The 69,157-nt window shown below is 42.7% G+C and overlaps 2 protein-coding genes and 1 long non-coding RNA gene across 4 annotated transcripts; 1 reads left to right on the top strand and 2 right to left on the bottom strand.

The window, feature by feature from the left end:
- Window positions 1-14,338: 14,338 nt before the first annotated feature.
- UBE2B (ubiquitin conjugating enzyme E2 B) lies at window positions 14,339-28,671 on the bottom strand. 2 transcript variants are annotated; one of them, XM_072873567.1, is made up of 6 exons: window positions 28,595-28,671; window positions 19,077-19,157; window positions 18,317-18,342; window positions 17,150-17,239; window positions 15,721-15,809; window positions 14,339-14,908 (listed from the first exon to the last, which is right to left on the bottom strand). In XM_072873567.1, exons 2-6 carry the CDS (start codon window positions 19,100-19,102, stop codon window positions 14,780-14,782), a joined length of 360 nt encoding a protein of 119 aa, XP_072729668.1. In that variant the 5' UTR covers window positions 19,103-19,157; window positions 28,595-28,671; the 3' UTR covers window positions 14,339-14,779. The 2 variants fall into 2 exon arrangements, with proteins under 2 accessions (XP_072729668.1, XP_072729667.1); XM_072873566.1 differs by lacking the exon at window positions 28,595-28,671 and adding an exon at window positions 22,919-23,067.
- An 8,910-nt stretch (window positions 28,672-37,581) lies between these two features.
- On the bottom strand, window positions 37,582-51,451 carry LOC140657074 (uncharacterized). Its single transcript, XR_012044203.1, has 4 exons — window positions 51,338-51,451; window positions 48,492-48,584; window positions 45,561-45,710; window positions 37,582-43,183 (listed from the first exon to the last, which is right to left on the bottom strand). It is a non-coding gene; the product is annotated as an uncharacterized lncRNA (long non-coding RNA).
- A 231-nt stretch (window positions 51,452-51,682) lies between these two features.
- Window positions 51,683-68,912, top strand: PPP2CA (protein phosphatase 2 catalytic subunit alpha). Its single transcript, XM_072873565.1, has 7 exons — window positions 51,683-52,037; window positions 64,688-64,897; window positions 65,412-65,585; window positions 65,778-65,867; window positions 66,329-66,490; window positions 67,283-67,401; window positions 68,176-68,912. The coding sequence occupies exons 1-7, from the start codon at window positions 51,936-51,938 to the stop codon at window positions 68,246-68,248; spliced, it is 930 nt and encodes a 309-aa protein (XP_072729666.1). The 5' UTR covers window positions 51,683-51,935; the 3' UTR covers window positions 68,249-68,912.
- The last annotated feature ends 245 nt before the right edge of the window (window positions 68,913-69,157 follow it).

The following is a 69,157-nucleotide window of genomic DNA, read 5'->3' as shown; positions in this document are numbered from 1 at the left end:
TGCAGCACCTCATCTTGTGCTCGAAACATTGGTCCTCTCCCTGGTATATGGCTGCACAGTCGGTGTGAATGCGCTCATGCTGTACCCTAACATCTGTCTTTACAAAACAGCAATGGTTTTACCTTGGCCTTATACACCTCAGCTTGACTTCTGATGGGACGCAGCATTGGTAGGAAAAAAGAACGTACAGGATGGTGTTCAGCTGTTGCATGGATGGAGCAGATAAGTAGCTACTCTTTCTCTGATTTCAGCGATTTAATTAACATCTATCAGATTCAGAATCCTTCAGATTCATAGATAAAAGTAATTTTAAAAGCTCAAGGTACCGTAAAAAGCAGAAGGTCTATGCTTTTATAAAATCACACAGCATACAAATGACTTTTCTTCAGTAAAAAATCCCGAGTTGTGATTTTGTATTACATCTTTTGCTACAGAAAAAACCACCTAGGATCTAGGTAGTGGCTAACACAAAGAACGGTGGGTGAGAAGATCCCAATTTGAATGTGTTTTCCTGGTTATTTTAGTGACTTGTTGAGTAACAGCGCGAGAAGAACCCACTCCGTTCCCTGCACTTGTTTTGAGTCTCTGCGCTGTGATTAACAGTACTTCACGGCACTTCTGTGAAGCGTTCTGCAAAGTTTTCAGACAGAGTAAGTCACAGAATTATATGCTATGCATTACCATAATTATACATGTGTACGCTGATGCATTTCTATTAATTAAGTAGCCAACCAGGAAAATTTCAGTCCTAGTAAGTCCTAATAGGTTTAGGCAACGTATTAGCTAAGAATGACTTGAAAATACGTCTCAGAAAGGTGCTGTCACCTGGTGTTGACACCGCGGAGAAGACATTTGCCCAAAGTAGAGGAATCGGGAGGACGGATCCATCAAGGCGAGACATGAGGAAACCCCTTCCCTCAGGACTGGAGTGGGAACAAATGGAAATAATTATTCTGGAGCGTAAGTAACCGAAATTCCTGTTACAAGGACTGTTTTAGCCATAAGCTAGCGAAGAGATGAAAAACTGCCATCAGAATGAGAAGTGCTAGAAGCAGCAGAAACGCATGCAACTGAAAGGTTAGCAACTGGGTAGGAAAAAGGAGAAAAAAACCCCTGCAGAATGTTCACTCTCAGCAAAAATTTAAGGAAAAATCCAACAGACTCTGTTTAAAGAAATCGTTTACAGCGATTTTCTTTACTCCCAAGTTATAGCATGCATGTTCTCATTCCAGCTGAATAAGGGAGCCTTTTTGCTGATGCAGAACACATCTTACTAGTTCATTTTCAGTACAATGCACAGAGAATTAGGTGCACAATTCCTGGTAACAAGAATGGAGATTGCGCACGTCTCCTTCCTTCCTGCACATTGTGGAATAAATAACCAGGAGTGTAGGGCAGAGAACGCCAGACACATAACTCTTGCTTTGGTTATCAGGAGTCAGAGGGCTACGGTTAAAATCTATCCTAAAACAGAGGAAATATTTCTCTGCTACAGCAATTCCTCCTATCTACCATTTACAAGACCAATGACCAGCCTCAATATGCAGCAGTTGAATACAAAGCAGGCTGCTAGCTCTGCGCTGTGCAAAACCATCAAAAATAAATGCCTGAATTTTACCTTTTTGGGAAATAATGTAAACATCAGCACAAGCATGCCTTGCTTCCAGTATAATCTCAATCGGGGCGCAATTCAACTCTGACGGGCTTTTGTAAATATGTGACTGACCTTTTTAAGCGTGTGACATGGGCTTCAGCAAGGCTTCACTGGCTTCAATATCTGCCTGATCCGCCGAGGTGATGAGCTCCTTCTGCGCTCATTTTCCTCGTCAGGTTTTAAGAGCACGCAGACTCTCAGAGCTGGGCCCTAAGCACTCAATTCAGCATCCATGAAACAAGCATGACATTGGTCCGTGACATTGGTACTTGACTTTGATGGACACACGGGTCTAAGCCAGAGGCAGAGCTACATTCAGTCACTTACGGAGAGAAATGTGTTTTTTCTTGCAGCAGAAGGGCAGAAAATATCTTCTTGAGAAAATGTTTTACGACAAAACTTTCAACCTACTTGTAGGATTATAATGTCTGTTGTTTTATAGCTTCTTCTAATTGGATTTTTTTCTTTTACCAAGAAAAAAGGGGTACATCTCTCCGACTGAACTGAACATGCTGGACCCGTCCCTGGCACTGAGGCCAGCTAGCACAGGATGGCTATCAATCATGCTTATTATTAAAGCCTTCCCCTCTTCGGAGCAGAGTGGCGTGTCCAAACCACATATAGAAAACGGCCCAAACTAACTCTTAAGCCCTGTCTAGGACAGGAATGGTCTGGAGAAGTGCTGACCCCAGCCAAAACCATGCTAACAGCTTCCAGCTAACAGTGGGAAGCACAGACGACGGCACTATTCCCTATGCTGGCCCAGCTACAGCCAAACCGCACGGGATGAGCCCCCTGGAAGAGCTAGAGCCTTCCCAGCAGCATCCTCCCACCACCGACCGCCACAGCCCCACATCGCCTTGGACAGACGGCTTCTCAGATGTGCAGACTGGTACATTTTCAACTGTTAATGTCATCGTTGAGCCCTGTATTAAGATTTCCATCCAGAGGGCCGGTTTTGCGCCAGCTGCAGTGGGCAGGTTCGTCTTTCGGCTACAGCCCGTGGACTCATTTTACGGAGGTCTCCAAGTAATGACTGCGAGGTTTCTAACTGGCAGTCTGAGCTCTAGAGTCCCCCTTTTTTTAGGAGATAGCTAAAACATGACACCCTTTTACCAACTAACTGAAACAAAGACAATCTCTTTGTTTTTAATGCAAGCTGATGGTGATGAGTTAGATGCAACTGGATTCTGTAATCGTTAACGACTCTTATGAAGGGAAAGTTACTGTATGCAAGTCCTATAACTCTAGTTTCCAGAATTGGTCGACAAGAGAGAGAATCTTCCAGTAAATAAAGTGGACCAAATTAATTCCTGAATTATACCCTATAAGAGGAGACTGCTCTTGCTGTAAAGGATATGCAGTGTCTTTCATTCTTTCTCTGTAAAAACAAAACACACTCACCAAGGAACAGAAAGACAAAATTCAGCAGTGCCTGTATGGCTAAAATGTGCGGTATTTCAGGCTCTCATCAAAAGCTGCTTCTGTGGCATGTCCACGTGTTCATACAGTCAGGGCACTGAGACTATGCCAGCTACAAATTGTGTCTCGCTTGCAGCTCTGATGAGGAATCGTTTTCATAGCAAACCAACGAGTGGCCCTGCCTGGAGCTCCTGTCTGAGCCTCTTCGTGCATCTATAAATAGCAAATCATCAGCTCACCTCCTCTGAGCTCATCACACACTCCCGTACTTCACCGCCTGCCTGTTTGTTGAAGCTGTCACCGTGACTCAGATCTCCCCTATCAGATTCCCTGTGCAGGGAGATTCCCCATACATTATATGGCGTCGTGAAGCTATAAAGCTACTTAGGTTTATATCACCTAAGCTGCTTAGGTTTCTATCACCAGAAGTGATATGCTGTTGAAGAACCTGACATTTGAAGCAATGTAATTACAATTTAAGGTCTCAGAGCTCCGAACCACTTAAGTTAACAGAGAGGGTCTGCATCGTTTTGATGACAATGTGGAGTGAAAATAAAGTGTCAAAATGTCATACACAAAAACAATGTCAAACATAAAGCTACGACCATGTAGGACTGCAACATTTCGCTGATCCTCTTGCAAAATTCCTACAATCTACTGGGCATCAATCCCTTTTCATTACATCCAGCCCCTTGCTCAACAAAAATATTATTATTTACACTGTGAAACAAAATGTGCTGTTATTCTTTGCTTAAGGTACACGCTGATGAAGAAAGATGTTTCTCATTGTAATAGACTGTTAATTTTCAGACTTTATTATAATTGCTGAAATGACTGTAACTGCAACACCAATCTAATCTAGCTTTCAAACTCCTATAATGGTATTACTCACGTATTCATCAAAGCACTGGATTGTTTGCACTAGAAATCTCCAGATAACCTGCTTACTCAGTGACGCCAGAGATATCTGTCAGGCCCTAATATTTCATTTCCTGAATAAATGTTTCATAGACTCCATACACTGAATGTGAACAGAGTAAAATATTATTTTGATCCTTCGTTTGAAATATTTTCTTCGTCCTTTAAAAATGAATGTAAACCAGCATGCAGTCAGCCGTAAGACAATTAAGTTGGATAAACTGATATACACAGATTTAATGACATTTCGTATTCTTCAAAGTGATGTAAAACCAAAGAGTCTCGCTCTTCTCCTGCATACGCCTGACCTCTACTTTGCCAGGTTTAGGGATGAAATATCCCTGAAGATGCTGCCCAAACTTTCCATTCAAGCCGAGAGTTCATAGCTAGCCTTGGTGCCATAGCTGGCTGGCATGTACCACACGCTCAGCGTCTGTGCAGTCCCACCCTTGAGATCCTGGGCAGATTTGAAGATTTGCATCCGTGCGTGCCCAGCATTTCACCAACTAATATTGCCGTAAGTCCTGGCCTGCCCGTACCGAATTCAGAAACAAGAAGTCTCATGATTGACCTAGAGGATCTGTTTCTCATAAAATAAAAATACTAGAAAATTCTGTACTTGTTAATTTAACCCATACAGGAATGCTGTGACATTAATACCCACAAAACAGCAAGGAAAGCATAATTACAAGAGTTGTGAGTCCATCCTTCTTTAAATGGATGTGCATCAGTAGAGCTGGAGAGCTAGCGTGAGAGCTAGGCTGCTTTTCATGTTGACCCTCCATAACTCTTACCTGCTTGGTAAGCAAATACAGTTTGTGGGAAAGAATAAAAACAAGCAGCAATTTAACTTGTAGTACTTTAGAATACTTTGAAGAATCCTTTTAGAAACACAGAACTGCAGAAAAAGAGAGGTGGAGATCACCTGGCCTATGAAAACCGTATTGTGTGACCTGGTTTTGGAGCTGAAATGCCCACACTGAGGACAGTTTGGCTTCTTACTTCAGGTGTGCATAGCTCTGTAATTATTATGAAATGTATAAATTGCCACACTTATCTATTTATTTATTACAATGTTTGATAGTTGATTAGTGAGACCGCTAGCTTTCTTGGCAGTGATTATCATGTTGGTATTTTCTTTCCTTCTGTGCCTGACTCTGTTCCCTGTTACCACCTGCCTTCCACTTGGACTGCAAGCCCTTTGGAATAAAGACAACGCACTGGTTTTGTTTGTGTAGAGCCCGTAGCATGTAGGCTCCCAGCCGTGACCAGAAGTCTGAGACACTATAATAATTCAAATGCTAATATGCCAACAGAATCCAGTGTCGTACATTGAGAATTTATTTCCACTCTGCTTTAAAACACCAATAAATAAGAATTTTACTTGTGGTGTTGCTTATTTTGTTATGTGTTTTTACCAAGGGAGCCAGTAGAACCCTGAGCTGGTTAAAGCTTATTTCAAGTTAATTTAAAATAATGCACTCTCTCTCTAGACTCATACATCTTTACACAGAAAATGGCAAGCAATCCAGAACATTCAAAGCATAACGACATTCAGATGTGTCTAGACATAAATAGCAACATCTAAACCAAGAATTTGCCTCTGGAGTCTTTTCAGTAGGCTCCCAAATAGAAAATATTTAAAGGGACACCATGATAGTATAATTTCTCTTTGTTTGAGGCAAGGATGGAGTGAATGTGTCATAAGGCACTAAGAAAGAATAAGAGAAATCTCAGTGAGCCAAAATGAAAGGACTTAATTATAGACAAAATCCTTACTCCATTTAAATCAATCGTAAATCTGTTGACTTCAGCAGCCAAGGCTTTCATGACACAGCTTCAACCAAAACCAATTTTCAGCACCACATTGTACAATGCGAGGCCTCGATTTTCTCTTTTCCTGTAAATTACTAAGGATCTTCATACACAGGAGCTGCAGGATCCGGCCATATGCCTATCGCTGAGCCCAGGCAGAGCCCCCACTCGAAGCCGTGGCTGAAGCAGGGCTCACCAGGGGCTTCCAACAACCCCTTGAGCAATATCCCAAACTTCCAGAATGGAAAAACCCTTTCTAAATGTGAGTATACTTGGGATTTCTTTGTGTATTAGTAAATCATTGGAATTTCACTGCTAACAAGCTAGTGTTTTAACAACTTTACATTTTAAAAAGTGCCCTCAAGAATAGCTGGCACACAACCCGCGACAGGCAGGCACTAACACTACCTGCCAACAGTACCCAGTCGTACCACCACTGACCTCTCCAAGCAGGAGACGTGGGAGACTGAAACACTCTCCTCCCATCCCAGTTTCCAGGGAAAGACACCAGCCACAAGTGAAAGAAGGAGAGCTCTGCCTTTGCCTCATGGGTTATCACACTGTAACCCCCCCCCTTATCTACAAACACAGCAAGCTTGAAGCAGATGAATCGCAACGCAAATACCTACAATTTCTCCCGGTTTAATTTCTTTATACAGAAGAGCAAGCACACAAACAAAACTGGGAACAACAAATTGAGTTCTCCAGTCTACTCCTTTTCCCACTTAATAAAGGGTATGCTTTGCTACCACTTAATTCAATGGAAAAATTCCTTTAGGGCTCCATGGGAACAGCATTGGGTCTATAATACTTAACCATAAGTACCAAATTCTATAAGCTTTGGCTGAAACTTTTTAGTGTCCTTTTAAAGATCTCTGCGGATAAAGAACTTCATGCTCTGGAGTCAATAAAGTCAATGAAGCGGCTTTCACAGGCATCAAAAGTTCACTTTCAAACTTTTCTACAAAATAGTTACTGGAATTTGGGGAAAGCGAGCACAAAGAAAACACTGTAATAACTAACACAATGACCCTTTCAACAAGGAAAGCGAGCAGCCTTTTTAATGAAATTGGACTTAACGTACGTTTGGACCAGACAGTGAAATGAAATCTCTCACCAGCACATCACAAGGCCAATAATGTGTAAACAGATAATAGCAAGAGCTGTGTGGTTCATAATTAATTCAAAAGAGATGGCATTTCTGCCTTCTTCCCGGATTTGGTCAGTCATTGAAGACAATCTGCCTCTCAGTCTGTGTGAAGGACCGTATTTCAGAACTAAATCCTTCGATTCCCATTGCGATAGCAGTAACAAGAAGTACTAAAAATAACAATATTTATATTCACTGGACATTGTACTTGTGTGGCAGAATTCTGGGCAAAACCCTGAATCCATAAGCTTCTCTTCACACCCAAGTAAACTTCAAAATGAACAGAAATATAAATAATAAATAAACAGTGATGATAATGAACAGTGTTATTAATAATCTGATGCCAAGACCGAGCAGTTTGAAGTTCAACTCAGCTTTGAAAAGAACGTGGATGTGTTCACTGATTTGTAAGCAAGGGTTTATCTAGGATAAAAACAAACGTGGGTCTCAGGTGCTTGAGATGACCTTACTTTGACCAAGTAGTTCCCCGATGAATATGTATTTAGGTTCCCCTTTGTGCCGGAGCTGCAGGAGTGCGGAGGTGTTGCTGTGCCAGGTAGAGCCTCTGCTCGGGCTGCAGTATCCTTTCCAGCTTTGCGGCTCCCCAGCTCAGCCTATGGTATGTGTACCAAATTGGCAGCTGTCAAAATTATTCAGCTTAGAAATGAATCAGACACGGCAGTTAGTGACCCAAACTGAAAAACAAGGAAAGAAACACAAGATCTTTTCAGTTATACGGGTTTGAGGACTGCTTACCCCAATGCTACAGGTGGAGGCTCGGGTAGGCGAAATCTACCCACCTTCGAAGCTAACGGCCTCTACAGCGAGGCCTCTAATAAATCAGTCAGCGCCATCATACCATAATGCTGCCTTTATACTGTAGTTTGACCCGGCCCTAGCACATGGTTAAGGGCAAAGATAATTTATTTTATGACATCACTGAATTCCTGATTAAAACATTCACATACTGGGATTTTAAAACGCACTTTCTTTTACTAACGTATCACTAGCTCAGAAAATCCCACGCTACGTGCTTTGACCACATCATAAAGAAAAAGGCTTCACTTTGGATGCTGAACAACACAGGCTGTTTAAGGGTAGCATGTTTACTTTCTGGCAGGATACAGCTTTCACACAGACCAGCTCAGAAATATGACTCTGACACAAGCATTAAGAATGGATTCACGCAGCCATGGAGGCTGGAACATTACCATTAGTGGGACAGTACCAAATACAGAAGATACCTTGTCTTAAAGATCTTTATTTTCAGTGCAGAAACATGGGAGAATGACAAGAAACCTTTAGGGAATATTGCAATTTCCATAGCTTGTGATGCTAATTACAGTCATTATCAGAGTCTAAAAAGTTCTGCGTATTTTTTGTTCCGTGCTGATGGTAGCTGGGATATGAGACAAACTCAAGGTGCAAATGCTAAGCAAAGGTGAGCTTAACAATGCTAAGCAAAAAAAAAAAAAACCAACCCAAACCCTAATCCCCAAACCCCATTTATTTTCAATACTATTACCTAATTATTTAAAGTTTCTGTAATAATCAACTCAAAAGCCCTCTCCTCTCCCATTACGCACATAATCCAAGGTATATTCCTTTCTAAAATGACAACCTCTATCCTTTAAATGCACAGCCAAAGCAGAGCAGCATAGGGTTTTTAACAGGTTCTCTTCTTTCATTCTTACATGCTTTTATTTTTTTTAGATTTAGCTCCTTTTTCCGTTGCCTCTTACACCATTCTTCTTTCAATATGAAGAGATTTCTAGAGATTAATGGTGAAGAAGACTCATGTTCAACACTGTCCGCACGTGTACAGTAACACACAATTCTTCTTTGGTCTCCTAGTTTTTGACTGTTTTTATCCCCAAAGCTTTTATGAAATACAAAGAATGTCTCCTAAATCACTCACCACTGGCTACATGGCGTTCGTATGGCTCGAGGGCTGGATCCAAGCAAGGGTTTGTAACAGTGACTAGTGCAAGACCTGAGTTTACACCTCCTAAAGAGGTCAGGTGCCCTGAGGAGCCGTAAGCCATCGCCAGCACGGGCAGCAGGCAGCTGCGGAGCTGGGCAGTAGGATATCTGCTGTATAGGAGAGTGCCTTAAATCCTGCGCTTCTCTGGTCTACGTGGACCAAAGCCAGTGTGCTCAAAACACAGGAGGAGGAGGCACCATCCTATTTTTCTACGCTTACACAGCAGTCAGAGCCCTGAGTTTATTCCTTGCCTGAGGAATTTTGAACCCACAGCTCTTCCTTTCCAGGAGAATACTCCAATGCTACAGGGGGGACACATGTATTCTGTACTCTGTTGAAGCTCTTCCGTTAGAAAGATTAACGAAATCAGGGAGAGAAGGCCAAATAATTGTTTTACCCAGTGACTTAAATAACAGATTAAACAGAGTGCTGGAGCTGGGGCTGCTCACAAACAAATGCCTGCCCACTCGTCTGGAGTCTCTGGTCACTCGTTTCCCACTTGCAGTCCAACCAGCCTCTCATTCTGTCCTGCACTGTGGAGCCCCATCAAAAGGAGGGGTGGAGAACGCCGCCTTGCCAACTCACACATTACAGCAGATTGTCTGTTGATTACATCTTTCCTCTTCCAAAAAACAACTCTAAACAAATAAGGCATAGTATTTGCCTGGGACAGCTTCCACAAGCAGTAAAATGCTCAAATAAAAACACTAGGTAGGGAAGTCTGGCCAGATAAGGCTCTTCCTCTCCTCTGCATTTTGATACACATCAACATCTACTCTCAGGGAATCTTGACGTGCTGAACACCAAGTATTTTACTATCTGTCTATGTTATCCTACCTATTTTACTTTGAGTATTTAAATGCCACTGTAGCGATCAGGGAATCTTCCTTTTTTCCTGTAAATTTTTTATTAGGGACCTCCTAATCTCTAAATATTTAAAGCTTTATTTGTTTGACACATTGAATTAATTGACTATTAATACAAAACCTCCCACAAAGAAGCGACAGATACACCACCTCGAGCTGCGATTTCTTTGCTTCTCACAGCCTAAGGCCTCGATTCTGCAATTACACACATTTATCTGTACTACAGCAAAGAATCCCAATGGGACGACTCACGCTAGTGAAGTTAATCACATTTGTGAAGATCTGAGTCCCATCGTTTTGGCTTGGGACTCTGTTTGGATGAGACATCTTCAGGGAACCAAGATCTGAAGAAAGCAGCACCAGCAGCACAGTGTTTGATGCCTCTTATGAATAACGTTAGTACGACAAACCTGAAGGCAAAGGTGTTCTTGTACTTGAAACTCAGACTGGGGAATCGCCACGAATGGCTCACGCCTACAGCCCGGCCACCGCCTTCCTCTTGACCTACACGAAACTACTGCAGATCTGGATGCCTCCGTCTGTCCACCTGTAAAATCAGGTGAATGACGTGCATATATAGCACGAAAGCACCGGTGAGTAATTTAAAAATGTCTCCAAAGTGATTTTAGATCTTTATACGGAGTCCCATGGAAAAGAAGTGAACTGTTCAGTATCAGTGAACCAAAGCCCCATGAGAAGCTATAAAACCAAAATCTGTGTATTCATCAGTACTTCCTTAATTAATCCCACTGTCCTAGCAAGCTTAGTGTATTACATTTCCTAATTAATCAATTAAAAAATAAAGCATCCCAGTACACTTTAAGAAATTAACTGTACCACAAAGTTTATCATGACTATACTGTGCTCTTGTGAATCGGTATACTTGAACTTTTTTGACCTTAAATTTCATTGGACTCCTGTTCTTTGTCGCATAAAGAGGGAAAGGGCAGCATCTGCTTCCACGCTGTCCATTATCCACACTCCTTACCTGTTGTTTTAACAACAGAAAGTTCTTAGGATGCTGTCCTCGTTTCAGCTGGGATAGAGTTAATTTTCTTCCTAGTAGCTGGTATAGTGCTGTCTTTTGGATTTAGCATGAGCATAATGTTGATAACACACTGATGGTTTAGTTGTTGCTGAGTAACGTTTATGCTAGCCAAAGACTTTTCAGCTTCCCATGCCCTGCTGGGCGCACAAGAAGCTGGGAGGGGGCACAGCCAGGAGAGTTGATCCAAACTGGCCACAGGGCTATTCCATACCATATGGCGTCATGCACAGTATAGAAACCGGGGGAGTTGGCCGGGGCAGCAATCGCTGTTTGGGGACAGGCTGGGCATCGGTCGGTGAGTGGCTGTATCACTTGTCTTTTCAGGGTCCTAACAGGGCCGGGATCGGCTATGGCAGCCCGTCTGACACTACCTCCCCGGGGACTTCCCGGGCCTTCCGGGCTTCCCCAGGCCGCCTCTGCAGCTCGGCCTCGCACCGCTCTGCAGACGCAGCCGTTTGGCGCCTCGCACCGCTCCCGGGCTCGGGCCCGACTGACAGGCCCGCCCCGCCGGGCAGGCCCGCGGTGGGTGTCCGGCCGCCCCACAGGTAAGGCACGAAGGGCCACGCAGCCCCGCGGCCTTCCCGCCGCCTTCCCGCCGTACCGGCTGCCGCGGGGCCGCAGCCCTGAGGGGACCTCAGGAGCCTCGGGCGCGGCCCACAGCCCCCCTCAGCCCGGGCGCGGCTGCGCGCAGCGCGCCTGCGCGGCCCCGCCCCCGCTCCTCCAGAGCAGACGAGGCGAGGGGCAGAGCGCCGGGACAGGCGGAGGCCTTCCGGTCTCTGTGGAGCCCGGCTCCGGCTCCGGCTCCGGCTCCGGCGGCGGGGCGAGCGGGCGGGCCCGGCGCTCGCCAGCCCGGGGGAAGCGGGGTAGAGCGGGGCTGAGGCAGCACGGCTGCCCGAGGGGAAGGTGCCCTCTCCTGCCCTCGGCGCGCACTGGTCGCGGATCCGCCGCGGCGGCGAAAGGCCCGTGCCCGGAGAGCCCCGCGGCCTGCAGACGGCACGGGGCGGGGGGGAGGGGTCTGTCACTAAGCTCCCGCTCCGCGATTCTACACCCGCAGCAGAGGAGTTAATAAATGCACAGACAAGGTGATACATCAGCGAGCTGCGCTCCTGCGAGGGACGCTCCAGCGCAGCTCACAGCCGGGCAGGGGCGGCCCCAGCGCAGGCACGCAGGAGACCTGAAGAGGAAGGAGGATGGCGGGGCCAGGGAGCACAAGGAGGTGACGCCAGGCCGGGCGATCAGTAAAAGTAAACCAGCTGGTGATGGCTTCACGCAGGCTTTGTACAAAGGCTTCAGGAGGAATCCGAGCCCAGGCTGGCGAGAAGGCCTGCCCGAGCAGCCAGCGGAAAGAGCAAAGCCAGGGCACATGGTGCTAGCCAGGCCGGGTGCTAAATAACATTCCTTTACACCATCTCGTTGTGCCTGGCAATCGTTTCTCTGTCAAGTTTTAACGGATTTTAATCTCTACTCGGTGATTATTTTTAACATGTGCTTTGGGAGGGCTTGCAGAAGTCACCAATCCTCTTTTCCCCCTCATGGCTCTCGGCCGGGAGGCTGCGCAGACTCCCGTGCGCTCGAGGACAAGAAACGCAGGTTCCTCCACACCAGCATCTCCCCACAGCTCACCATCAAAAACCTGGATCGTCACCATCGGGCTGTTCTCATCCCCGTTCTGCAGTCATCTCACGGTGTTAACACACAAGATCAGGTCAAACAAGGGAGCGTCCCTCCCTGCTGTACACCGGGAATACAACCACTGCCTTCCTCTGTGGGACAGCAGGACACTTCCCACCAGACTTTCACTACTTGCTGTAGGCTCCGCATCCTGCCTACAACAGAGAACGCTCTCATGCCTTCAAGCACGCAGGTGTGCCCGTATATTGTGGGTTCCCACCCAGGCACTCTGAGCTTGCAGTGCTGATCACCGATTAAACCTCCTTCTGCTCCAATTATGTTTCTCAGACGTACGCTGCCTCCATCACAGATACACAGAAACATTTTCTGAGCTTCCTCAGTCTGTAACTAGGCTGACCTGGCTGCTCAGGAATAATCAAATTAACGTGGACTCCAATGAGGGGCAAATCTCATCTCACATACACGTCAAAGGAACAAAAATAAATACTGAAACAGGAGGCAGAATTTAAAAAAAAACCAACAACTTCAAAGTTTAGACTAATTCTTTGGAACAGGAAGCTTTCCCGCAGTACGTTTGTGAACAGTCTTGGCACTGATGCCACTTTAAGCTATGTAACGCCGCTTCGCTACTGTTACCATAACTTCACCATAGTCAAAAGGCAATAGGGCTTTCTTTGGGGTTTCTGTGAATCATTAGACATAGATTGAAGAATTTTTAAACACAAATTCACTGACTCAAGGCTGTAGCGTAGTATTACCCAGCACTAATGTTCCTGAGCCTTTGCACACTACCTACAGTTTTCTAACAACTCTCACCTCAGGTAGAATAGTTTTGCTCCACAAGCTACTAACACAGAGCACTTTGACTAGTATTCTCATCGCTGGTTCTAAACTCAACAGTGCTGCTCCTATAGAACAACTTTACAAGCAGGTATGAGGTATAAATTGATATTCCTGTTTCACTACATTTACAGAGACTAACTTTTAGTAAGGACTAGTGTGAATAAACATTTTCTCTTCTAGCAGAAATAGCGCTGCTTTTCAGGCAACACTGAGCTGTATTTTGGGATGGGATTTGGGGATATGTAATGCTGGTTGGAATTATGACAAAGGGATTACAATTTTGTGGCTGGGAGAAAAAAAAAAAAGCCTAATTCTTTACTGTAGTCATCCAGCCTGGCTTACAGAATAGAGTGAGAAATTACCACATTGACATTTACAAAAACAAACCCAAACTTCTTTAAAACTGGCAATTTAAGAATATGTGGAACCTCTCGTGACACAGACACGAGAGCTGACCACATGGTACACAGCTAACTTCCAAAGAATAACTCCATTACATCTGCAGACATGTTTTCTTCTGTCAGTGATGAATGTTTTCCCTACCCCCAAGGGAAACTACTGGGGCACCTCTTTAGTTATTAGAAGATATTCGAAACTATATTACAGTGTGTGAATATAGGACAGATTTAGATGCCAACATTTTATGACCTGGTAAAATACAATCTCCCTAAAAAATAGAAGTTACTAAGAATGCATAATCATCAAGCCTGGTCATCCAGGTCCTGTCTGCAACTCTGCCACTGGTTTGAAGTGGGACTTTAGCAAAATAGTTACATCTGTTTCCCCATTTGTAAGCTGGCAGCTGCCAGTACTTCTCTTCCTCATACAACTGAGGACACACAGAAGCAAGTTAAGCTCTGGTGCAAAAGCAGAGACATCCAGTGAAGACAGTTACATCATGGATTAACTTTTCCGTTTGTAAAGTGCGTGGTATAATTAGCATGTAGCAAAAGGAAAAAGGGACTAAAAGTGAGTCCTTTGAAAGAGATACAGCGTGAAAGCAGAATGTCTTGCACTAAGGTTATGTATTTAACAGTTTTACATGAAATATTTATATATAAAAACTTTGTTAAGTGCTTTTCTCCAATTTAAAAATCTAAAGAATTCAAAAATAAGGCATTCAATATTTGAAAAAGTACAGATTTACAAAATGTGTATATTCTGTCATGAAAACTCCACACCAACATTATACACTTGGAAAAAAAATACAAACAGGATATATTACAAATTTATGTAGCAATAACTTAGTTCAGACCATGCAATAAAAAGTACGTTAATCAAGATACACAAGCTTTTAAGTTTCCTAAACTGGAGGGCTTAATTTTGTTTGCAGATGAGTTTTTATGCAAATTCTTAGAACTGTGGCACTTGAAATTTCTGGTAGCCTTTCTATTGAGAGTTAAATTGTACATAACGATGATGAGGATGGAGAGTAACAAAACAGCTGTTACGAATCATTCCAACTTTGTTCGACAATAGCTGAAACTCTTTTCTCATATTCACGTTTGTTCTCCTGATAGAGTTGTGCCGCCTGACTGTTTGCTGGACTGTTTGGATTAGGTTCATCAAGCAGAGACTGTGAAAAGGGGAAAACAAAACATGAGACAAACCAACGCATTTTAGATCGGGGAAAAATCAACTTAGAACTTGCAAATCGCCTGCGTTTCAGGAGGCAGACGTGACTCAGAAGAGCCCAACTGAAAAAAATAAACAGTTAAACTCATGGTTAGGCACCCATAATTACACTACTGAACCTCAAATTATATACTGCATAAGCATTAGCACTGGCCACACTTCTAGGTTCACAAACTTAACAGATCCATGGTCCTTTGTGCCAGTTAGCAGTATGACGCTAATATATTATTTGGTAATTACACTACTATTGTCATTCAGGACTAAAGAGGGACTCAAGATGCCTCCTACAAAACTTCACTGTAGAAAAATAAAAACAATCACACAGGACAAAAGAAAGTGTACATTTTTGCTGTGCCAGGCCATTTTTACTTATTCCAAGTAAAGTAGGTTTCAGCAGTGTTGTCTCCTTGACGACTTCATGGGGCAAGGTTTCACGATAAAGGTTAGTGTTTCAAACACTAGGCAGATTTCTACATCTGATGTCCTACCTTGACTAAAAACAGTTTAAAAGGAATCCAAATCAGTAGCTGCTTTCCTGTAGAAAAATATCTAATGGCAGTTTTGTAGCTCAAAATTAGTAATCACATAGGTCAGCACCTTAGCCTTTATTTGATCTAAAAAGCTACTGCTTAGCTCACAAGTATCTGAAGTCCCCCTTGATAGAGATACCTGCTAGCCACATCACTGAGCTGTGTATTCTGGAATAGAGACTTACAACAACGTAATTATTTGCTAAAATAGTTGCAAAGTTACCTGAATTGAAGTTAAAATAGATGAAACATCATATGTTGGACTCCAGCGATTCTGAAGAATATCTAAACATATGCTACCATCCGCATAAACTGTAAATACAACATAGATATCATTTAGAAACTATCAGATTTATTTTATAGGTTGTTCATTACATACTGTTCAACGCAGAGTTACTGTTCCAATTCAGACTGTGCTTAAATTAATGCTTTAGGAAAGAGGACAGCAGTTATGTCTCACAATTTTCTGTAGTTTGACATCTTGTATTTTGAAGGAAGTACTGGAAGTAACAGAACACTTAAGAGGAAAAGAAGGAAGGTCTAAAGATTATGGCATTAGCACAGGAACTGGTACACTTGGTTTGCTCCTCTCGTGTGACTGGCCCAGATACACACAGTGAATCCACTGCACCAGCCGAGCACCTCGCAGTCTGAATGGACTCATGCATGAACAGAGGAAGTTCTTGCCCCGTTTTCACACGCTCTACACTCACTATGAGACACACTAAGGCAGACAATAGAAAATCCTGAAAAGTGTGCCTGAAATCCTACTTCTGTCTGGATACCTATCAGTAGTCTTAATGTAAGAGTCTGCATGAAACCGAGATTGGCCAAACTCCTACACCCTAGTCTTCTAGCTTGTTCATGCCAACAAAAAGCAACAAATTACAAGACCCCCATCAAAAAAGTAACGGAACTGAAGCCAAGGTCACACCTCTGTTCAAGGAGGGCTCAAACTACAAGAAATGCTGTAATGGGCTTATGCTTCAACCCTCAAATTGAATCTACACCCCTCTTTGCTACAGAGGGGCTTGGAAAGCAAAAGGCACGGTTTGTGTTTTCCGCATGCAAGAACAACTGGATAAAACCTATCAGGTGCTAGAGCAGGAACCATGGCGTGCTCTTGTAACGCTGCCCTCATCACTCAGGGTCAGCCTCCTCCTCTGCGCTCCTCTCTCACTGTGCATTCTCACCTTCTTCCTTGCACTAGTACCAATCAGTACAATGAACCAAACGGAGGCATGGACTTGGCTGAAATCTCACCCGACAGAAATAAGTGATGTTTGGCTCGACCAGTTCCCTACTCCAATTCATGATATGGCTGCACATACACAGCTGCTGTTACATGGAAGGGGGCAGGAACTGACAACCAGGATTGCCTCTTTAAGCCAACCTAAGTGCAGCTGCTGCTGAAAATGCTCACAGGGTTTGTTACTGAGGCTATATATTGATTAGAAAGAGACAGATAGCTGCTTCTTAATAGCATCATAATTCTTAATTTTTCATCAAGCAGTTGCTGTCCTGGACATCTACTTCAGAGGCAGCAATGAAGAGAGATGGAGAGCTGTTAAGCATTCTGGAGCTTATCAGAATACATGACCACACCATAATATTTAATGGGTATTATGGCTAAATAAAAATTATTTACTCACCATTTGGATGGAACATTTTTGATAAAAACCTTACAGTTGGAGGCTTATTTGGATATTCTTCTGAAAATTCTATTACTAGTTTAAAAGTACCTGTCCAAACAAACATAAATACAATCAGATAACTAACAACAAAAGAACACCTCCAAGAACGTTTACAACATAAGTTATGTGCTCCATGATCAATACTTCTTCTCACCATTACATGAACAAACAACACTGAGTCCAGTTTCTTTTCATATATTTCAAGTGATAATGGAACTATGGAACTACTACTTAGTGATGGTAATAAAACCAGCAGTGGCAGCTAGGTAGAAGCCTGGAGAAGCATAGGTAGAAGCCTAGGTAGAAGCATGGCAAAGGCAGCTAGATCTGACATCAATTATCCCACTACCCTCCCCTTCTTCTGTGACCCAACGTGCCGGTTCCATGGACTTAAGTGACTTTAAGGCGTTTCATTAAGAAGGCACTGTGGTGCCAGCAAAGCAGCACCAGAATTTCATGATCAGCAATCTCAGTCTTTGGAGCTCATGACTGATTCACTGAAAACCTTTATTATGGATCAGTGAATAATTTACTCTAACTCCTCCAACCAACACAGAGAAAAACCCATCTGCTGCCGATTACTGCAATACTACTATAATTATTAAACTCATTATTCCTCATATGCCTAAGGGAGATTCATTACACACCAACTTTCATGTTTATGTACAGATTTGGTATTCCCTCCCCCTCACCGAGTTCTATATTCAGAACAGTTCAAGAGTTTTCACCTGTTCTTCATTAGGAGAACAGAGATGAATCAAACGTGCCACAAAGATGAAACCAGAAAAGCACACTGTCTTGTTGAGCTTAGCTATGGAGATATGAAAACACATCTGGCAGCATTAGACCAACTTCCCCCACTAAAAGCTCTAGTGCATATGTATAAACAAGTCTTGAAATAAGCATTGCTTCGTAGCTTTCTAACTAACCATCAACCGCTATGACAAGACACTGCTTACATCAAAATACGTATTTTTACAGCCAACAAGACCTTACTCCTTCACTTGCTTGGTTTGTTCCAAATTATATACAGATAACATCTATTTTTTTTTTTAAAAAACAGAACAATGTTAATACTGGCAACATCCGTAAGAACGACAGAGGATATAAAAGTTAGCAGCTTACCATCTTCAAAAGGTGTCCCTTCAGGCCTGAAAGGTTTTAAAAATAAACTCCAGTTAAAAGTGATCATCACCTACTTTTAAGCAGGCACAATAAATGTCTATCTTCTCCCTCATCCTCCCCAAGATATAGGTAGAGGCAATAATTTAAATATTTAAAGAAGTATCCAGAGGAAAACTCTGGGAGCTTTGTCGTACCTAAGACACTTTCCCTTAGTCAAGCTGCTAGTCGAGGTTATCATCGTCCCAAACAATACACACGCCATTACGTGACTAGATTGGAATTAATGAGCAAATTACTAGCAACCATGCTTCAGTTTTATGAAAGGATACTAAGCCAGTTCCTGTTCTGTAGGATATGTAATGTAACTTCCTAGACAGAACCTGTACCTCGTTCTACTGGGAAGCAATCCAATCACTGCTAATACATCTGGATTTAATGGTAGAGAACATGCGGCTCTTACGTACTTTAAAGAGGAAGCCTGCTTTTTCATAATCCAACTCCTACACAGTCTAACCTATTTATTAAGCCATATGCAAGCTTTATTCAACAAAAAAGATGAACACATTTTAAATTTTTCTTTCCTACACATTCTGTATTACCCCTGAAAACAGATTTTTACCGCAACAGCACACTTGGTCATTTTTCTAGGTTTCCTTGACTTTATGTACATAAAAGAAGAGAATAATTGTAAAAACAAAACCCAGGTTTTGTTAAATTTAGCCCTTTGATATAGAATTTTATAGTGATCAAAAGCTCTTACCCAAATATAACTGCATTCCACTGCATTATGTTATTCTCAGATGGTGCACCACTGACACCCACAGGAGGGTCTTCTTGCAATCTAAGAATTACAAATATAGAATGACAAGCCTTGTATAAATGAAATACTTCCACCTGCAAGTATTATTTAACAGTAATACTCAGATTTTGTAAATATTTTCTCATTCCAAATCAGAGATTACACAAAGCATTACATGCAGATTATCAGTCCTCCAAAAGACAAACCTACAAGACAATGCACATCAAGATTTTCTCATGTATTACATCACACTACAACAGCCCAAGAGGTTAGGTTAAGTGTGCAGGGAACAAAGCATTAACCATAACAATAATTTAAAGCACCACATACAGCTGGGATTTACAGCACTCCATAGTGAACTATGGAAGAGCAATTGCTGCTGGCTGCCACAACGAAGAGGAGAACAAATTGCAGCCACAAACAGGAGCTGAAAACCAGCCAGCGACACTTACACAGCACGCTTGCTGGGACTAAGCGCAAGGGACTGTCAGCGGAGGCTTTTCCTGCATTCCCAGACCCATGTGCGCGATGTGGCTAAATTTGGTATAAGCCTATTTTGACTGGCAAGTCGATTGCTTCGAAAGGGAGCAAGGGGAAAACCTGTGTACTGCTCCCTCTCACCAGTTCAACAAATGTGTTTATCTCTAAAGTAATCGTAGGAGCATTTTACATTCGTTTTAGTTCCTTAATCCCTGGACTAGGGAAAAGCACATTACTTACTGAAAGCCACATAAACTTGGACCAGACAGAAATATGTATCGCAACCAAAGAGCAGGATCCAGATACTCTCCTTCTGCCCATCCTTCTATATACCAATGTTTCTGCTTAGGATCTGCTTAGGATTCTGCTTCAGGATCACGTAAGACCCTGAACAACGTAAACCAGCAAGCCCTAACCACGCGATGAGCAACTTGCCCGATCAAACCCCTTCGGTGACAGCTCCTATCCACCCTGCCTATTCAGCCGCTTGAGTTACACACAAATAAAGAAAATGCAGTCACTGTCCTTGCTTCAGAAGCAATTCTCAGTGTTAACATGAGGTTTGACCACATCACGGTACGCTTATGAACAAGTCGCCACCAAAAGCCCTGCAGACCAAGCGACAAATTCTAACTAAATGTCGGTGTGTAAATGCAGATTTATTCAGAGCTGACAGTGGTATACAGCCAGTAAGTTCTCCTGCGCTTGCACCACCTAAATCTGTGGTAAAACTGCACATGTACATGGATGCTGAGCAATGGCGTTGCCCTACAGAGACAGCCCAGAAGCAGGGCTCGCTCCGTTTGCAGCCGAGATCCCCTCTGAACTCTGTGTTTACATCCTTGCTCCCCAGGCACACACAGTTCACGCAGCTTAGTATCACAACATAAACCACCTACTATTTTGGTCAGGGAGAGCAGGAACAGGACTTCTTCCTACATGACAGCCAGGCTGCACGCCAACAATATTGCCTAAGCATTCAGCCTGACAAATGCATCTGAAGGATGGCTTTGGTTTTTCGATCAATTTAAAAGCTCATGTGCACCCTACTGTCAAAGGGTCCAACTACAGACAGGTTGTGGCAAGGACTGGAAATTAGACCAATCTAAAAAGCACCTGGAAATCTTAAACAGCTAGGGAAAATGTAGTATTTGTAACCCCTTTTTAACAGCAGAAATAATAATTTTAAAAAATTAACTTGTTTTTCTGTTGGTTTAGCCAAATTAGAGGAGATACAAATCTGTTGAACTGTTCTCTCTTCACTGCTCTTGACAATCACAGTATGCAAAAGGAGTTTATATTTAACAAAGTGAATCAGAGTTCACAGCACACGGTCTGCTTTGTCAGTATGAGGTACAAGTAACATAAGGCTAAACAAAAATATAACTTACGGTAGGAAAGGGAAGAGTAAAAAAAACTGACATGAAAAAGTTACATAAGTTTGGGGATATCAAAGTTGTCATATATTTGATAAATAAATCTGTTTTACTTTGTGTTTACTTGATTATACTTTTCCACAGCTTTAAAGTCGTCTCTCCACCTTCAATTTCAAAATTATTAAACCAGTCCGTCTGAGATTATAAAATAATAAAAACCACATCTGATTGCAATCTTGAAAAATTACTTAGTCACTTGCCCTGAAAAAATCACTGGTTCATGTCATCTGTGTAACCAAATACAATAAAAAAGGCTGAATATCCTGTTTTGGTTTGAACAGGAATCAAGCAACACCCGCTTAGCAAACACCAACACCCAAACAAAACAGAAGAGGTCGGCTCTGCATCTCAAAAACGTCCAACGTGTTGTAGATTCACAAATCAGGCTTTTACCACTGTAGCTTTACGTGCAGTCACGTAAAGCAACTACAATACGCGTCAACTGTTTACTGATGTATTTTCAGGTACTGGTATAACATAGCTACGCTAAAAAAAGAGACACTATCAAAGCTGACTCGCCTCCAACAACTTAAAAGCGACTCCAGTCCAGAGAAATCATACGACGTATTGTAAAGCTTACAAAAGAACCCACCACCTTTTTCCACACTCTGTTGCGTGTTTACGCGTCAAACTGGAAATAAATTATTCTAGAGTCTGTGGTTCAGTCATTAACATTTAAAAGACTGCAGCTAATAACTGCCTCTTTAGCAGTTTGTATATATTATACAAAAGATTCCTCATGATTGAAAACTTTAGACAGACTAGCATGCGCATAAAAAGCTTAAAGGGCATTTTGCTTTTTACTATATACACACAAATGAAGTGTTTGCTAATTCTTTGCGCTTCGTTTTTAAGATATCCGTCCCGAATTGCACTTATTTTCAGAGACGGTCAAGCCCAACAAGCCTCAAACGCATCTAAAGCCTGGTCCGTTCAGAAAACTGGGCCAAACACCTTCGGTATTCAAAAGCTCCTGCGAGGAAAGGAAGGGGGTGCGGGAAGTACGGCACAAACATCCAGCCTCGGCCAGCTCTGCCCGCCGGGCCCTTCTAGGGCCAGGGCACCGGTAAGATCCTGGCATCTAACCCCGCCACCGGAGAGCCCACCGCCCCCAGGTGAACCTTCCCTAAGCACTCCCGAACCCCTCGCTCGCTCAGCGGCCGGACTCCCGTCCGATTAACACCCCCCCCCGCTCGGGGCACTCCCGTGGAGGTTCCCCCGACCCGGTCCCTTCCCACGCCGGCGGGGAGGCCGGGGGCTGCCCTTGTTTTGAAGGCACGGCTTCAACTTTTATCCTCAGACGCCCCCAGCCGTCGGCGCACGGGCGAGGCGGGCGGCCGGGGCCGCGGCGCCCAGCACAAACAAAGCCGGCCCTGCCCGCCGGGACCCCCCCCGCTCACCCCCGGCAGCCGCCTCCCCGGAGAGCTCCCCGCGGCACTTCCCACCCCCGCTCCCCAAGGGGGGAACGGGCGAAGCCGCTGGCTCGGAGCGCGCCCCTGCCCCGCTGCCCGGCGGCACCCACCGGGGGAGGACTCGGGGGACGAGGGAGGACCCCGGGGACGGGGGCTCCGCGCCAGCTCCCGGCCCTGGCACAAAGGAGCGGGGCCGGAGGGACGGCCCGGGACCCGCCGCCCCCGCGCAGCCCGCTGGCGGCTCCTCGCCCTGCCGCTGCCCGCGGGCACGGCCCCCTCCTCTCGCCGGGGCTGCCCGACGGTGCGAGCCCGAGCCCGAGCCCCAGCCCCGCAAACGGCCGGGTCAGGCCCGCAGCTGGGCGGCTCTGCCCGGGTAGCGGCGGCGCTTCCCCCGCTGCCGGACCGGCCCTGTCCCCCGGGAGGGGTGCCCGCTCCCCGCAGGGCGGCCGGCGGCGGGGCCGGGGGTGCCGCTCACCTCTTGAAGTCGCGCATCAGCCTGCGCCGCGCCGGGGTGGACATGATCGCCGCGGGGAAAGAGTCCGCGGCCGCGGCGCCGCCTCCCTCCGCCGCCTGCACAAACAACCCGCAATGGCGTCTCCCTCCGCGGGGGGCGGGCCGCGCCGCTGGGCCGGCCGACGTCGCGGGCGGGGGGGGGGACACGACACGATACGAGTCGGCCCGGCCCACCCCACCGCGGGGGGAGGCGCTTGCGCGCAGCTCCGCGCCCGCGGAGGCGCTGAGGGCCGCCCCGCGCTACCTCCGCACTTAGAGGCGTTTTGGACGAGCCAGCGGGAAAGGGCCGCACAGGATCGGACACTGTAGTGCCCGGCTCCGCGAGCCTGTCATCAGAACTGTCTCACCCCCAGGGAAGATACTGTTTTCATCAAAAAAAAAAAGCTGGTTTTGTTTTTTAAAATTACAGTTTGGGGCTTGAACAAAGCAGTTTTTAGCAGGGAAGAAACAGCAAGCTCTGCTTTTAATTTGGAGTCACTGAAGAGAGTCAAAGCGGCTCAAGGAGCCGGGGTGCCCGGGCAGCAGGCCGAGGGCAGGCACGGGCCACGGCCGCATCAGGGCTGGGGGAGAGCGGGTGCGAGCGACGCGACAGCGCTGGCCTAAGAGCTAACGGGTACGGCCAGTATTTAGAAAAATATTGGTACCCAGCTGGCTTGTGTGCTGAAGCGAGGTAGTGGGAAGCAGGGAAGGGTGCTACCTTCTTGTTTTCATCCCGTTGCTCCGACAGACCGGAGCGGATCTCTCCAAAGTCATGGCCCAGTTCTTGAGCCCTAGAAGTTAGCGAGCCCCAGAGCCTGGATCTGTGCGACTGCACGTGCCTCCTCGCTTTTCTTTCAGATGGTTTTAAGGAGGTCGAAACATCATGAGACTCATAACGAAGTGACAGAAATAAACACTGTCTTCACCCTCTGCCCATTTGTTTCGCCTCCAGCTACCCGTGCACTTGCAGAGCACTGATCCTGGGTTTAATATAGCACAAAGCCAGGAACTGCTTTTTAACAAAGCTCGTGCCAAGCCCGCGCTGCAGCAGCTCCACTGACAGAGGTTGCTTTAGGCACAGACTGACCTGAGCACTGCTCTGAACCAGCACCTCACCTGGGTCAGGACTGCACCCTGCAAGGACTTACGCTCTGAACACTTTTTAAGCCAACGCCCCACCGCAGTGAAAGTATTCAGATGCTAAAAGTGAGATATAAGCGTAGGAATTCACGTAAAGCCTGACACTGCAAGCGAGCAAGCTTTTTCAAGAGGCTTGGTAATAACAAACTATCATTCCTCAGCCACTAAAACATTCTTCCCCACACTAACGAGAAATGGTTCCCGCCAAGCAGTCCTCTCCGCTGGGTCTTCCTCCTCCTCTCATCACACACACGCTTTAATTTTACATTCCTCTAGCTTTATACAGTTTATATTTAGCTCCAGCTAATATGTAAGGGAGAAGGCAGACTGTAAAAAACAAGTGCGAGCTTGGACCTGTATAAATAACGAACATGGGTTTAACAACATTCATTATTTCCCTATTAACACGCACCCAGCCAGGGCAGCCAGAGCATCCCCTACCCGAAGGGCAGCTCTCTACCCTCCCAAGCTCCAGTCCCTCCCAACGCCCCCCACGCCCAGAGCTCCCCTGCAGGGAAACAGCCACTGCCCGCCCAGAGGAAAACCAAAAAACCAGAACAAACTCCAAACATCAGGCACCGAATGAGCTAAATCTGAAATCCTACATTGTTTCCACCTGGCTCCGGAACTTTTTCAACAACATCTCAACAGCAACAGTATTTCTTCTTCTCGGTCGCCACCACAGAACAGCGTGTTGACGTTCTCTAATGGAACATTTTCTTTTTAATCCTACCTTGCAGTTACACAGGTGTGGCTGGTAGTTTTATTAATAAATGGAAAGCTTTATTTTTTTCCTCTGAAGAACCAGCTGCAATTTCTGCCCTGTTGATTGTACGGCACATGTAGGTTTTAAATGAAGTTAACTATATCCCAAGCTAGTTTCAAAAAAATCAGTCCCACTGTAATGATAAAAGAGAGGCTCTGCCCCTGCTAAGGTGGTTTAATATGTCTCAGAATGAAATCTGCACTAAATAACCACTTTAGATTTATATCTGCTGATAACTGTTTTCAGTACTTCCTTGCTTAATGAATTTAAATGACTGCCATTACTGTTTAATTTCACTACAGGCATTTTAGTTGAAACATTTTCAATTTCTCATATACTTGTAACTCACCCACTTCCAGAGCCAGGTGGAAACAACAATTTCAGAACTAACTTTTTCATTTGGTGTCTGGAGGTTTTTTTTTTTCTGTGCAACCGTTAAAACTATCCACTGTAACAGTGCTTAAAAAACTTGGAAAATATCCTTACACAGTGCACAGTCTAGAACATGAATGAACATTTTCCTTCTACAACCTTCTTGAATAGTACTGAAACAGATCTAACAACTTCCTGATCAGAAAGTTCTTTCAAGTTCTGTTTTTATCCCTATTTTTCCCCAAAAATGATATTTGATAAGGGATGACATTAAATAAAAAGGTAGCATTTTGCAGCATAGTCATTCTATATTAATCTTGAATAAACACTACATATTTGTATAGCATTTTGCAAAACCAAAACATTTTTAGGGTAACTTTGTCCCATCACAGGATTGAGAACTAACAGTGAAAGCAAACTGTTTGCTTCTCTGTTTGTTAAAACAATCCATCCTCCTAGTAACTTTTTTTTTTTCCCAGGTCACTCTCTCATGCTGCAGTGTCCCTCTGGGACGAGTTAGTTATATTTACACCAGTCAAGGCCAAGCCTCCAAAATTAGGGAAATGAATAAGCCAAGTCACCTGTTAGAAACTGGTTTTGTTCTCAATCATTGCAGCAGCCACTGAGGAGAGATGATCCTTCTTCCCAAAGCACTTGGGAACAAAGATAATCCACCAGGTCGTGTGGCAAAGAAATGATTGATTTGCTCATCCTTAGCTCCAGTATAGGAGCAAGTAAGTGGTGCCACAGTAAACAGAGTTAAGGAGCTTATTTGATCAACACAGCAGCAGAGCTAGAAGCAGCCTCTGAAGCCCCACAGCATAGTGATTTAAGGGTGTTACTTCAGTGTACCCCAATTCCCAGCCCATCTTGGAGAGTCCCTGAGCCTCCTCTGCGCCTGTTACTGCCTCCAACCCCACTTCAAATTTTCCAGAAAAATACTGGACTCTGAAAAAATGCCTGTGTGGACCTACTCAACCTATCCTCTTATTTTGACAGGAAACTGTTGATGATTACTCTTTGACTGTATTTCAGTGAATTCTTACTTACTTAAGGGTATACTACCTACAGAACTATGAGCATGACAAAACCCGAGCTACCACCCGTGCCTCCCTCTCCCCGGTAAACCGACTGGCCAGACGGTATTTAACACTTGTTATAAGTGACTCCACTTCTCCACAGGCTCAGCGCAGCCACCTGCTTCAGGATTTTTCAAGAATCTAAAGGAATTCCCTCAAACTTTATGTATGAATTAATTTATTTTTGCAAAGACCGGAGCAGGGGGACGGCAGTTCTGCCCCTGGGAGCAGCAGTTACCCCTTTCACGAGCCCAGCGCTGCTGAACGCCCTCCATTACCTGATGCCACGACCCGCAGAGGCAAAGGCGGCCGCGTCTGCCCGAGCAAGACACGTTTAACGAGCAGCTCCCGCTGAGGAGAGAGCTACCGCTCGCCTTCGCGCCCGCCGGCGGGAAGCGCGGTTCTGAGGGAGCGCGAGGCGGAGCCCCGCCCAGCCGTGCGCCTGACGTCACCGCGGCGCCGCCCCGCCCGTCGCCATGGCAGCAGGGCCCGGCGGCGCAGGCCGGGGCGGGGGGCCCGGCGCGGTGGGGGGCCGAGAGCGGCCCTGGGGCCCGGCCCGGCCCGGCCCGGCCCGGCGGTGCCGTGCGCGGGGGCGCCCGGCCCGCTTGGCCCGTCGTCCCTCCGCAGCGGCGGCGCCGAGGCCTCAGCGCAGCGCTCGCCGCAAGGAGAAGCGGGTGCCGGGGGTCCGCCGCTCTGCAGCCCCCGCCGACACCGGCCCCGAGCCCTGCTGGCGGGGCCAGGCCGCAGGCGGGCCCGCTTTCAAAGCTACCATTAGCCATTTTTGGAACAGGGCGATAGCGCAGATACCCGGGCCCTTCCCATTCACGCTGGTCGCACCTTTTTATTCTAGACGGTGGGGCCGTGTTTATTTTCTTTAAAATTTTCATTCCGCGTTTTCAATGGCACGTGTTTAACGGTGCGGTTTGGAGACGCCTCTATGAATGTGCATGTGGGTGAAGCCCATTCTTATCTGTCCCCATGTGTGCTTAAAAACAGCTGGACTGAGGGGTTGGGAGCCTGAGGGCTTGCAGAAACATTTAGGACAGTGTGAGTGCTGCTGTCTTCAGGTGTTACTCCTCTTGAAACCCTGTCTATATGTTTAAAGAACTGTACGTGCCTCGAATTAATTAAAACACTTGTCCTTCTGTAAATAAGTAAAACCATCTGAAGGTGTACGACATCTTTGCCAAAGCGGGAGGGGAAGTTAAGGAACAGCAGTGACGTGCAAGCACGAGGACACGGGACAGACAGTGGGCATTCAAATATTGTATGAGAAATCAGAAAAATCCGTTAACAAAACCACAATGAGAGACGTAAAGTTTCTACAGGTTAGCAGCTTTAAACGTGTAAAACAAAGGGGAAATGGCTTGACCTGCATCATTGTCAGGGGATGTGGTGACTGGCAGGCTGCTTTGTGCACAAAACAGCGTGAAAACAAATTCTTTCTAAAATACTTTGCTGCCAAATTACAATGAGCATCTAAAGGAAATTTAAAATTTGGAGCCAAAGTTTGGAAATGATGTTGACAAAAGCAATCCCTGTTTAAACTAAGCCATGGAAGAATATTGCGTGAGTGCTGGTGAGTTATTAATTACCCTGCCTAGGGTGTTGTTGCTGTGGGTACTTCCGTACCAGAGCTCTTGCCTGTCCTCGGCACAGGGGAGGGAAAGCAGAACAGGCTGAAAGGCTTCCCCTCCTGCTTCTGCAATTCAAAGGTCAGCCTTGCAGCTCACATCGTGTCCTGCCCCAGCTTCCCCAGGTGGCCTTTTTTGTCAGCTGTGGATTACATCACTTTTCTTTGGCTCTCTTCCCAGCATCCTCCGTGCACATTGGCCGCAAAAGGGGCGGTGTATTTATTATACCAGTTCTGTGCCATCCCTAAACAGAAGCGGGATTATCTACAAATATTTCCTTGCAAAGATATCTCAGCATTGTTACGGTGCAGTGGGGAGATCTCCCCTAAAAGCTTAGTGGTAATATTTGAGTTTAGACCTATATCCATGAAAGGTCTGCAATAATTTTCATCTGGACGTAGGTCATGCTGGAGTTTCTCCTAGCCAGAGGTACCAGCTCACTCTGATTTAATCAAACTTCTGCAAAATATGGGAACAATAACTTGTAGTCAGATTACAAGGTTATAAATTTGGATTCTTACTTTTATGCTATATATTCAGCCCACTTCCACTCTTTGCTGGATGTTTTGCAAATGTAGTTCTTATCAATTTTTAATTAAGCATAATGGCACATTTTGCCATATGGGTCCCTCAAGTTCTCTCCAAGTTAGCGTATGCAGAGGCCTTACCTCTCGATGCAGACTGATTGATGTCCTGGCTCTCACCGGCATTAAGATGTGGTACTACGGAGAGTGTAGCCCTCAATTTAAAAAAAAAATTACGGTAATTAAAAGGACAGATACTTTTGTACTCAGTTAAAACTAGCTTTGGTTTTAACCTAAAGCTGCTTCAAAATATCAAGAGATAGTAATGTAAAAATTAAATGGTAAATGGACCTCAGTGGAACGGTACATGTTTTTCATGCGATTCTTTTAATATGTGAGTTCTTATCTATGATTTATTAGTATAACTAGAACGCATTCAAGAGGATGTTTTTTAAGCTAATGAGAAGAGCTGCTCGTTTCTTTGCTGTATTCCTGGCTCAGCAGTCGTAGTTCAGAGCCTGGAGGTGCATTGTGAAAAACAACTTGGTAAATATGTTTGAATATTGGAGGAAGGCTGACAGAGCAGAAACGAAGACTTTTAGCGTATTTTCAAAATAATATGCATCTTTAATTAAGCAAATTATAGTTCTTGTTATCAACCTTTTAAAGAGGAAGTCTATATGAATTGAAATAAAAAGCTATGGTGGAAAGTGTTTTTCTTCTTTTACCGACAGCAATTTCATCATGAGAATATTGTCAACCTGATTAATGTATTTAACCAGAAAAAAAAAAGAGTTTACTTGGTGTTTGAATTTATCGATCATACAATTCTAGATGAGCTGCAGCATTATTTCCATGGATTGGATAACAAAAGGCTTCAAAATACCTTTTCCAGTTACTACAAGCAATTGAGTACCTTCACAACAATAATGTAAGAACTCGCCTGAAAAATGGGTCATAAATAAAATGTTATTGCTTTCAGATCATACCTTTTCCTTTTTGTAGCATTTCGTCATACAGATATCAAAAGTGTTCATTCTTTATTCAGAAAAAGGTTTTGTTTCGTAGCTTAAGACTTCCAATCAGCTTGAAATGATCTGCAGAATTGGAATAACACAGTAAAGAGACATTGGACTAGATGATCGGAGGAGCACTTGGGTGGTTGTAGTACTACTGCAGAGTATTTGGACCCATCTCTGAAATTCGGGAAAGCTAAAAATATTCAGTACTTTATCCAGCCCATGGCGTTACTACCTTAGCAGCTGTCTTCCCCGCCGTTGCAGCAGCTTGCTTATCCTTCCCTACTCCCACCTGGTGCTTCTCCTTCGTGCTGTCTCATCTCTTTTCATTCCTTTGGGTTTGTCCTGCTGTTGATGGGTGGGGAACTGTGCAGAAATTTGTACTGCCCTGCGCAGCAATCCTGCTCTCTTTCGCTCATCACCTACATTAGGCAGTTGCTAATTGTAGTGGTATCGGGACAGTGATGGCTTTGGAAAATGAGGGCACCGTGTGCCTGAGTCAATTCTGAAGTAGCAGGAGGGGTTTTTTTTCAGTCCATGCTTTCATGCCTTGAGAACTGCCTTTCTTTAAAACAAACAGAACCCATTTCTTATTAAACTGATTTAGGGTTCTTTTGTTGTTGTGGGTCAAAGATACCTTTATGCTCTGGTTCCAGATTCAGTGAAAGCAGTGCAAGGTTTATCTTTAAATACAGTACTGTTATTGTATAAACCAAACAGATTATTAATATATTTTTTAAATTCTCTAGAAGATGGTAATCTATGTTACTCCTAGGCAACCTGTGCCCGTTTGCCCTGCAGATGATTTTCTGTATTATCCATATCAAAAAATGTCCAGTAGCGTTGGCGCTGAGCCCTTGTGATGGTCAGTGACAAGGGCTGTCTGAAGAGCCCTAAGGAGCAGCGCGAGAGAAGATGCTGTGAAACTGAGGAAAGAAAGATGTGCAACTTCAGAGATGTAGCAGACGTGGTTAACAACATGTTAACTTGGAAGCTTTTCCAAGTATGTAATTAATTCCCACTAAAGATTTTATTCTGTATTTTATAAAATTCTGTTATTGTCCACCTACTATTATGAAATTCTGTAGAGGAGGTTTGGAATTGCGGAAAGGAGTGATAATTCCTGTCTGTATGCTCTCATTCATGCTGTTAGATATTGATTACTATTATTTTTAGTAATAATAATAACAGTACACTGCAGTAGTTATTCTGGTAATGTTGAACTATAAACATGGAGGTAAATAGCTTTTTAACAAGCCAGGATAATTCCTTTATTCTCAAACCTCAAATATAGTTTGTAGTGCAGAATGAGTCAGCGGGAAGGATCTGCTTTTATGTAGACTTCTTCTCTGAGAGAGGAAGCACAGAGAGGAATACAGCAGTGTTGCATAGTTGGATTCATTTCAGTTTTGAAGATAGCAGGCTTTTTGATGAGAGATTTTTAATGTATTTTAGCCACCTCCATGGGGATACTAGAATAAGAATATAGTATACAATCTTTGTTTTAACCAGCTGATTTATTATCTGTTTCACAATGTCCTTTTTGTCAAGAAGTTGGGCACCTCTTCTTCAGAGTATTTCATAAAGAGCCCAGGATTTTCAGGGATGGTACTTCGTGAAGTCCAGCATCCTAAAAATGCAAGGAAAAGGTTTCCCCAGCTCACCGCCTTGCTGGAGACGCCAAACAGCATTTCCTATTAGAAACCCCATTCAGTTACAGTCTGTCGCCCTAACTCACATGAGGAGCTCAGTGGGTTTAATTGGGATGTCCACACATGAAGAATGTGGCACATCAGAAATTGCTAATTAGAGAAGTTGGGATTTTCAGAAATGCCAAGGAGATTCAGGAGTGCAAGTGCCAGTCCACAGTTTCATAAGTATTTAAGTTAATTGAAATTCACCGACGTTATAATTACTATATTCACTGAGATGCAGTTGCAGACACTAATGGTTTTCAGAAAAAATGTGTTCTGTTCAGACATTGAATCTTGTTTCCCCCGATGTCAGTGGGAACGGGAATGGATTTAGGTTTTGCCATTTCCATTAAGCAAAATCAAAAATCCAATAGGCAATTTCCTGTCATAAAAAGATCTGAGAGAGCAGATGGAGGAAGAATAATCTAATTGAGATGCATTTTCTATTTTACTAGCTTGCTCTATTTCATTTTTAAGAGCATACCTAAAATGTCTTCTTCCGCAAAGAGAGCTTGTTCATTAAGTCTTAAAATAAATGGCAAGCAAAAAGCTCTTCTACAAATCCAGAATGCTAGTGGTGATACCAGGCATTTCTAATAACCTATTAACACCATGAAAACTCAAACAAAAAATGATGAAGCACTCTGTTGAGTGAAGACCAGCGAAGCTTTCACCAGCAGCAGGCTTTTCTGACTCATTCTTTCCCCAGCAATAGAAAATGCAGTTGCTGCAGAGAAATGAAGGATCTCATTCATTCATGGGGGACAGGGAAAAGCAAAGACCAGCGGCCAAGCTTTCCTCCCGTGGCTGAATTACAGCGTGGGAGAGGGTTTACTCCTTCCCTCTCTGGTTCCATTACGCCCTTCCAAATCTCTGATAGTTCTAGGGGAAAATCTGTTCAAATCTCCGTAGTCATTGATTTTGTTGATGATGGGTTGACTTTGTGTTACAGATATATTTTCAGAAGGTGTTAAGTTATGACAGCTATGTTTAATACTTAAAATGAAATGGAGCTTTGAAGTGTATGAGAGAAGAAAAGGAAAGCAGTTTATCCATTAGGCTACTTTGATTCCTCAGAAGTCCTTGTAACCCTTCAAAATCCTTTCACAAACATTTCAAGAGCTTTCAGGAGGATTTATTTTATTTTGTCTTAGTGTGTTTATTCATGTTTCTTTTAGGTTTCCCATGTTTAAGAGGCATCACACAGAGAGAGCATAGAGGGACATTATAAAGTGACCCAGTTCGGAAGTGGCCACCATCATCCAGCTGTGGTAGCCAGAAGCGGAACGGAAACAGAGGGTCGGAGGATGTTCTTTCAGAATTAGGACATGATACAGGAAGCCGATCTCTTCCCATGCATTCAGAGGGGTATTAGCCCATCTATTCCAGACATCTGATTTATTTGTTTAGGTTAGATGAGTTTGTTTTTCATACAGTCAGTCAATGGAGAGAAGCAGAGATTCTTGGAAAATGCTTCACATCACCCCAATTAGGCAATAGTTAAACTCTTAAATCAGACATTCTAGACTGCTTAAGGAAGAATGTCTCTGTTGGGACAGGGATCCTATCTTTCTCACCTGGGCCTTTTAATTTAAGAAGCTCCAGACAGGCAGTCTTAAAGTTGGGCGATATCCCTCAGGTATGCAGAAGAGGAATGTATGAATGTGAGATACAGAGCGGATATGGCAACGTCAGCTCTGCAAACACTGCTGGCAGGGAGCCTGAATCCACCTGCGCTGGGCTGCAAAGCCGTTGTATCTTCCGATACGCTCAGAGAAGACGTTACATGTTGGAGGAAGAATCTGTAGTCAGAGACGCTACGTTTTCCTGGCTGGCCAGAAGATCTAAGTTGATGAGCTTATGGTACCTGTCTATTGTTTCCTATTCCATGCTCAAAAACTGCACGACTGTAAGAACTTCAGGCTCTGTTTGTGCATGTGAATCACATCCGCAGAAGCGTAAAGGGTAGGGCAGCACATGTAAATGCAATTTGGAAATAAAGATATAGGGACAGATCATTGGCTATAGAGAGACAGGGGAAGCGGGGGAGGTGAAAAAGCCTTGAGTTGAGGGATAGTTGCCACAGCTACTCTGATAGCCCATTCACAACCCCTGTCTAAGAAATTACAGGAGTATTTTGGGACAGTCCTCCAGCAGAGTGCTCCTAAAGGGAATATTTTCTCCAGTATAATTTAGATAAAACTCTGGGGCCCTTACCTACCCTAGAACTGGCAGCTAAAATAATAACTCACCTTCCACCCACCTGCTGTGCCAATTCAGAAAGATGAGCCAAAAACCATGAACTAGGTTACACAGCAACAGAATAAGACCCAGACATCCTAGATGTTACTGAAGTAGGTGCGATGACAAAAAAATATGAGATAATTTAAGTAGAGAACAGACACCAAATAGCACTAGGTGAAAAGATTCTTAATAATCTAATCATATGAATTTAGGAATAATATAATGAAATGAACAGATATAATTTCATAACTATGTGCACACTGGTAAACCGGTCACTCCTGTAGGTTGCAGACTGTCCTTGGTTTGTGTGTGTGTGCAGCAAAGTGGAGTTATTCAGAGGAGCCTGAATATGTCCCAAAAGGTCCCCAAAAGCCTGTATTTCCCTAAAGTTCTATAAGATCTCTCACAAAACGTTAATTATATGTTCTCCTACACAAACAAGGGTGGATTCAGAGACACTAGCCAAGTCTTCACTGTGCTGAGCCTGCTCCTCATGAGGCATACATTTTATCATGGAAAAGAACCCGACCTGGCCCTTTGCAGAGCGAGGAGAAATCACACAGTGAACAGTGAAGAAAAACCAGTTTGCTCCCATCCAGACAGAGGCTGAGTAAAGCAAACTCCGCACTCAAAACAGCAAATAACATGCAATCACCTTTTAATGTATAAAGAAAGGCCAACGGGTTACGGTAGCTTAGGAAATGCAATTTCTAGTTTTTAACTTGTTGAACGCTCAGCTTGGCCACAAAGGGGTTTTTACAAGAACGTCCATACAGCACTTCGTATCATACTTTTTAACAACGGTTAACATTTTTCTTTATGACACACTAAGGGCGTCCTGGTGTGATCTACAGCCTTAAGCATTGTTTTGGAGTGATTTCTCTAAAAATCACTGTTCGCTTCGTCTGTGTTGCGCTGAGCCCGCCAGCCAGCAGGTGTGGCTGTCAGCCTTTTGAAATCCACGGGATTTCTTTTCTCAGCCCCGAGGCTGCAGAGAGATGTCATCACTGTACCCACTTCTAAGAAGGATATCATAATGCTGCACGCTTGCCTTCACCCTCGGAAATCCCCGGGTAACTGTAAACACGAGTGCCGTACGTACGGGTGTCTTTTGTGCAGATGTAAACGTCGGTATTTTTTACTGCAAAGGACTTGAAAATATCGGTTGTGTCCTTTGCTGACAAGCTCCATTTTTAATGTATAAAATTGGCATTATCCTCGGCACGATTCATGAGGTATTTGGCTCTCTGAGTTGTTAAATAACATATTTACTTTAGATGCTGGTATATAATTTTAAGATAAAATATTCTTTAATATAACTTAAAAGATCATTTCACTTTTTGCTATCAGATTCTTACCAGAGCTGAAAGCCCAGTTCTCACAGGAAAAAAAATTAAATTCTCCTTCAAAGCACAGAGGGAATAAGAAAGATGTAGAACTACTAAAAGATCAGAAGTGCTGTTTTTAATGCCTGTCAGAATGGTCCAGGATTTGGGAAGGTGAGAACTGCTTTTCTTAGAATATTTTCTAAGAATATTTAGAATATTTATTGCTGCATAAAATTGTTATTGTAATTACAACACACTGGTGCTGGATTAGCTGTGTGTCTTCATGGGCTTGAATCTAATCAGTATCATTGCAGTGGAAAGCTGAATGTTGATTTTGAGGGAGAAGTATTTCCAAAATTAAATAGAACAAAGTTAGCAGGTTTTTAATCTGCTGTCTTGTATTTCAATATTTTAGATTGGACCTCAACTCAGTGGTTCACTTGTATTTAACAAAGCAATTGAGCACATATTCAACTACAAGTGCATTGGATTCAAGCACACATACCCGCTTTTACAGCAGGATGACTGGACTGTAGGTTTACCCACGCTGCTGAACTAGAGACTACACACCTATAGCCAGAGTAAGGGAGGAAAATGCATGCAGGATCCAACCTCAAAGACTTCTCATGTTGATACTTTCCTACTTTTCCTGTCTAATGGTGTTCGTATTTTACAGGTGGTTTTAAACACCGACATCAAAAACTTCTTCACTTGTTAAAGGATCTTCCAGCGAGATGGGACATCCTTTGGGGGTCTGTGCATTATTACGGAATATTTATCTTGCAGATCAACATCTGCTGTTTTATTCCAGGTATGTTAAGAAAACGCTGGACTGAGTGTTCCAGCTGATGTTTTGTCATAGTTTCCAAAAAATAAAAGAAAGTCAATGAAGATTGTATGAAACCAGTCACGATTGTGGAGTCAGCAATTGCTGAGCTGACTTACATGTGGAATAACAGTCAGTAAAAAAAACATCAAAACTTGGCTCACAGAAATTTCCTGAACTGGAACAGCCAACAGGATTATTTTTAGTTCAGGTTTTAACATTCTATCATTTAAAGGGAAAACAGTTGCCAGATAAAAAACATTACATACCGTTTGAACAAAAGATATTTTCTTACGTGCTAAACTTTAAACAACAGATTTTTACAGGGTATGGTTTCTCGACTACCTCTGTTTCTTAAGTTTTCCAGCCCCAGCATCATTAACAAAAATAAAGCTAGTGTGAAAAAGTGAGAAGGGACACTTTAGCCAAGAGCTCCTTTCAGTGTACTTTTACAGTGACGTGAGGAGGTGCTAGACTTGGTGGTCCACCATTGCCCAGGAAACCCCTTTACTCCTAAACAGTGATTGTAGGCTGTAGCTTGGCGAGCAGGATGACAGGCATGAAGGATTTTAAATTATTTATTTAATATTTTTTGTTATTAAATTATAGTATTTAAATGTTCACCGTGAAATTACCTATTTAGACTTCATAGAGTCTAATTTTGTATCTGTTTACTCTGTATAATTATAAGCCATATTTAGCTTTGGCTACAGCCTTTTATCCCAACAACTAAACATGTTTCATCCACAAGTGTTCTGAAACTTTATTTCAAAACTGTTTCAAAAGAAATATTCGGTCCAGCTTGATTAATGTTTCTTTTGGCAGCAGCGCTGCCTTAGGCAGCCCAAAGTCATGTTGTTTGTTTCCAGTCCCACATCTTTCCCTAAGCTGTCCTGGCGTAATTGCATGTGGGGTTGCACAGTGAACCCGGTCAAAGACTTGATCTTGACTAAAATAACCTGACCAAAGATGGTTATTTTGAACTTGGATCCCTTTCCTGCACAACAGCCTCACCAAGATGCGGTGGCACCAGTGAGACAGTAGCCTGGGAAGGGAAGAGCGAGAGGGGCACAGGGAAAAGACGGGCTGCTTCACCCAGGACATGAAACTGCAGCCCCGGCTTTACAAACTGAAACCCCCTACAATGACTTTGGCCCGTTCAGTATCTAAAGAAAAAAGAAAAAAAAAAAGTAATTGCATAGCTATGATACCGTAGTCGTGTTTGAATTATGTTTCTCCAGTATTCATGTCTAAATTAACTGAATGTAGTATGAATTAATGACATGCTACAGGGATTAGTATACACAGATAACGTGGGGAATCTGCATAATAATGTAAGATTAGGGAAAACATGCAAACGTGCATTTCTGGGAGGAAAATCTACTTAGAGAACGTAAATTACAAACAAAAAAAAACCTAACAGAAAATTAGTAGGTATTTTATAGTTATCTAGCTGCTTTCTGTTACCAGCCCTGATTGATGATGGGTCTGCAGCAAGATGAACAGTTACTCATTAACAGCCGAGTAACTACAGGGTGATTCAAGAGGCCAGGCAGCATCCTTGATTGTTGGTATTCACTGGGTGTGAACTGAGGTTAAATATCCTGCAGAGGCGGTAAAAGAAGCTGCAACTAGAAAAATACCTAGTGGAGGCGAGCTAAACTGCTGTTCCACATGTTTAACTGAAACGGGTAGGATTTGGGGTTATATGGAAACTGTGTTATTGGGGCTATATGGAAAACATTATTGGGGCTCTCTTGTCGATCCTGTATTTTTTGGGAGAAGCAATTTCTGCCTGATCATTACGTTATCTGGTATTGCGAGGTGTCTGTAAAATATTTGAAGCATCTTGCTGAGCAGCAAAGCTAATACAATAAGGAAACTGGAAAAGTTCATGAGCGGTGAAGCCTAGAAGCCTTTGTTTATCATAGGAATTAGGAAGCAAACTCCAATTCTTATTGCAATAACTCTTCATATTTGTTGTCACATATTTAAAATTTTTTTTGTTAGCTTTCCTCTGTTGCATTTTCCAGGTGGTCACTGACATTGCTAGGAAAAAAAAAAAGTACAGACACCCCAAGCTAGATAGTAGGATGTGCTAGAAAGCTATGAAAAGCCTGGAATGTTAAAAAATTAAACAATGTTAAATAATAAAGAGCCCTATTGTTACGTTTAAGTTTAAAATAAATATTTCTTTTATTTTGTGGCTTTATAACGTGATATGTATTTGAATTCAGCAATTACAATATAAAATCTTGAAATATGAGCAGAGTTTTGGATAACATTTCATGGCAACAAAAAGTAACACCATCAAAATTAGGACAATTTGGGCACATCTTAATTTCTTCCTATTTAGTCTTGCATCGTTTGTTAAACTTAAGCATCAGGACAGTGCAGCCCTTCCAATTTTGCTCTCTTGCCTGTGCCTTGCTGCCAGCCCGTTTATGCCGGAGCGATGCCCCTGCTGTGGCAGGATTAATAAAGCGTTGACAAGCAGATACTAACTGTAACAGCTGTTTTATGGGTTATCAAGTGTGGGTGTGAAAAAGCCGCACTGGCCCTCTGAAGAAAGCAGATTTACTGTAGATAAACCTTTTATGACATCACGTGGGTGTAGCCAACACTTCAGAATGCCTCATAAATTTGTAAGTATTTGTAAAGTGTATGTCTTACACATGGCTCATCCTTACCAACACTAGGCTAGTACAGCTCCATGCCCTGTGCTCAAATACCGAGACAATCAGAAGAGATTACATCAAGATTTAAATGCTAGGCTATTTTTAAAATCTCTTCCTCTCCTAATGCATTTTCCCATATAATCCTATCTAAAAATTTATTTTGGGGGCTCGGGGTAAGTAGGGAACTGGGGGCTTAAAGTCACCAAATCCAGAAAAAGCTTACATGGGCTAGGGGTTAGAGTTAGAGCTCAGAAAAGCAGATTTCATTCTCTGCATCCCAGCTCAGGAAATGGAAGAGCATACCTTGAAGATCCCAGAAAGAAAAACAGTATCTATGAGACTCAAAAAAAAAAAAAAAAAAAAGGTGTGAAAGGGAAGCAGAGATAGCAAATCCTTCAAGAATAAATAACACAATATTTTCCATTTAAAGTGGCCAACTGGATCTGACACTAGCCTAGAAGATGTCTGGATCGTGTTCCTTCCTTGCTGTGCTGAGATGGTTTGGGGTAAATAATCTCATTACTGAACACGTCAGATTCCTCTTCTGTGAAGTGGTATTGACTTTGCAAAGCCCACTGAGAGCTACTGATAGCAAATGCTGTGCTAGAGTTGGTATTAAAATTTGATGTATTCCCCATAAAAGACTGGCATTTGAATTCTTTTAGAAATGTGCTCACTTTGTTCAGATACAAACAATTATCAGGTTTTAAAAGAGTAGTCAGAGAAGACCTTATAATCAACTAATCTCTGCTGTTAAATGCTCTGCCCCCTGGAAATTAGTAATTATTTGCCTATGTGCCGTATGCCTCCCGCTACTCTGTGGAATTAGCAAATATAACACCATCGAAAGAGGAAATCGTAACACAAGCAGGAACCTCCTTGCAGGAAGAAAACTGGGAAAATAAAAAGGTGCTTCTGTGAGCAATATGGAAATAACTGCTCAATTCAGAAATATCTGTTGCGCTTACTGATGCAGCTGAAGGCACGTCCAGATCGCAGCATCACCAGCCATGGGCTAAGCAAGAGGATCTAGCACCATGAGGCCAACCACGCAGCTCAAACAGTTCTGCTCTTTGCCATCAGTTTCTATCTGTTTGTTCTTAATGATTTTCTGCAGAGGAATTAATATTAAAATTGTTAAGTGTTTTATTGCATATATGGATAAATGTTTAAGAAACATGTCACAGTTGCTTAACTGCAGAAGTGTATTTTCCAAGCGAAAAGATTGATTTTCAGAGACTGCATTAGACAAAGAGTCCCTCATGTCAAGTATTATTTTGAAGTGTTGCAAACAGATCTCCTTCCTTGTTAGTTGTGGGGTGTTACTGATAGTAAAAGCTGTACATCTTAAATCTCTGCTCAACGGCATTCTTTAGATTTAATGGAGAAAAAGTTGCACCAGCTGTTGAAACAAAATAGTTATTTTCCTAGTGTAAGTATTTTGGACTCATTGGTTAATTCTTTCCTTTGTTCTGTTGCATAGAAAGCTTATGCAGACTGTGATGAGACAAAATTACATCAGATATACAAACATCCTCTCAAAATTCAGAACTCAAATATTCCCTTGAGTCACTTCAGTACAGCTGCTAATTATCTCATAGAACGTGTTTTGCTGCAGTTTGAAGAGCATACGATGCCAAAGGAGGAACTGTTCAGTAACACCGTAGGCTTTACTTCAACTGTGTGAACGTTTCTCCAAACCAGAAGTCCCTACCTTTTTATGGGCGGGAAGGATAAACTAATAGTTAAAGTAGAGAGAAACAGCCAGTGCAGGAGCCATTCCTCCACTGAGAGCTCATAGAGGAAATATAGTGAAAGTTTTCCTTCCCTGACAAAGGGAAACAGGGAAAAGGGACTGATATGTCTTGTCTCATGCAGCGGTAGGCTAAGACTTAAGCACCACGTATCAGGTTCCCTGGCAAAACCTGTTGCCATTAAAGCCATGTTCTGCTTTGTTCTGAGAGAGGTGGGATGTGCGATATTCTGAAACTATTAACCATCCTCTTTTTCATTTCCATACACCAGGTAGAGAAGCTTCAGTATGTCTGAAATGATGTTTCAGTAGTTGAATGCTGAAAACTTGAAAAACTGCGATCTCAGTGAGAGATAAATATGTGCAGTTAATAAACGTATTATTCTTTCATTAAGCCCTAGAAGCAAATGCAGCGTTACTGAAGATGGAAACAATTTTGTTGATATCACTGGAGTTGAACACACTTAAGCCAGAATGAAACATAAATGTCCACATAATCCTCTGTGACCTCTCAATTATTCCCATGCAGCATACCAGTGATTTCACAGATTACACTGAAGGGAAGTGTAATTTAAACTTTCTATGGTATGTGTGCTCGTCCCTTTAACTTTCTTATTCAGTAGTCATTGAGGCAAGTTAATCTGTAGTGTATTTTAGTTGGAGTAAGGGTTGCAGCAGAGACACTTGGGCCCATTGTGAGCCTGTGTGTTCTTTCCAGTACTATTTTCCATAATGATTTCATCCCTATCCCAGTGTCTGATTATTAGAGGAATAGCCTCTGTATGCAGAAGACAATGTATTGATTGCTAGCTGTGGTGGAGCTGCGTGGGAGATGAGTGTTATGTAGCTACAGCTGGAGCTTGCTGGAGTAGAGAATCACTAGTACAAAACGTTTGCTGTAACTTTCCATGGATAAAAAACATTTCAGTAATAAGATACAGGATTCCCAAAATGTAGCTTAGACAAGTTTCACTCAAATATTTACAGTTAAGTATAAATATTTTCTGAGATTTAGGAAAACCTATCAGTGTCCACTGCTGCTTGTAAAATTCATGCCTGTACTCTTGGATTTTCTTTTTCTGTCTTAACTATAGTAAGTAAAATCCCTGTCTTAACAGAAAGTTTGTTCTCTGAACTTTTGAAATTGGTTGCCATCCAAAGAGTAACATCTTGTTTCCTGGAATGGGCAAAACATTCATTGATTTTTACCAGTATCAATGTTTGGTTTGGATTGTCTGCCTTAACTCTACCTCTGAAATCATGTCAAACCCAGCCCCCCTTGTTACACCATTCTTAATACTAAACCAGCTAGCTTGTGCTTGTTAATATCTACTCTTTTTTAAACATGTGCAGTCAGATTACATTGTCCCCCTTCGGTGTTACATAAAATCCACAGGTGTATAGTCGAAAAAAGGTTCACTGTAGGGTGGCATGTGAAATATATTGGCATGAAGAAACACCCTTTTTTAACTGGGTTGGTCATATGATTGGTATTTGGCAGAGACTCATAGCATGACTCAGTGAAATCTTTTAACAGTGAAGCTTCTCATATAGTAAACATTCCCAAGCACTAGACTGTATAGTTTTATTTCACTGAAGTAAAATCCCATTATATTAAATTATAATGTGGAGACACTCTCTACATTAATTTAATGGATGCAGCTCTTCAAGTTCTCACCATCTGTTCCACCCTTTAATTACAAAAAACAAAAAAGTACAATTCACAATCCCATCATAAAAAAAGAGGACTAGAAGTGATTTGGACGCACAGGTACGTATTATACTCCGACTGCCAGCATCTGTTACGTACATGGTTTCACTTGACAGTAAGCTGTACTTTGCTGGTAGCACCCCAACTTTAAAAATATGTATTGGCAGTTTCAAGTCGATAAATGGTTAGTCACTGCCTCACCTAGAAATCTTATTGTCCAGTGCTGTGGTTCTGACTGCACCTTAGATACAGCTGCTTTTCAGGGTAAGTGAAATTACCTTTGTGCCTGCGAGCCATGGAACGCTGCAGAATCTACATATGCGGTAAGTGAAAAGCCATGTTAGAGATACTCTCTGTCAGTATTTTTTAGAGAGGCTATCCTCTCTAAAAGGAATATATGTATTTTTTTCTTCTGGATGATACGAAGAAAGCATTTACATTTAAAAAAGATGAGCAAAATGCAAGTATTTGCATTCAGTGACACTGCCCAGAAGCTCTTTCATTCACAGACATAAGAAAATAGTGAATATGCTCACCTAATAGTTATGACTTTTCTTGTTAAAGATACCATATACTTTGAAGACAGTGTATTTCAGGTTAAAAAATCTAGTCACATAACTAGCAAAATTAATACTAGCTGTAACACTTCACAGAAGGGGAAGTGGGAGTTGAAATGGCCCTGAAAATCTTTAAACAGATACAAGACACATCTCCTGTCTCCTGATCTCTTCACGAGCCCATGGTGCCTCCTGCTATACTGGTTTCATAGTACAGAGTAAGAGCAAGAGTTATTTTCTTGAACACAGAAGTGTATTAAATAGTCACATAAAACCAGAAGAACTTGTTTTGGAAGAAGTCAGCCCTATCTCAAGGCTACTGTAAACTACACACCTTTATTGTGGAAATTCTTTTACTTGGTATATTATCTACACGAATAATTCTTGATAGATTTTGGTACATTTGCCTGACTATCTCCGGTTGGACACTGTCAAAAAATTAGAGCAGTAGTAGCTGTACGAATAAAGTTTTTTGGACTATAAGAAGAATGAATATGAATTATTTTCTGCTGTAATAGATACCATTTTTTAAGGGAAATGTAACTATAGTAAGGACAGAGAGGGCAATTTATGAAAAGGTAGATTGAGGGACTTCATCTAGAAACAGCTGCAACACAAGAATGGTAGGTTTAACACTTAACGCTGTTGAGACTGATTCGTATTATAGCTTTGGTGCCCTGGAAGGTGCTGTTTCTGAAATAAACATTCTTCTGAGAAAGTTCAGCCAGGTTTTTGTAAGATTATTTTTGATAGTAAAACGTGAATCAAAATTAAACTTGCTGTGCAGTGTCCCAAAGCACTGGGACGTGATTCCGTGACAGAGAGCCTCCCTTGTGAAGCTGGCAAGCTTCTCCCTCATTCTGGGTGACCGAGATCAACCACTGTTGTAATAGACCCCGCATCGCCTCTCCACTCATTCAGTCCTGTAATAAATATACATTCATTATGGAACTGAAAAATTCCAGTTGCTCAAGTTAATGACAGTTTTCTGAAACCAGTTCTTCTCTCTGATAATATACCTGATATCATTATTTAATTATGGAGTAATTATTCATCCAATGAAAACAGCAGTCATAATTTCATTGATCTCTTCAGTTTGTAAACTGAGGAGGAAAACCACACTGGCGAAGCGTACGAACTAACATTAGGCTTGTGCTAGATATGTACACCTGAGACTAAATCTCTGTGTACCACGGCAGCAAGCAAGGTTAGTACTAGCTCCTGTCTTTGAACACACAGAGACTGACAGCTTTGGGATGCACTTACTGCCTATGAGTGAAATTCAGCTAGTTATTCAGCTGACACAGCTTAAGTTCAGCACGCACTTGGGCAGCCCAGCACAAGCCCAGCTTTTAAGCCTGCAAACTTTTAGGATTTGTTGGCTTGGGCTTCCAATAGCTGGGTGCATGTAGCATCTGTATGACAGACATGCCATACAATATAGTGGACATGTGCACTCTACTTTGCCAGTGAATGCACTCAGCAGTTGTCACTAATGCTATATACATCAAAAAGGAAGTCAGATGCTCTGTCAGTAAGATCCCAGTTCCAGTTGAAATGCCGAGAGTTTTGGCATTACCATCTACCAGTGAGATTAACGGGTCACCCTTCATGGCCATTTCTCGTCCTTTTGCCAAACACGAGATTTTTATTAGTCAAATTTATAACAGTGTATTTTTTATTTTCACGTTATTTATCTTATACACAACTTCAGGGAGAAAAGCCTCTCAGTTTTGAATTATGTTTCCAGAACTTATGAGGTGTTGTGGATTACTTGGCTAAATCCAATTCAGTGAGGCTGAAAAGGGGGAAGAAAGGAAGTTATGCACAGGAAAAGGGATAGAGGAGAAGAGTGGCAATCAGGAAGACTGATGCTAGCTTTGGTGGAAAAAAGATGTTGATCAAGGAGGGAGGTGACAGCATGCAATGAAATAGGAGAGGAAAAAATAAAATGTATTATTCAAATAGAAGAGATCAGGGTTTGTTGTTACTGTGATCACTGGGAGAGCTGGGCAGTTTGTTACAGCTGAAGGGAGGTATCTAATGTTCTCAGGCTTGACCACTGCCTCTTCCCAACCATTTTTCATCCTTCCCAGATCACATGAGTTTGATGGATATGACGAGGAAAGGTTGGGGAAAGGTGACCTGGCTCAGGACTGGAAGGGTAAATAGTCTTGGCTAGTAAAAACGGAGACAGTACTTTGCCTATGAACACAGTGTTACTAATGAGGAAGCTCAGGTTTATCAAGTGTAGCTCCATCCACCTGGGGATATTCTCTTTCCAAGTAATTTACCATTGTTATTTTGTTTTGCATGTTTATATATTTACTATTATTAATCTCACAACTATTTTGACTGTCACTGAGTTGGCATGACTAGTAGTTTCTGCTTGGGCAATATACGATTACCAAGGATGCTTACGCTCGGGACTGAGGTGTGCTGACAACACATGACTTTATAATGCCAAACCTGAGTCAGTCCATGCATTTTTATTTCCTTAATGTCTTTATTTTCATGAAGATTAAACTGGCTCTCAAACTTTCCTTAAAAAAGAAGAGACGGTTCTAGCTAGGCTCTGTATAACCCAGCTACAGTAGTGCAAATAATTTCAGGTTGCTACAGCATGTTCTTCCACTCCACCCTTAAAATAAGGCTTTTGGTGAGAACACTGTTATGTAAGGCTGCAAACGAGATTTGGAACAATAATAATTACCCAACTTGCCACCTATTTTTAATACCTAAGATGGAAGGCACTGAAATTCTGAATGATAATATTCAAAGAGCAAAGCACAGCAGTGAATCCACCTATTACAATGAAATCTGACTCAGTATTAGGTTAAAAATAAGGTCAGGTTATTATTTGTAACTAGCTATTAGTAATAATACACTTGTTAACCACAGTGAAGCGAAATCATGATCTAAGAACAAGTGTGCCTGTGCAGTGAATATATCACGGTTCTCCTTTGTCCTTTAGCACATACACAAATAGATTTCAAAAGAAAATCTCCCTTCCCCAGTCTCTCTATTCAGAGGAAGCATTTAAGCAGCAGCCAGGACGCAGCACTGCTTGGAAGTGAGCTTCAGAGCTGATGCTGAGCTGGATGGCACGGCAGCAGTTTAGTCAAGCCATCTTTAGCAGATTGTGTGTACCCGTTTTGTCATGCAAAACATCTGTGACATCTCCAGAACAACACGGATATTATATTAACACGCTTTAGAAGTCATGAGTACTCCCCAACTGGGTTCATGCTTCCTTCACTACAAGATACTGGCAGTGCTATGAAGGAAACATACATTTACCTGGCAGGAAAGTGAGGGAGGAATACCTCACATTTTCTTGCTGCAATCCTTTTTTGCAGTCTTTCTATAGCTTAACTCTCTAGTTGCTTGGCCCAGATGAAGGTCATTATGACAATAACTGTGATGTGGTATTTACTGAAGAGTAGATATCTGGGAAAAAAATAAGGCAATAGCTATAATATGCAGAGAATCTCATTTACTCACTGAAATAAATAGGCTACAGAATGGCTACATCAGTTAGGTGTTGCCTGGCTTAAGTGTAACAAGATCTCCAGGAGAAGACAAGAGAAAGAGGCACAGAATAAAGGTAAGGAAGAGTCCTGCTTATTGGTTGAACTGCATGTGTACTACTTTGCAAGGGCACAGTTAAAGAGCAGAAATGTTATGATCAGCATAGGCAAAATGTCTCAAAGAGCTCAGGCTTAATATCCCTAAGTCTGCAGGTACAGCATTTGGTCCTCCTGGATTTAAAGGCATTTAATAGGATCGCAGTCTCGTTCCAAGGAAAACAATCCTCATTATGGCCCTGAAGCCTCCCTGGCTACATTAGCCAGCTGCCTTCTTTTGGATTAGTTACTGCATTTTGCCATAAGTCTATTCACCAAGATGAGGAGAGAAAATACATCCTGCAGAGGTTTCAGCCATAATCCAGCTGTGACATTGTGTCTGAGATTTCACAGAAGTCAGCAGTACAGCCCCTTGCTAAGATGTTGCGACTTCAAAAAAAACCACCTCTTACAAGTCAAGTCCTACATTTTTCAAATTCCTAAAGCCAGCCATCTGAAAGCCAGAAACCATGGTTTCTCCGTAGTGTGCTGGCACAAAAAGCAGATATATATCTATCCGAGGCCTAACGCAGGAAACATTATGTAGGAATTGTTTGTACAAGGCAGGTGGGATGTGCCAAGTTTGTGTCATTTATTAAAAAAAAACACTTTGGATCATATTATCTCCATGACAACTGCTTGCATATATTAATAACTTGTTGTGTGCTTAAACGTAGCTTATGGAAAAGACTGAACACTAGGAGAGCTTTTCCAGAGAAGGGACTTGTAACATGCGCTACGCTGATCAGAGCGCCACACCAGCAATGAGCAAGCCTAAAGCCTCCTAGCACAAGCTGAGCAGGACATTTCACAGGTGGTTGCATTATTTCTTTAAAAGGAAGGAATTTAAGCATGTGCCCAACTATCTATTGAACTGGGGTCTCTACTCTCTTGACTCTAAATGCTTCTGTCATGTTTGGCAAGTTAGATAACTTCAGTATCTGTTTCCTCAACGGGGCTGAAATCATGTATTTGTCCATCTGGCAACGACAGCGATACTTTGTCCTGGCAGTGGCAGTATTTGTAAAGTGCTCTAAAGATTAGAGCTGTTAGATGATACGTAGCATTTTCAGGACTGAGGAGGAACGTGGCCACGTGCTCAGGTGCACAGTGGTGTACCTACTTCACCCGTGCTCCTGCCCAGCCAGCCAGGAGACAGCACTGGGCTGGATGCACAAGCCAAGAGCGGCATTCAGTGCCACACTCGTGGGGAGAGAGTAGGACACAAAATATTTGCAAAATATTAAAAACCTAATGTTTGTGAATGAGCACTCTTTTCCTAGCTTTTTAAAGATTCTTGACTCTGAAATATCTATATCCATAGTGATTTGGAAAGGTGATTTTCACAGTTACTTTGTAACTTCTTCTTCTTTCAATAAGACTGTATGCTTCCTGCTTTCTCTACAACACCAGAGTGAACTATGAACTAGCAAATGTCAAGTAATATGTTTTGTGGTATATAAGGTGATTAATAATGAGATTCCACCCTTTACAGAAGCCATTTAATCAAACTTTTAAAGTGAGTAGGCCTCTGTTGATAGTGGTATTACTGGTGTCACTCATTTTGTCAGGCACTATCTGGACTCTGGAATGAGTCAAATGTACAGAAATAGTATTTGTTCATGCTGATGTAACACAAATATCCAATGTAAATAGCTTCTCTTTCAGTTCTCATCTTTTGCAATTGTTCTACTAAAGATCACAAGATTTATCTGACTTAATGGGATTATTAAGACATGAAACATACAATGTTTTGTCTCAGTAAGTGGCCAGTATTTGAATATGCGAGAGATTACATGATGTATACTTCTGACTTCATCTCATCAGGAGAAGTCCCTTTCCCCACAGACGCAGTTGACTTCTACACTGAAGTACCAGTGTCTATACTCTTTGCTTACAAAAAATGTACTAATCAAGGAAGCCAGCCCTACATCAAAAGGTGGCAACTCATTATTACAATATTGCATAGCCTTTTAATTCTGCATTTAGTATTAAAACACCATAGCAACAGACACTTCAGACATGCATTGACAGATAATTTAGAACCAGTAAAATATTCAGAGAGGTAAGTGTGAAGAAAACTAATTTACGTGTTCCTTACTCTACAATGCTTAATCAACACTACATTCACATAGTTGTAGGATGCCTGGCAATATAAATCTGCGTAGTTTAAGCACAAATTTATCTCTTACACTACAATGGAAATGTTGGTGTTACTGCAGTAACTGATAAGATTATTGCAATTGCTAACACACACGTCAATGAGTTTGGGATTCACTTCAGACCATTACAGAATTAGTTGGCACTACAGGTGGTTTTGCAAAAAAGCTGAATAACCTACCAACTCAATGCATGTAAACGTAAGCGCAGTCAGCTTGAAGAGTTAACCTTTTTAAGGAATGCTGTACATATGAAACACTTGTCACCGACTTAAGTGCCAGGATCGTGTACAGCAGTATGGACTATCCTTGACTCATCATGGCAGCCACACCCAATCCATCTCCTTAGTTACAAACCACACACACACACAAAAGCCTGGCATAAATTCGCGTACTAAATACGGAGTATTATTACTGCCATCTCACAATTCACAGCTTAATCTTACCGTATATCTGAAGTACTGACAAACCCCCAACTTATGCAACACAGCAGGTATTCTTTCATTATTTCACTCTCCTTTGAAGGCTCAGATAACTATCTAAGAAAGAAGAGAAAAGCAACTGTGATTCTCTAAACTATTGGTTATGACTCTCAAGCAGGAGGAAGGAACGAGATCTGACTTCTGATCCACACATTTCGACTATTCAAAAAAATACGAGGACAAAATACAGAGCTAATGCTTGGGATGGAGACGGAAACCAAAATTTTCCCCTTCTCTGTGAGTGTCCTGAATTTCTTGTGCCGAGTCCTGAATTCTCTCCTAGTCAATGGCATGGCTTCAGCTGCAAGCAGGGAGTGCTGAATCACCTACCCCTTCTGAAGTGAGGTTTGTCCTGGCAGTTAAGAGCTACGACTGAGTCTTTTCAAACAAAAATGGTTCCTTTCTTAGGTGAGCACTTTAACACTATGCTCCTGTGAACCAACGGTGGGTTTGGGAACCATCACACTTGCTCTTAAGACAGCAGTGATCATTATGGCAACCTGTAAGGAACCCTGTCTAATCCACACTAGCTGTGCGTTCCCCACACCTATCAGATAAAACATCACAGGACTTTGGTTGTAGTTTCATAAGCAACTAAGCCAGGTTAATAGTTTCCTGCTGCCGAGAAGGTTTTATTTCAGCTCTCACTTCACCTTCCCTATACCAGGAAGGCAAACGCAGCCGGCAGCGGGCAATGCAGTCCTGCCCCATTTTGAGCACTAGGATCAGTCCCCAGCACACCCTCTTTTTCAGCTGGGTCAACTGTCTGTCACAGAGAGCCCAAGAGTTACAGCCGATAACCCAAACCAAGGCCCTGCCTTCAGCTGAAGGCTGGACCAGATGATCTCCACAGCTCCCTTCCAACCTGGCCCCTTCTGTGATCCTGACCCCACGCATCCCCTCCCGTGCCAGCTCAAAGCATTTGTACACCCACATAAAGAAGTGGACAAGGGTACAGATGCAGCAAAGAACATTCTTTCAAGCAGATCAGGTTTTTTTGAACACTAATTTTTGCTGGCAACAGAGGGGGAAAAATGTTGAGAGGGGACTGCCACCACTCCCCTCTTCCTGTCAGCCTGAAGTGACCATCATCCCAGAGCAGAGAACACCTCATTCTGGATCACGGTTACACTCTGACAAGGCGCTGAAGCACTCCTTTCTCTTGAGACTGAGGCACAGAGTAGCAAAACTGTAGGTTCAGATTTTTCTGAATGGTGTGGCAAGTAAGTAAAAAAATAACAGTAATTAGTTATTTTTTGTAGACAGAAGCATAATTAACTGTAAGATTGACACCATTAGGAGTTCAAAGATGCAGTCTACTTGAGTTTCACCAAAAATTTCACTATCTGTATGGAAAATACAGAGCTAAATGTGGTGTTAAAACATCTTACTATACCAGAAGGTCAAGTTATTAGGGAAAATAAACTTTAGCTTGGCAAGTTACACAAGAGGTGATGGTATGGCTTCATGTTCTTTGCATTTATTTGTTCAAGATTATTTGGGGAGTATTAAGGAAGATGTGCTACTAAGTAAATTCAGGAAACCTATTGTTTTTCAATGAATAACACTTTTCCTTCTACAACTTCTAAGTACAAAACTAAGAACATCTGAAGATGGAAACCTATGTAAAAAGTGCAAAAACATTCTGGAAGAAAAACAAAACACCTGAGTTAGGTCATTCAAACAAACTGATGTCTACTAAGAGAGCATGACACCAAGAAGCCGAGACTGACCTATGAAAGCAAACATTCTTTTCCCCTTACTCACTAGGTAATTGTTAATTTGCTTCAATAGTAGGCAAAGAACTTAACAATTTAGACTCTGTATTAGGCAAACCCTGACTGAGACAATTAACTAGGAAAAGTCCTTGTTGATTTGATAATTTCAACATGGTACATTTTGTCCAAATTTTGACCCACTTAAGTGAAAGGGTATTTTTTTTTACTGATCATTTCATGTCTTTTGGAAGTTACTTAAGGGAAATCTTGCATTGACTAATACCTCCATAATTTAAGATGCAAATTGCAATAAAATACATAATCTGTTACAGATCACAGATGCATGTTTCTTTCATTTCTTTTTATTGCATCTTGTTTGCTCTATCTTACCGATATCTTTTCCTTTAGGTAGAAAGCAAGTGTGTCTGAGTACACTAAGCTAGCTGAGGTCCACCACTAGTTTCCTGTATTTTGCTGAAAGCTTACGCTGCACCTCACTTATTCCTTCTCTCTTAAAAGGTTAAAATAATAAACCCAAGTCTTCCAAGAACTCTTTCAGTATCAACTGCTTTAAAGAAATGCAATACAGCCTTCTTAATCTAAGCACTACATGGTGGTACAACCGAAATAGTATTTAACACTCATGCTTGAGCTGAAAAGATTTATTTCTGAATACCCAACACCAGCAAGTGCCCTCCACCTCCTTCTTCCCAGGGGGACACGGTAATAGTGCTCAGGACTACAGGGAGAAGCACAAACACTGCAAAGCCAGATGAAGCGATTACAAGCATCCCCTCCCCCGGCCCCCCAGCAGATATTTGGCAGGCCGGGCGCCCTGTCCAGACTGTGCCCCCCAAGGAGCCGGCGCTCAGCACACCAGGGACAGGCCGCCTCGCTACCCTCATGGCTCTCCCGGGCAGGAGGTGCAGGCACCGTCAGGCCAGGCCAGGCCGGTGACAGCGGCCCCCTCACAGCAGCGCCTTTCGCTCCCGCCTCAGGGCTGCGGGCGGGGCTGCACCACCCCCTCAAGCAGAGCCCCACTAAGGAGGGCGCCAGCCCTCAGCGCTGAGCGGTACCGCCGGTCTCACGCACCCCAGGCTCAGCGGAATGCCGAGGTGGCTGACGCCGGCTGTCCCCCACCGGGACCGAGAAGCGACGCCGCGCCTCACCCAGCGGGCGGGAAAGACCCTTCCCAGCAGCCCCCTGCCGCGCATGCGCCGGCAGCCCCTCACCCGCAGAGCGCAAGCGCTGCCTCCTCACCCGCCCCCGCCGCTTTGTGCCGCGCGGGGCCGCGCAGGCGCAGACGCGCCTCGGCTCCGTCCCGCCGCCGCCGTCCTGTCGGTCGGGCTGGTCCTGGTCGGCCTAGGCCGGCGCGCAGGCGCGGTCCCGCCCAGAGACCGCTCATGCGCCGTTGCCTCCCATGGCGTCTCCCACCTCCTCCCCGTAGTGGAAGCCGAGGCGGTGACGTCAGGAGCGGCGGCCATTACACGGTCTGGTGCGAGGGAGCGGGCGGCAGAGCTGCAGCAGCGGAGAGCGCCGTGCCGGCCGCCCGACTCGCAGCGCTCCGGGCCGCTTCCGCACCCGCCGCCTGTCCTGCCGCGTCGCGGCCGCCGCTGCCGCCGTTGGGAGCGCGGATCGCAGGGGCCTCCGGGGTGGTGCGGCAGCAGCCGGTGAGGAGGGGGAGAGCGGGATGGAGGAGAAGGTCTTCACCAAGGAGCTCGACCAGTGGGTGGAGCAGCTCAACGAGTGCAAGCAGCTCTCCGAGGGGCAGGTGAAGAGCCTCTGCGAGAAGGTGAGGCGCGGCGAGCGGGCGGCGGCGGGGCCGCTCCCCGCCGGCGGGTGAGGGGCAGCGGGGCGGCGGTGGGGGCAGGGGCCGGTGTGCCGCGGGGAGGCGGCGCCCGGTGGGGGAGCCCGCGGGGCCGGGGCCGTCTCTCGGCGGGAAGGCGAGCGGCCGGGGAGCCGGGAAAGGTGCTGCCGGGCGGGGGAGGCGCCTCTCCGCCGGTAGGCGTGGGGTCCGCGGGCGGGACGCGGGAAGAGGCGTCGGGGCGAGCGGGCCGGCGGGCCGGGGCCTTTCGGGCGGCTCCGCGGGGCTGGCTGCCGCCCGACCCGCCGGCGGGGGCAGCGGGCCGGGGGCCCGGGCGAGCCGCGGCCCCTCCGCGGGCGGATCCGCGCCCCCTCTCGCTGCGCTGGGAGCTTGGCTCCGCCTCCCGCCTTTTCATCGCCTCCTAAAATGGCGCCGCTGCCGGGATTCTCGGGAGAGACCCCCGAGCGCGGCCGCCATCCCGGGTGGGGAGGCCCGGCCGGACGGCGCTGCCCCGGCCCTTCCCCGCTGCCCTGTCCCTTCCTTGGGCCCCGCTTGGCGCGACCGCCCGGGACGGCCTCGGCTGGGCGGGGGAGAGCCGTGCCCGCGGCCGGGTGGTGGCTGCCGGTCTGTCCGGCCGTCGTGTGCGGAGGGTCGCGCGTGAATCGACGCGACATACTGTCACGATACGGTTAAAATTTTAAAGCAGCCCCAAAAGTGTAAGTTATTACCATGAAAATAAAAGCCTATGGTAATCAGTTGAAAATTACCCGGGGTAAAGAGCTGCTGTTTGAACGTAACAGCTTTGATTTCCCCCCCCCCCCCCCCCATGATATAAATAAGGACAGACGCATTTATAACTAATTGAAGGGTAGATTAGCTTTGGGACTTTGGTTGCTCTGAAGAAGATTCTGGGTTTCATGAAATTCACAGAATAGACGGTTGAGATCCCATATAGCTATTTATTTTTATGGTGACGGATTGAAAATGTTGAGACTTGGATGTTAGAGTACTGCGCTGATTGAGGCATTTATAGTTTAGAAGGGCCTTAAAATCAGCCCAGAATAGATTGCCTTTTGGAAATTCAAGGAAAAAATTCTTCTAGTAGCATCCAGCTGCATTTTCCAATTGGATTCTAATTCTGGATGTAACTTAATAGCTGAGCAGTTTTTTTTGGTTACTGAAGGTTTTCTGTATTCCTACATTTCTAGAGTGAAGGAAATAATATTTGTGGACTTTTTGGGAACTAGAAATTAAGGTATATGGGAAGTTATTGATGTACTGGGTTCTAAAGAAGGCTGCATACCTGCCATGAGAAGTAATTAGAATATTTTAAATTTGGCATCATGCCTTCAAATACTACAGCGTGTTGTTTTGGAAGCAAATTGTTTCCAGAGGACTGTCTGTGAACTTATTAAAGAACTTGCAGTGTTTTTGGCTAGACGGGTTCTTGCTTAAGTCCAAATTTTAGTTGACTAGTATTCTAGCAACTTGAAATTGTTACCACTTGATATAGTTTGTATTTTAAATTCTGTTGCAAACAAGTGGCAATGTCGCTGCCTGACTGTTTTCCATGTGTGTCTCTAATGACAGTGGTCCAGCTTCCTCCTTGTATTGCTTTGTTGGAGAGGCGACTATTCCAGTTGCCATCATTTATAAAGTGATTCTGGTACAGGGCCCTGAGTACCACATGAGCGGGTGTGTTTTGTAAGGTAGTATGGTAACTTGCAGGAGCGTGAGGAATATACAAAAAGCTTTCAATTTAGTGGGAGTTTTCCATAGGTGAGGAGTAGGCATACCATTAGAAATTCCTTACAGAAGATACTGTAGTTCCAGTCGTCATTGTTGCACGAGATGGCATTTTCATTTTTTCCCAGTGAAGAATGGAAATGAGCTCTATTTCTGGATAAATGCGTAATGCTCGTCACCAGAATAATGGTGGATGAAGGGAAAGGCTACAGAAAGTTGTGTGTCTAACCGCTGTGTTTTGAGATGAGAGACCACAAGAACGTGTGAGAGAAGTCTACCTGGAAAAAATCATTTATCAGTAACCTCTTTCCCTCAAGTTGGGTGGATATGAGCCAGCTCCAGACTAAAGGTAGTGTTTCTCTGGGTAGCGGGGTACTGTGCTTGAGCTGAAATTCCTTATCTGACTGGTTTGCGGTCAGCACTTTGCAGGGTACAGCCCCATGGCTGTTTACGTTAAGGAGAGATGATTTGTTGCTGATAACTACAGGTGGATTTACTGGGACTTCCTGCTAATAGTAGTTAAGTTTCTACCTGGTTGCTGATGCAAGGAATTGGAATTAGGCCCCCAAAGTCCGAGTTTTCCATCAAGTTGGCCCCTCGAGTGGGGAGCTGTGTTTGTGAAAGCAGGGTGTTAGTTGAATTCGGTGTCCTCCTGCTGAGGGACAGCATTTGCTTTAACGTGTTTCCATGCTTCCAGCACTGACTCTTAGAAACTTCACTGAGTTGTACTTCATGTTTTGATTGTCTTAAGTAGTTTCGTGGATGTAATCACACCCAAAGGTTATGTTTTTCCATAAATAGCTTAATGTGTTCAAGACAGTGTCAAACATAGCTACTGTTCCAAAGGACAGATAAAGACCCTACTAGGTATAGACTGTCATTCTTCACCACATTGAATTATAGCTAGGGCTAGTTAAAATAAACAAATAAAAAAATCTTTGCGAGGGCTTTTTCCCTGTGACACTATTTGATTAGATGATCTTCCTGACTGGTATTTCTTGATCTGCTGGGACTTCGTGTGTGCAGACTGGTGCCTGTCTAATAAGAATAAGCCTAAGGGCTCTCTTGTATTTCAGTATTGATATCTAAACAACATAACAGCTATTTACAAACATAATTATTAAGTGTGGCCATTCATGCATCCCAGTTACTTTCTTAGTGCCTCTTACCTTGTGCCTGGTTACCTGCGTGGTGGTGGTGGTAACTGGGCAGAAATGTCTTCTAAGTCTAGGAATAATTTGTAACCATGAATAATACATAATACTTTCACAGATGATTTGAAAAAAATATGAACCTCTGAGTGGCAGTTAAGTTATACTAGGCTTAATACGTGATATGTATTTTATGGAACATCAGTTGTGTGACCAATTGTGCGTGCTTTGCTTAAGGATTTGATAAGTGTAAGTTTTGAAGAAGCAGTCAGAACGTACACTATATAGTCACTGTTATGTATCAGCAGTGTTTGTCCTGTTAACACTGAATTGTTTATTGAGTGTTGTCCCTGAACAGAGGAGAAAGGAAGTCCTTTATTGCCAGGTGAGGGTTTTTCCACTGGCCATTTTGAATGAAAGGATGCTGTTTTGGAGTACTGTTCTTTTCCATACTTTGTGAGGGTAGAGGGAAATGGTCTTGTCTCCTCACTGTGGTGTATAAATGCCCTTTATCACAGGAGGTGGGGGTGTGGTATGTTGCTCAGGAAGGTGGGATGGCAGTCTAAAAATGCACAAAGGAATTAGTTGAATTTGTGGATAGAGTCTTCATTGGTGATTTCGGAAGGTATCTAGTGCAGTTGGAGGCAGAGGTATCAGAGTCTCTCCCCTGGAAATACTAGTCTGTAATTAAGTGGATTTGAACATGCCATCCAGTTTTTAGGAAAAGAAGACAATTTGGTCATATGCTGTGTAGAGTGTTCAGGGTTCTCTTGCTGTGTACTTGAGTTACTAGTAAAATACGTCTGAATAGACAGTGCTGCTAGCCAAAATTTTTTAAACTAAGTGAAGGGCTGATACTGGTAAAGGCATTCAAGAAACCTTGATTCAAGCCTTGTCTCCTGCTTTTGATCTGTAACAATGATCTTGATTACACCTGCTTTTTGATTTGTCACCAGTGCTAATTTTCATAGTATAAATATGTTTCTGGGCCATGCTGTTCTCTGGTATGTACCTTGTTACTGGTTTATTTTTCTAATTTTTTTCCTGTTGCAGAACTTTCACCTTTGTTTAACACCAGATCTTCCAAGTTAGATTTTCTGAGACTGATTGCAGATGAGAACTAACCAAACATGCATGTACCCACTGCAGCTGTGTGAGCTGCTTGAACTCACTCAGCTTATGTTAAGTGCCTTAGTTCTGGGAGGGCAGTATGTTATTGATGAAGCTTTCTTTTTGGTCACCCCCCCCCCCGCAATCAAAGTTCAGTTCCTCTAACGCGTAGGACTGGCAAGTTTTGTGGATATCACTCCTCTGTTTTAAGCTATTAGTGCCCTGAGATGTCTGCCCCACTTCTTTTTCAGACAGAGAGGGGCACATGTTCCCTTCTGCCTCCTCTGCTGTTGGGGAGTTACCTTTCTTAGCTGATTATTTTTGGCCAGAAGTGAATGTTTTAAACTGTCCCCAGCTGCATTTGCAAGGGCTTTTCCATTAGCTAGCTTTTGCATTCCCATATCTTTACCTGTAACCATCATGTATAACTGTTCTTCAAACTAAAGATGATTGTAAAAATGAATGTTCCTGTCTGAACTTGCTGTAAATCAGCTGAAAAAATCTGCCTCAGCAGAATTCCCAGCTAGTGAGAGTTTCTATGCGGTTGGGCTGTGTATTGGACAAATTCTGTGTCCCTCCACCCCTACCCCTGGCAGAAGCAGAATGTGGGTCTGGAAGGCACAGCATTTCAGTTCCTTCTCGCTACGGCATTGGCTTCTGGATTGACTAACAGGGAAATCCTTAAACTACTGCTGATGGCGGGAGGGCCCTCTTTAGTTGTTCCAGGGGCTGTGGGAGACCAGGAGATGGTTTCGGACTCCTTTGCTACTGCTTAATTGAACATACCTGGGGATCAAGCCATAGATGGGTGCATATAGTTATACCTTCCATCTCTGAAGAGTTACAGATGTATTGTGAAAAGCTTTTTTGTGACATTTTAATAACTGTGTTTTAGATTGTTCTGGAACGCTTCCACAAAAAAAGTTCCTTTCACTCCCAGTGTTCTGTGGGGTTTTTTTTTGTGATGGTTGATAATATAAAATGGAAATTGTCTCTTTACACAAAAGGCATTTGAAGTGTCAACCTTGCCAGCCTTCTCATCTAGTCCTGATTATACTTAGAACATTTTGGTATGCATATGAGAATTTAGTCTTGTATGTGCCAGTTCTTGTAGCATCAGCAGCTTTCTGATTTTTTCAATTCTAGGAAATTCTGGAAAATTGAGTTGTGCTGGCAGTTAGATTTTTTTTTAATTACGACGTTAGTTGTGATCAAATAGGAGTGAAAGATATTTTTGTGTTGCTTTAGAAGTTAATTTGGGCATAGCTTAAGGTACCAGAAGTAAGCGCTCATAAGTCAGAGCAAGTTCCTACTTGAGTTTTACAGATTTAAGGCTCAGGACAGGGATGAGGCTATAGATGGATGTCCTCTTCCAAATCTACCTGTGGTGAGGCTGTTGGCTCCTCAGATCTGATGACAGTGCTGCTCTGTGATTGCTCCCTAGCCATTTCCAGTTAGTCATCTGGGTTGCCTTAAACAGTGTAATAGCCTAACCTGTCTGGCTGTGTCTGGCATGGGTTAAGGAGGCCTTGTACAAAAGGATGTGTGAAGGGAATCAAAGGAGCAGCGATTGAATTTCCATCCTCGCTTAGGGACCCTTGAACACTACACCTGTATTCAGTAACACAGTTGTTGCCCTCAGTTCCTTTTCTTTAGGTAGTACTTGGAGCTGGAAAAACAGTTTATTCCTGGCTGAAGGAATAAATACTGCAGGTCAATTGCTCAGTAGTCAGGTCTCCAATATTTCTGCTGGGTATATTGAAAATGCCTTCCAGTATAGGTGTTACATGCTTGCTAATTGGTTTTGAAGTACATTTCTTGAGTTTTCACACATGTGCCTACCCCATCCTCCACTTGGCATCCTGACCGTAGCTTTAATGTGACCGTGCCTAGCTGTGGTTGGAGTTATTTGAGCAAAAGAGTTGAAAACCTTTTGAGTTTATTACATGAAGCTGGACTTGCAGATATCAGGCACAACTAGTTTGGGAATAGCTTTAGCCTATTTCTTTTTTTAACAACTTGAATGATAGAAAGTGAATACAGCTTGTTCTACAGATGGGGCTGACAACCATCTCTGTGTAAGTGGTCAGCTTCATGCATTACTACTGTTGCTGTGTTTCTTGGAACTCCCATGTAGAGAGGAAGGCATCTGGATTTCCTGAGCTATTTGGCCTCCTAGATATTTTTAAAAAAGATTTCTCTAGACTTTGTTTTTCTTTTAATTCAAAGTTAAAGACACTAAGATCTTTTGTATAAAGCAAAATAATGACACTGAGTTCTTTCAGAGGAGCCCCTTCCTATCCTCTTTTTCCATCTGGTCTTGTCAGCTACTGATACCTAAATAGCAGTTCCCCTTTCCTTCTCCCAAATCTGCCTCTGCGGGAAAGAACGCTCCTCTCAGTTATGCTGAGTATGTAAGACTGCTCATGATTTTTCCAAATTGAAGTGTTGAGGGGACTGTCAAGGCTGCAAATGGTCATTTGCAGTTATTACTTTGTAATACAAAGGCATAGAGGGTTATTTGGCAAGAGCTTACTGCCTGCATGCTTTTTTGTAGACCTTCTAGAATTTACAGGAGAAAAAGGAAGGTGGTTGTCTCATTTAATCTTATATGCAGTACTGGCATTAGGGTTGATCTCTTGGCTGGCTACCATCTTGTGTTTAACTGGACTCTCTTCTAACCAAACAGGAATTGCTAAAAGAGCAAGGGAGCAGTTGTTGCTGTGTTGTGGAGCGGTGAAGAAGGGTACTTTGCTGTGTGTTGTGAAATACAATGCTGATTGGATTTTATGCTTTTTTGGTTAGTTAATTGCCTGTTCTTGTTCACTGACAAGTAGTCACTGATACATAAGCTACTAGACTTTCATTTTGTGCACTTTGAATTAAAATAAAACTTTTGAGTTCATTAGTTATTTCTATTTGCCCTATCCCAAGAAAATTAAGGGCTACAAATGTAGTGACCACATCATGACACATGTGTTCTCAGCACCTGCACTGTGACTCTTTGACCAGGCATGCTTTGTTTTCCTTTGCTGAGTTCTAAACCTTCAGTATCGCTGGTAGTGAAAGAGGTTAGAAATGGAGGTGTAGGTGCTAGTCGCAAAACCAGAGAAAGCAGATCGGTTATCTTCTGTTTCAGTCCTGGGAAAAGAGTGTTTTTCTGCCATGGCTGCTTCTGTGTGGATGGAAATCCCAGTTTTACTTACTTTGGAATTCTAAATAATTAAATGTCAATGGGGAGCTCTGTATTTTAATTTTGTTCCTACTTAGACATCCACATGGAACTCGGTGGATTCCGAAGCTCAGCATAAATCAGTTTCCCATTTGTGTCTCATGTAATCTGACTGCTGTCATACCTTCTTCACAGAAGGGTGATACTGGAGACCTCATTTCTCTACTTTTGTTTAAAATGTTAGACAGTGAATGAAATTACCTTTTGCTCTAAAAATGGTGAGCCCATCTTTTCTCTGAACATATTCTCTTTCCTCTGCAAGTAAGGGGTGGGGAGGAAACCCTTAAATTGAAGGAAACAAATGCATTGACTCTGCAGAAGACTTGCTGACTGTAATGGGTGACTTTGCTTGCAACTGGAATCTCTCCAGGCCACGATGTTTGGCCAGCTAAAACCAGTATTCATCCCAATTAGCTGATCATTGTGCCTTTAGTCACATCCTGTGCGTCTTGACGACAGGAAATTATGGGTGTGGTTGAAGTCTTCGATCTCATCGAAATATCTTTATGGTAACTACAAATACCTTTTTTTTTTTTTTCTTGGTTACAGTGGATGCTTCTCAACACACACTTTACTAGACAGCATGGTGGGTTGCAGGTGTGAAGTCTGGTCTGCCAAGAATGACACATTACCATCTGCAACCATGACTTTGGAGCTATGTTGTCTAGTTAAAATAATGGTTGTATGCCCTTTACCGAGTTAGTGGTAATCTTTTGATGAGTGCTTTATAGCACTGCTTCACTGCTCTGCAGCAGTTTCAAGCACTGTTCTACAATTCTGCAAAGACACAGTAATGTTTACTGCATTTTTTTTCCCCCGATGTGCCGCAGAGTTTTTCAGGATAGATACTTGGTTTGAGCTTTCGGAGCACCTGCTAGAATCTACGGATCTAAGAAGGGGTAGGAGTAATTGAGAAATAACTGGTATGTTCTGGAAACAAAGGAATGTGGGTACAGATGGATTCAGATGATTTTTCAGAAATTGACCACTTGCAATGAATTCTGTGAGGCAAGGTAGATGGTATACTCTGCTCATGAGGGAAACTAGCTTGTCCTCAGTGTAGAGTGAGTTGAGAAAGAGAGTGGATGGATTATAGCCTTTATGGCACTTGACTCCAAGCCTTAATCTGTGGCATATAGGATAAAAATATATGCAGGGGACAGGGGAAATAAGAGATACCTCTGCTTACATACAAACGCTGCATCTCATGAAATAAAATTGTGAAGATCTGAAAATCATATGGTAGTAGCTTTAATGGTCATACAGGTTTTTTAAATTCTTGTCCCTGACCGCTCATTATAAAATGCAGAGTTTATGCTTGGATCTTGCATTGTCTTAAAACAATGAAGCTAATCTTTGTATTTTAAGAACAGTGTTTTGCATAAAAGATGTGCTTTGTAAACAAAGGCAACAAAACAGTGCTTTACTGTTCATCTGGCCATTTAGAAGACGTGTGACAGTCCAGGAATGTTTTAATTCTTAAATACTAGGTTATATTTTTATGCAGTACTACTTGCTTTACAATAAAGTGAAAATCTGTTCTTTTCTTGTGTGTTTAAACCAATATTGGTTTTATTCTTGTTGTCTTTTGGGTGTTTTGGGATTGTACAAGTTGCCTCTCTTCACAGAAATGGCTGAGTAAGCCAATATTTCAGATATCAAGTAGGAACGAATTCCAGTCACTATGACTAAGCTGAAGTGTATTTGATATGTCCTTATTGTTTGAACTTTGAGATTGCTCTCAGTAAAATATGTGACTTTCCACCTTGGCAATTATTGTTTATGACAGCATTTTACTTAGTTCCTCTTAGGCTCTTCTTGTGCAACTGTTTCTTACTGATGCGTGTTTTTTCTGCATTAGACTTCATTGGTGGTTGGCTGTAAAATTAGCATTTATCAGTTTGAAATAATGGGTTATTTTCACTCTTAATCTGTATCTGTTTGCACTTGTTTTGAAATCAGTGTGTAGTGCTGAAAAGATAGTTAAGCTGATTTGGAGGTAGGGTCTTACAATTATAATGTAGTATGCTGTTGACATCAAGTTTTTGCTTAAGATTATTCCTCTTTTTTAAATTGTAGAATACCATCACAAGTTAAACTTTCAGTGGCATGGAGTACTTATGAGGACTGAAGACATACAGAAGTTCAGGGCTGTATTAATATTAAGAATTGTTAAGAACTGAAAAAAGACTGAGAAATAAAAGCACTGATAGGTGTTCAAGAAAAATCTGTTTCAGAATTGCGTAACTGTTTATCCTGGTGATAGGCAATGAAACCTGGATGTTTCAAAATGTTGCTGTCAAAATACTGCAAAGGTATTGCAGTATTATCCTTCTTGGCAATAGGCCACTGGGGTTTTGAAGTACAAGGAATCGGGTGTGTGTCTGTCCCCTAGTTCTCCCTCATCAGGTGGTTTGATAGAGGAGTACTCTGTCTTGTGTTGAAGGCAGCTGAAATGCTCTGCTGCTTCCTCTGGGTGAGGAAGTGTGGGAGAGCTGGTGGGGGGAGGATGGATGGGGATGGACAGGGACGGAGCTGTGTGATGTGGCTGAGCAAGCGGTGTCATCGTGGATCTCGGGCAAGGGATCGATAAAGAGGGAGTGGAACCAGATGAGGTTGCACAGGGCGGTGTGTGGTCCACTACAAAGTCAGGGTCACAGATACTTCAGCATTATTCGCGATAGCTTCGCTTTTGTGAAACTTGAATTGTGAAATGGTAATATTACCAAGTCTTACCAACTTGTGGTTTTGTTATATTACAGTATATATTAAAACAATTTTTGCCTTACCCTTTTATAGGAATTAATTTAATGTGGAAATTTGGGGTATGGTTGATGGACCACTTGTTGGTGGCTTGTTTTCAGGGTGTTATTTTTTTCCACTTTCAGCTCTGCTGAAGCTCTTCTGTAGAGGCAAGTATACTGCTTAAGCACTTCAGTATATGCCCCTGTTAATGCTGTGGGACATGACAAGACTGTAAATGGGCTAAGCAGTTCATCAGGCAGTATTTCATGAAACTTGTTTCAGAACATGGAAATATTGAAATCCCTGCACCAGCATTCCTTCATTGCAGGATTTAAATAGAGATTGCTGTTTTGCAAGTTGACCTGGAACAGTCTTTTCCATCAGAGTAGCTGTCTGACTTATCTACGTGTTTGGTCATATGCATATCTGAGTGATTTAATATTTCAAAAACTGAGGAAGCAACAACTCCGTTGCTGAGAACTATGCCATTTTAATCTCAGTCAGCATAAACGTTGCATACCTTTGATGAAAAATGAGTACTGCATTCTTTGTGCAGTGCTTCCAGTGTATTAAGAAAATAAGGCAGTAGAAAACATTCTAAATTAAAGAGTAGGTTTTTTATATTGAAGCGCTATAAGTATCTGCAACATTCTCTGTCAAAAGGAGAATTAAGATGGCTAATGCTTCTGAATGTAATCGCGTATTAGAAGAGACTAAGGCTGTTAAAACACCTTCAAAACATCCGGTGAGTGTCACTGCATTAAAATGAACTTAAGTCAGGCTATCTTAAAATAAATCTACACTTTTAGCATCTACCACAAGCCAGCAATGACCTATCTTTAGTACTAGGCACAGCCTGAGTGGAAACTGTCACATGAGATTGACCTTTGATGTAAATATGTCCGCAGAGTGATTTAACTCTGTTGCTCATGCTGTAGTATCTAAAGCTCTGTGCTGTGCAGGGTGCTTAACCATGACTGCCTTTTTGCATTTCTATCCAGTGTTGAATGAAATGTTGAATTTCATGCACCTCCATCATAAAACTATGTGTTGCTGGCACTTTTCTTGTTTGAAGTGGTGACTGTGGTGGTGAGCCTGGACAATACGCCGGAACAGTGAGACCACTTTTGGGGGTGGGGGTGTCAGTCACAGTCCAGCTAATGGCTTCATGAATAGAGTGGAAACTTGGACACAGCAGCATGTTTCTTAATAGCTTGGCTCATGTCAATACCCAGTATTTAATATACTGTTTAGATTTTAACTTCAAATGTTTCTTTCCTAACCTTTTAAAATCTAACGCTTTTCGCATTATGATGAATTTTTTTTCTACTGTCTCAAAATACTTCCTTGCTTAGCAGAAACCCCCCAAAAATGAGAGTGCTGCTTTAATTGTCAGGTTAGGTTTGATAAAGTTAAGAAAAGTGACCCTAAAATGAGTGTGGTGTTGCACTTCCATCTGTCTCTTATTCGTGTATGCTTCAGAATATTTTGGATTCAGTGTGGCCTGTGCATAGGTGGTATTTGGTGCTGTTTCTGCAAGCGTTACAGGCATCTTGGGTTATAAAATAGAATACAGTTTTTATATATTCTCCTGTCATTCTGGTAATCATGTAAAGAAAGGGATCCTTTTTGAATAGGAACGTTGGTGCTTGAAAGGCATGGAAATCTTTGTAGATGGTAACTTGTGAGTTTGTTACTATTTATATTTCTAATACCCTCTTGATTTAGAAAATTATGGTGGCACGTGTTTGGTGACTTATGAGAACAAACTAACAACTGGCAGTGCGATGGTATGATTAAGGAATTGTTGCATTATTTCAAAATTACCTTTCTGATGCTGTATTTAGCTTGTGGTTCTTCACACGAATTGCCTTTGCCTGCAACTTTTATGTACGTGATTTTGTGGAAAAAACGGTGACGACAAAGATGTTTCCATGCTTTGGTTTATCAAGACACAACTTGGTGTTACTCGTGTGCACTTAAACACACAACTTGTTCAGAAAGCTTGTACAGGTAAAGCACCTGCTCTGCAATTGCGATACCACTGGATGTTAGTTACATTCTCACTTCTGCTTTGTGTAGGACTCTCTGCCTTTGCATTCAAAGATGCATGTATAGATGGGTGGCAAACTGGTGTCTGAAGTATAGAACTCTGGGAGCTTTTGCTAGCTGATACGGCTGTGTTCACCTCCCCGAGGGAGAGTCTTGGTTTTGGCCATGTCTGAGTTCAGGCTTTTGGAAGGTTGGTCACAAGACATTGGCATGATTTTAGCTTTAATTTTTCAAAATACTTATGAACTTCTTTAGTTCTAGCAGTGATGATCATTGTCTTATGCTTCATGGAACTATTTTTGTAGAAAGTCTGAGTCATTTGGGGTTTTTTTTCCCCCCCTATGCTGGAAATTAATTCTAAAATACCCTCCTTGAGGAGGGAAGAAAACACCAAAACAAAATTCTGCTACTAATACAGAGTTGCATAAGGCAAAATTTTGTTGTAAGTAAAGATAAACCCTTATCCCAAGTGCTTCAGACAAGGAAGGGACAAGAGTTGATAAAGAGGGCAGGTAGTAGAGAGCTGGAAGTGGTAGAGCATACTTTGAATAAAATGACTGTTCATACACAAACTCACAATTTCTGTGGTTTTTGTTTTATAGGCTAAAGAAATTTTGACAAAAGAATCTAATGTACAAGAAGTGCGATGTCCAGTCACAGTCTGTGGAGATGTCCATGGACAATTTCACGACCTCATGGAACTTTTCAGAATTGGAGGCAAATCACCAGACACAAACTATTTGTTTATGGGGGACTATGTTGACAGAGGCTATTACTCAGTTGAAACAGTCACATTGCTTGTAGCTCTTAAGGTAACTTTTCTTCTCAGCTGTACAACTCTATATGAAATGTATATAATGACTATCCTGACTACACTTAATATCTATTATGATTTGCACTACGTTGGTATTATAGGTATGAAAACTGAAACATTGTCTCAGTTTTCTAAGATACTTCTGGAAAAAAAAATTAACGTTCAGGTGCAAGCCTGAACTTTTTCTAAAATGAGTGCTGTATTTAGTTTTTACTTGCCTAATAGCAATCTTTTAGAATTTGCTTGGAGAGATATCAGCTTCATGCACAGGTGTGGTGAAGTCCACTGGTAACAATGAATAAAATTTGTAATTAATCTCAAAAGTATTTGGCAGCTGAAGATTTGAATGAATTATCCCTTCTTTTCTCAAAGGTTGTAATTGAATCTTCATCTTAAAAAGAGTTTGGGTTTTGTTGCTTTATTGACATATGACGGGGGGTGAGGGGTGCAAGTTCTGTTTTTTGGGAAGAGGTATGTATTTTGATGCCTCTAAAGTAAATCATTATGTTTAGGTCCGTTACCGTGAACGTATCACAATTCTTCGAGGGAACCATGAAAGCAGGCAAATCACACAAGTATATGGTTTCTATGATGAATGTTTAAGAAAATACGGAAATGCAAATGTTTGGAAATACTTTACAGACCTTTTTGATTACCTGCCTCTAACTGCCTTGGTGGATGGCCAGGTATGTTGACATTTTACAACTAGTAGCATTTAACTTTGTAAAGGGAGCTATTAACACTGTATTCTGTCAGCTCTCAGCTTTAAAGGAATCTCTTGCGATTTTCTCCTAATCATTTATACTAAACAGTTATAATTGCACTGATATAATGAACGTAAATGAATGAGATAAACTTCATATGTCTAAATCTTCCAGATTTTCTGTCTACATGGTGGCCTCTCTCCGTCGATAGATACACTGGATCACATCAGAGCACTTGATCGCTTGCAGGAAGTTCCCCATGAGGTACTGAAAAATAATTCTCTAAACTCGTGGTTGGATTCATGATTCAGCATATATTCGGTATTTGAGTACACAGGCCGAAAATGAAATTCAAAACAACTTAGCAATGTGAAAGTGCCTGTCTTTTCCTTCAAAAAACTAGAAACAGGAAGGGGCATGCTCTTGCCTAAAGGAAGAAACATATTTTAGCGTGTCTAGAATCTCAATAGGTATCACTTAATGATCTCAGAGGTGAGAACTACTATGAAAATTTTTCATTCAGATTAACTTCTTGATAGTATTCCAAGTGTTGACTGCACTAGCTGTTGTAGTTGATAGGCATGGGGTTTTGTGTTTTTTTTTAAGTCTTAAAGAGATGCTGCAACAAGTTATGCGGGGGTGGCGTGTGTGCAGGTGTTTTGTGGTTTGGTTTGGTTTTGGTTTTTCACACTCCGTTTCTGACACATCTTCTACATCTCTTACAGGGTCCAATGTGTGACTTGCTATGGTCAGATCCAGATGATCGTGGTGGCTGGGGAATTTCTCCTCGAGGTGCAGGTTATACATTTGGACAGGATATTTCAGAAACCTTTAACCATGCTAATGGCCTTACGTTGGTTTCAAGAGCTCATCAGTTGGTAATGGAGGTGAGCAGGATAGCCCATGCATTTAAACTCTTGATTGCATAGTTGGTGCATTAATGCTGTGCTCCATGTGTCAGAGGAGTGCATGTGCTGTTGTGACCACGGATGATCCAGCTGAGAGTCTCCCAGAAATTCTATTTTGACAGTATTCATGTGCTACTAAAGGAGTTTCTCAGTTTGACAGTGGAGTAACCTTTATTTTGGCCTTTTTTCTGAAAATTTACTGTAACATCCCAAAACAGACTTTAGTAGTAGATGTGGTATTGCATTTCTGTGTAGATAAAAAGGTTCTTAAACATAAATGCTGAGTCCCTTGATAAGAAAATCCAGACAAATATCTGTGCCTTGAAAAAAGATGTATTTTTCCTTTTTACCTTGGATGTGTGGTTTTGTTCTTACTGTCTAGTTACCCCTGGCAGGTAAGATTTTTAAATGTATGTATGGATTCTGGTTATGGTGATTTCAGCTGAAGATTCAGAACAGATTGTGTAAAACAGAATTGCTGTTCTAATTTTTTAATGCTAATGCAATGGAGAATTCCTGCTGATTTATTTTTAAAATACGTTTAGCTCATGCTTACTAGTAAGAAGCAACACAGGAAGGCCAAAATTCCTTTTTTACCCTTTTTCTCTAGAGAAGACAAATAAAGGTACAGCCTTAATCTTATTTAAAATGACACTACGAATGCTACTTAGGGTTTTGTGTGTTAAAAATTCAGTTTAGTAGTCAGATGGTGGGTTATATGGGGTACAACAAATGAACTTGGCTGTCATAACTTTTTTTTCCCCTCTCTAGGGGTACAACTGGTGCCATGATCGGAATGTAGTAACAATTTTCAGTGCTCCAAATTATTGTTACCGTTGTGGCAACCAGGCTGCAATTATGGAACTTGATGATACTCTAAAATACTCCTTGTAAGTATGTTTAAAAATGAGATTTACATTGCCTATGATTTTAAGATAGTTGCTGTAGCAAGATACCACTTAATTACTGTGTTAAGGTATGGTTTTTCCCTATATGCTTTTTGGGAGGGGAAGTGAATGTGGAATTGTTGGGTTAGTTGCATCTAAAGTCTTGGAGTCAGATACCTGGAACAGTTGTTGACATCTTCTCTGTCAGATTAAAGCGAGACTCCTTGTTTTTGTTTTGTATAACTGGAGTTTAATGAAATAGTATAGAGGTATGTGATTTGAGAGCAGGAGTGCTCTGTCAGGTCTGAGGGTAATGCCTTCCTATCAGTTGAGGGCAAGAGACTTTTGGAATCTTCGAAATCTTCAGATCTTAGCATGCTGGCTTTTTTAATGAGGTTTCTAATTAACTACCTCAGCAGCAACTTTATTAGTAAAGGAGGCAAAAGCATTGTGTAAAGTGCTTCCTTTGACAATTACTGGAGACTTGAACTTTCTAAATGTATACTAGTGTTTGACCCATTTATGAGTCTTAAAGCTAAGATTCATTTCTCTCCAGTCCATAGTAGTAATCATAAGAGGAGTTTAAAACGTGTGGATTATAAATACATACTAATAGGAGTGGGAGAAGTTAAACGCTTGTTCTAGAAGACTTTAATGGGTTGAAAAAACTTGAAAAGACTTACCTGTGTTAAGACCGCTGCTACTGTAATTCACATATAAAGCATACCTGAATGTAAACTGAATGTTGGCGGTTTAATTAATACCTATGCTTTTCAGTTTGCAGTTTGATCCAGCACCGCGTAGAGGTGAACCGCATGTTACTCGTCGCACCCCAGACTACTTCCTGTAAAGAGATTTTAGACCTGTACAGTATTGCCATGAACCATATGTTGACCTAAAGAAAATGGGAAGAGCAACAGTAACTCCAAAGTGTCAGAAAATATTTAACATTCAAACTTGTTTTCACATGGACCAAAAGACGTGCCATATTCAAATACAAAGCCTCTTGTCGTCAACAACTGTGACCACTTTAGAATGAACCAGTTCATTGCATGCTGAAGCAACATTGTTGGTCAAGAAACCAGTTTCTGGCATAGCGCTATTTGTAGTTACTTTTGCTTTCTCTGAGAGACTGCAAATAATAAGATGTAGACATTAACACCTCGTGAATACATTTAACTTTCCATTTAGCTATAGCTTTATTCAGCATGACTGTAGATAAGGGTAGCAGCAAACAATCATTGAAGCTTAAAGAACATTTTTAAAATAAGTACCAGGGCCTCATATTTGTTCTGAAATTGTTTGTTTGTTTTATTTTCAGGGAATACTGTTTAATTTAATTGTATTTTTTTTTGTCTGCACTCAGTTCCCTTTTCCACTCTTTGCCCTACCATATTGTCCCTTGTAATTGTCCAAGGATAGTGAATTACTTTGAACAGAACTGTTTTTTTCTGTAAAACAATGTTACTGCAGGACAGAGCTGCAGTGTTTTTCATAATAAACTTGTGAACTAAGTATGGAAAAACGTCAAATCCTAATTGCATCTCAGGTCAACTGTGGTTGAATAAACTGACATGTAGCTGGATGGGTTTTAGAAACTTGCATAGAAGTTTCCACCTTAAATAACTAAAACTGAGGTGATTGGAGTGTGCTGGAAAACTCTGACCTTTTGAATTCTGTCCCAGGGAGGTGCCTGGTCACTGATGTCATGCAGCTGGGGACAGAGCTCGCTTCTTACTGACACGTTGCTCTCTTTCCC

Source organism: Ciconia boyciana, chromosome 9 (assembly GCF_034638445.1).
Source record: "Ciconia boyciana chromosome 9, ASM3463844v1, whole genome shotgun sequence".
Taxonomy (NCBI): domain Eukaryota; kingdom Metazoa; phylum Chordata; class Aves; order Ciconiiformes; family Ciconiidae; genus Ciconia; species Ciconia boyciana.
Note: the sequence above shows the minus strand (reverse complement) of the source record. Positions and strands in the feature narration are given on the sequence as shown.

What these genes read in the sequence shown, in the direction of transcription:
- UBE2B (XM_072873566.1), bottom strand. Translation starts at nt 22,962, where the DNA reads ATGTCCACCCCGGCGCGGCGCAGGCTGATGCGCGACTTCAAGAG. An exon ending in AAAAATGTTCCATCCAAATG is followed by an intron (nt 15,810 to 17,149) that starts GTGAGTAAATAA and finishes TTGTATTTACAG; the next exon opens with TTTATGCGGATGGTAGCATA. An exon ending in CTATTTTAACTTCAATTCAG is followed by an intron (nt 14,909 to 15,720) that starts GTAACTTTGCAA and finishes CCCTTTTCACAG; the next exon opens with TCTCTGCTTGATGAACCTAA.
- PPP2CA (XM_072873565.1), top strand. Translation starts at nt 51,936, where the DNA reads ATGGAGGAGAAGGTCTTCACCAAGGAGCTCGACCAGTGGGTGGAGCAG. An exon ending in CTCATCAGTTGGTAATGGAG is followed by an intron (nt 66,491 to 67,282) that starts GTGAGCAGGATA and finishes TCCCCTCTCTAG; the next exon opens with GGGTACAACTGGTGCCATGA. An exon ending in GATACTCTAAAATACTCCTT is followed by an intron (nt 67,402 to 68,175) that starts GTAAGTATGTTT and finishes TATGCTTTTCAG; the next exon opens with TTTGCAGTTTGATCCAGCAC.